Below are 72,089 nucleotides of genomic sequence, written 5' to 3'. Positions count from 1 at the left end.
TCAAAGGCACATACTCTCAACATGATTTATTGATATTGATGTTGACCTTGACCTTGTGAAGTTACTCTGTTTAGGCTCCTTCCCACACCAGACACTGTGGAAGATAACCACTATGCGCAAGTTCACACTGAAGGAGTGGGGAGTTCTGTTCCCCTTGGTGAGGGCAGATTATCTACACACATTATTCGGAATTCTTCTGCACAAGAGAGCTGTCTATTGGCCCCCATTCATTTACATTTACTCAAACAATTCTATCAGTATAGACTCAAGGATACTTATTTTATATGTTGAGTTATATCCAGATCTATTGCATTTTCTTGCTCAAATTATTCTAGATTTGGACAAAAAACAATTTCACTCAACATATACATACAGAGTTTAAAAATAAGCCCTCTAAAACAAGCTATTCTCATACTAATTAGCTGCTATATTATTGTGTCTTTCTAAAGTCAGGTGTTGTAGTTAACACTTTAAACATAGTGTTATATCTAAAAACACTGCAGGTCACCTTAGAGATGAGTAAGTAAGGTTCTGTCACGTGACCCCCACTCCCTAATCACTTGCTCACCTCTAATATTCTATGTACATGTTCAGGTTCACCCAGCTATGTGATACATGCTCCAAAACAAGGTGTGAAAAGGAAAAAAATCATTAGCTTCTATAGATTTCTTTGTATGAAACCAAACTGATAGCCAGGGAATTTCACAGCAATTATTTTTTTGGTAATATTGTCAGTTTTTTAGTTCTGAAGTTAATAACTAAAACTTTAAGCTAATGTGTCATGATTATATTGACTATAGACCCTTTAAATTAAACATAATGGGGTTAAAAATTAATTCAAAAGTGGAAAAGAAATTTGATATAATTTAGCTGTTCTCTACTTCAATTTGCAGGGCTGTCCACCACATTAGAGAAGATTTCCAGATCATGTATATCGTTCAAATATACAAGATCTGAAGTATACACTTTCATCTGGGTGAAAAAATCCCTTTATAAGTAGGTGAACCAGAACCTTTTATTTTGATAAAAGTACAGAATACTTCTGCACGGTTTTAGTGTTCACTGCGTTTTCTCAAAATGCAGCTGCTGTACACAATGAGGGGAAATTATGGTCTGAACTTAATGAAGAGTTGTTTATCCTTTTTAAAACCATTTTTTTGGTGTGTGTGTGTAAATTGATAGCTTGTTCTTTTCTTTGTTGATTAGTATCCCACATCATTTAATTTCAACTTGAAATTTTAATGACAAAACTAAATATGGCATCCTCACTGTAACAGTAAGAAGGAATAAAAGGAAAGTAATTCATAATAAAATTGCATTACCTATCTGTCTGTCTATCTATGTATCTATCTATAGGAAGAAGGCCACTAACTATAAGTTTCTTAACCCACGTTTGAAAGGCTAATTAACATGTAGATATAGTAAATGTAGCTCATTAAAGAAATCCTTGTAGTAACACCTACGGAGAGAGACATATTTGGTTTAGAGAAGTACTTTGAGAGCCCACTTTGAATAAGGACATTCATGGCTGCCTAGCATCCCTGGCCACTGGCCACTGGCCACCCAGGCCAGGAGCACCTTCCCCACCTCCAAATAAACCATGAAACCCCCAAACTCTACACATTTCAAGAATGGTCCTCTAGAGGGCGCCAGCCACCTCGTGACTTCAGAGCCAAGTTGAAGACCTCAAAGGGGTTTTTACAAAACAAGAAATCACTTTCTTACAAGTTCTTTGTTCTGCTGATTCTGGGATGGTTGCTTTGCTTGCCTTCCCCCAGGTCTGGTCTCCTGCCATGTAGCACAGGCTTCCTCTTACTGGTCTCCCAGTTCCCTGTTTCACAGCCCACAGAGCACTTCGATGGGTGCTTCTTTCCAACTAAATTCTCAGGGCCACCATTTTTCTTCCTTAAAGGAGCCTCTCCAGGTACTTTCCTGAATGACTCTTCATCTCTATACCAGGTGGTAAAGTCATAATTTCTCTTTTTTCCTACATTTCACATTTATTAGACTGTTAAATAACTATTAGAGACTCTAAGGACCATTTACAGCCTTGATTCTCTGGGGGGGGAATTGTTACAAATTCCAAATCAATGGTTTACAAATTGACGTCAGACGCGATCCATTCATAAATAAATGACTCAGTAATGGCCAAGAGTCAAACAAGACGGGAAAAAAAGGTTTATTTTCATAGTTTGTTCCAAAGTGCTGGGCTTGCTTTCCTTTGATTTCAAACTGGCCTGTCACGTGATCCCCATTCCCTAATTGGCCCTGCTGAGCAACAGTCAAAATTAAATAAATATGACCTCAAGAGAAAAGCGAGTCTTGGTAATAACTTCTCTCGGACCTCTTTATAAAGGAGCCAAAAAGCATATTTCTGCTTCAGTGGCTTCCTCTCTCATCCACCCCAAGATGGTGCTTACCAGACATCTCGGATTTATTCTGAATCAACATTATGTGCAAGAGTAGTGGTCAGGGAATACTTCATGTGTTCTCAGGGTGAAAAATTGTCCTTGCTTACCAAAGGCAGAAAACAAAGCAAAAAACCTACCTGTCACTCTAAGAGATCCTATTTTAAAGCACCCTCAAAAGGCTCAGTTTAGGGGCTCGTCTAATTAATTGTAATCTATTTTAAATAGTTTATCATAATATTCGTTTCTTTGAGTGACTCAAACTACTCTAAACCAAATGCCACACATCCAATATTTTGTTTGAAATATATTGATTTACCAGAAGAGGGAGCAATCTATCTAGTCTCTAAACACTTGATCAGTCTGCCTTCCTCTACTTTGTATAAATATAAAACCATTGAATACTAGCCACTGTTTTATGTGAACGTGTTTTGGCACTTTAAAATTTATCGTTTTTAAATAAAAGGTAAGAAAAATTAAAGTTTCTAAACTGTATTAAGAAACTGCAATGCATTTTGAGGAACAAATCACTTTTTAATTGCCCCCCTTTCCTGAAGAAATTGAGTGAACTATTGATACAGTTTTAACGATTAGAATGAAACCATAAAAAAGAGAGAATGTCAAAGGTACTTTAATTGCTACTCATTTCTTTTTTTCATTGTGCTGATTCCATTTGTACCACATAACCACTATCAGACTAAGTGATGTTTTCCATTTACTTCTTGTTTTTATGATACCTTAATAAATATAACCGGTGGAAATGGATTAATAGTGAATATAAAATTATTTTGAACTAGTCACTTAAAGATTGCAAGAAAGGGATAATATCAGGTATAAATATTCCTTACTTCTTGTCACTTTCCATTGCCAATTACAACATTCAACATATTGTCTCAGAAGACCTTGTTGAAAAATGTGTCCATGGGTATTTTTCAACTTAAAATGATGAGGAAAATGTTTGTTTTAGCCAGGCGTGTCTTATGACTAGATAAGATGCTTTGGGGATTAATTTCCTCTGCATTTGTTCTTAAAGTAATGAATTACCTGACTGTATGAAGTATTAGAATTCTAGGAAGTATATGAAACATAGAATCATGAATATACCGGAGAACTTGCAAAGCACCTGTTTTATTTACATACAGATGGGTGTAGGGAGCGGCTATAGGGTTAAGCCTCGGACTGACCTGTTGGCAAAGCCACAAACAAGTCCCAGCTTAGAGGGCACAGCCATCTTAGCATAATTAGGCTTGACCTCATGATGCTCCCTAGAGCTTATCTGGGAAGCTAATGGGCTGAGGGAGATGAAGCAAGTGCTGCCAAAACAAGTGAAACTCACAAGAACATTGTAACTATGGTGACCACTACCTTGTTTACCTCTGGCTATAAAATAGAGGCTCAGCTTGCCCCGGGATATCTCTCTGTGGCCTCAGCCGGGCACAGGAAGATCCACCTAGACCCAGCTTATTCTCTTTGTCTGTCTTTTCTGCATCCTTCTCACCCCCCCACCCCCCCCCCACCCCCCACCCCCCCCAGGCTCACCAACCCTTGGCTGAGCTGGCCCTGCACAGATGCAGACAGGCTACGGGGAGGGAAGGTCAGTATTGGAGACTGTCTCATAGACAAACTATCATCCCTGAGGCCCGTGAAGCAGGAAGAATGAACCTGCCCTTCAGAGCTGTTCCCTGCTTCCTCTGCCCCTGAGACCCAAGAGTGTTGCCATGTTTCTGAATCTGTCCTCAGTGTTTCTTGTGGGCAAAGAGGCACTCCTCCGCTCCTTCAGCCTAGGAGAGAGCCTTGGGCAGCGTGGACACGATCCAAGGGTGTTACTGGAATGAGGGCTCCCCAGGCCAGGTTAGTGCGAGCATGGCTGTGGTTTGGTTTGCAGAGTTGTTGTGTGTGTGTGTGTGTGTTTTTCTTTAGTTGCCTTGTGAGGCTGTCCCCATTTGACCCTCCCGTTGCCTTTTGCTCCTGGCCTCCATGGGAGGGAAAGAGAGGGCTGATGTCACATGGAGCCTTCTTTTCCTCGATGCCAACTATACCCTCTGGTTTTAACGGCAGGTATGTTCTGTCATTCTCCATGCTGACCTAGGCGGGGAGTCATGCTTCCGACCGCCAGGGTTCCATGGAGCACACGGAAAGGAAAGACGTGTTGATGCGAACAGCGCCTGTCAGACCGCTCTAGCCTCAGACGGGGAAGCGTCCCCCGGCCTAATCATTAGCGGGGAGGAACAGAATTCTCTCCAGAGGTAATAAAAGCCATTTCTGTCAGGCTCAGTTCCTTTAAACATCAATGAAATGGCATTTGGATGCTAATTTCTTTCGCAGTGGAAGAGCATGCGCTTTGGCAGGCAGCTCATGTTCTTTTCTCCAATTTCCACTGGAGAGGAGACTTGAAATGCTGGCCAGTTTTCAGGGAGGCTTGACAACTCTCCTCCCTTCCCCACCTTTTATCACCAACTTCCTCACTGCGCACTCCCTTGGCATAGCTCCCAGGGTGGGAACAAACTGAACCCAGGCAGACTGAGCCTGGGGCTGGAGAAGATCAAGCTCTAGGCTCCCTCCCCCTGCATGGCCCTTCAGGCACTAGCGGTTTTTTGTGTGCAATTTGCAAAGTATTGTATTGTGATGACAAGTAGTTAAGAGCTCTTCTCCTTCACGCTTTGCCTTTTGCAGGGAGATGTTGATGCAGCCCCAGGGTTGTTAAGTAAATAGTTGAATTGAGCAGTTATCTAGTTTTGAATAGATGGGATGTTTATATTGGGATGTTTATGTAGTTCACAATCTCTCCTAGGTATAGGTAAGTGATTGCTGGCTGTCTGCCTTGGAAATGTCTTCCTTTATCAAACTATGCTGGTGGGAAGACTAACTCTCTCTCTATGATCTTTTTTTAATTATTTTTGTTAGTATTTTTTTAAATTTTGTTTTATTGCTTAAAGTATTACAAAGAGTATTACATATGTCTCTTTTTTTTCCCCCTTGACATTCCCCCGGCCTCCCCTAGCCCCCAGTGTCTTGTACCCATTGGTTATGTTTATATGTATGCATACAAGTCCTTCCGTTGATCTTGATCTCTTTAGGAAAAGACAAAATTCTGTTGTCTTAGGATGAGGCAATCAAAGACTATTCATCCAAACACTAGAAGATGAAGTATTAGAGAAGTGTTGCCCGGTTGACATGTAAAATGCATCGTTACTTTTCCAGCTATATTAGTGGTGTTTGTTAGCTCTTTTAAACTTGCATTTTGTGGTGATTCCTAATTTATTTTCACATTTTTAATCAATATTCACCATTGAATTACTTTTGTTTCATTGTTCTCAAAGAAGGTCCTGAGGCTTGTCTAAGCTGAGAGATTTTTTCAACAAAAGCTGAGTCTGAGTGGACTCCTGACCATACCTGGTGACCGGCTGCGTCCTGCCAGGACTTGGGCACTGTGTACCGTGCACCTTATCACACCTGGCAGTTTTCTCCTGTCTGCAACTTCACACACTTCCCAAGGTTCCTGCATTCTCTCCAATAGTGACCAGGCAAGGAAACGAGTGTATGATGCAATATTTTCCCATCCCGTTTTTTCCTCCCTCCCTGGGACCCTAATAGTGCCCCAGCGAGACCTCTTAGCCACGTGTTTTTACATTCTTTCCATTAAAATGACTTTTACCAAACCCACAAATGTCAGCCGGGGATCCTTGACTCCTCTGTAGGGTGATGTATTCTTATGGGACTTGGATACAGAGAGCTGCCAGTTCTGCTTACTTCTAGGTTCCTGTATGCTAGGTCAACATCACCACCAACACATATTTATTGAATGCGCACTGTGTTCAAGTACTGAGCTAGGCGATGGGAATTTGGGGATTGAAAGGGCGAGGACTATGCCCTCCATCTTGCCTGTATCCTCCATGTTGGGGCCACGTGCGGCCTTCTTCCCAGAAGCCCAGGCCTCTGCTGGCCACGCCCGGGATTTTAAACTAACCAATGACAATCAAGGGAAGTGCGCGCCATAGATATGACCACATCCTGTGTAATGGGTCACCAGCTCGCACCTGGCCAATCGGCGGGGGGCACAGCCCCCTCTCCCGCCCCTACTCCAACCCTCTATGAAACCCCTGGTTCGAGCAGACTGCTTTCTCTTTGCCACCTGCTGCTGCGTCAGTAAGGAAGGTAGAGGAGCTAAGCCCGGGCTTAAAATAAAAGACTCTTTGCTTTTGCATCAGATTGGATGGCTCCCTGGTGGCTTCTTGGGAATCTTGAAATCTGGGCATAACAGGGATCACTAATACCGAATGAGGAGAAATGTGTTCTTTTTCTTTGCATTGATAAGGTACATTATCAAACCTTTGCAGCAGCTGTGATTGGAGTTCTTTTAGAGATGATGAGTGAGCTAAGGCTCCGAGAGAGCTCAGAGAGCTCGTGTGACTTTTCCAAGTTCATGCTGCTCATAAATGGCCTGTCTCCTCTCTGGACTCCCTGCCACAGCCTTCCTCTGTGCCCCAGAGGCTGCCCACCAGGGTGTCCCCTGACTCCGTGTTAGTCATGGCTGGTGAAGGGCTTGTCAGAAGTTTCTTGGGGCATATCAGACCTGGGTTCCAATTCTGATTCCCTCGATTGCTATCTTTGAGCGAATCACTTAACATCTGCCAGTTTCTGTTTCATTGTTAAGTGTAAATAATTATCTTAACTTGCTATAAGCATTTATGGAGATACTAAGAGCATGAGTTCTGGGATGGGATTGCTAACAACAGAGGTGAGGAGGCGGCAGAATGTACACATAATCTAACAATTACCATCTTGGGTCAGATCTCTCTCTCAATTTAAAAGGTGACAGATGTAGACAAAACTTCTTTGGAATTGTATTATCTAATTACATTCCTCTGTCATCCTTATTCAAGGCAACCTCTACTCTAAGCTGGTGAATATTTCTGTGCATGCTGTATAACTTATTTACCCATATTTAAATTTGTATCAGTAATGCTGTGTACTTAGCAGAGTTTCTGGCATATAGTAAGTCCCAATAATGTTAGTGTAAAAGTCTCTCTTTTTCTGCACCCTACTCAAATGTTAATATAGCCAATATGATGAATTTTAAACAGTATTTATCATTTTAATTTGCATATTCCTCATTACTAATGAGGTAATGCATTCCATAAGTTTATTAAGCACTCAATTTTCTTCTTCTGTTCTTTGATCATTTTCCATGTGTTTTTGTGTGTGTGTGTGTATGTGTGTGTTTCTTAATAGTTTTTGAGGTTCTTTGCTTATTCTGAATAGAAATCTGTAACTTAAAAAGTTACAAATACCTTCTTTTAATCTTTTAATCTCTGATTTGTCTTTTAATTTTTTAAATGGTTCTTTTACCATACCAAAGCTATTATTTTTTATCATAACTAAGTATATCAAGTTTTCTTTTGGATATTTTAGTTTTTCTACCTTGTTGGATAAATTCTTTCCTTAAAACTGGTATTAAAAAGATATTCTGCCCTAGCTAGTTTGGCTCAGTGGATAGAGTGTCAGCCTGTGGACTCAAGGATTCCGGGTTCGATTCCGGTAAAGGGCACATGCCCCGGTTGCAGGCTTGATCCCAAGTGGGGGGTGTGCAGGAGGCAGCCAATCAATGATTCTCTCTCATCATTGATGTTTCTGGCTCTCCCTCTCCCTCTCCCTTCCTCTCTGAAATCAATATAAATATATTTTTTAAAAAGAAGATATTCCACCTTTATGTATTCTGCAAATTTCAAGTTCCCTCTGATAAATGCCTTTAATACAACTGGTATTGTCTTTGTTTGTGGTGTGAAATAGGTATACAAATTCATTCTTCCATGATGAAAGCAATTTTTTCACAGCAAGATTTATTGAATGATCTAGTCCCATTTCTTTCTATATAATGCCACACCTGTTATATACCATATTTCCCAATGTGTGAGCTTATTATGTTCTGACCCAGTGGTCAAATGATCAGTTCCTATACTAGCAAGCCTTTTTAATGATAGGTAGAGAAAACTTTGCTAATAGAATATAACTAACAAGAAGCTCTGTGGCCAAGCACATGCACAGCACTAACTATTTCTCCTTCAGGTTACATTTCAAGATCTTTAGCAAGCATACTTCTATTATGCAGACATCATGGTGGGGTGCTATCTACAAAAAATGGCCCCCTGTCAACTCACTGCTGCCTTCTTGCTGACCATTGTAGTGGGTCTTAACATCCTTTAAAAAGACCCAAGAGCCCTGCTGAGTGTCCACATACTGAACGTGGTGTGTTCATTGACAGATGTGATCCCTGGACAAAAGATGAACGCGGAGAGACGGCATCATAGAAAATCTGCTGTCAGTGTTCCTTATGAAAACACATTCCACCACGTTTTGTCAGCCTTGGTGTTCCCACTTGTGGGAGTAGGCATTGCTCTTCCTAATACCTCATAGTTTTGTAAGTGTCTTGAGTAGGAGAGAAGGGTGCCTTCAAGTTCCCTTCTTTGGTCATGAGTACAATTGTTTCCTACATTTTCCAAAATCCAAAAATTCTAAAATCTTATGAAGCTACTGCTTGAATCATTCTGTTTATCAAGATTTGTCCTTGGGAGAATTGGTGGCTGTGTAGATGAACTTTATTCTGGTTTGTGCTCCGAAGTTAGAAAGAATACAACTTTACTATATGGAAGGAACTGAAATCCTTATTCATTTATGAAACTTTCACACACACACACACACACACACACACACACACTAATAAGGTTCAATAAAAACAAAATATATCTGAAAACATTGCTAGATAGAGGACTGGAGTGAACCCATCATTTTACAAACAGACAGTCGACCAATTAACTTCACCAAAAACCTTTCCCCGTTGGTGTTTTTCTCCCTCCCCGTATACTATGAGCACCTGTGGCAGGTGAAGTGTCTGGTGCTGATGGTAGTCAAAGGCCATCACTCTGTCGAGGCTTGCCCAGAACCTCATCTGATGCAGCCTCAAGGACCAATACTCAGATTTCATTCAAAGTAATGGCATAATTTCACTAGAAGCTCAATCAGGTGGCAGGTTGCCTTGACTAGAGTCCTAAGCATTCAACTTTTAGACAGAATACATACAAAGTTCCCTGGTTGGGTTTATTTGTAAGCTATTCTCTGTAGAAGAGCAACACCTTGGCTATAGAAAATGAAACTGAGTATAGAGAATGTCCCTATGTGCTGATTCTTGCTCTCTGTAGGTGTTTTCATAGGGTTGATTACTAAAGGAAAGCAACCAAAGTCATGTAGACTCATGAATCATTAAGTCGTAATTATGGAGTATTCATGAAATGCCAAGACAGAGCCACCTCTGTGTAAGATTATATTCTCCCTTAGACAGCCCCCGTAGTAAAGTGACGCCAGGCTTATGCCACAAACTGAAGATCAATAGCAAAGTGTATTTTACTAAATTAAATGTCTAAAAAAATAACTCCCCCAAAAAGTTTCTTAATCAAATGCATGTTTAAGATCTAAACATGTTAATATTAAAAGTAAAATGCAATGTTACAAGGGTAAAAAAGAAATAGCAGATAGAACAGTAAGAGGGGAAATGCTGAAAGAAAGAGGACATTGTATAACTTGGAATCCTTTTCTCTTCATGTTTGCATTCCTTTAATTCTAGTCCTACCCCTTGGTTTAACAAAGCAAGCCAAGGGCAGACTTTAAACAAAGTGTGAGGGGCCAAAAATAGAACTGGAAATGTGGCCTGATAAGGGCAATTTGCCCTGGCCAGTTTGGCTCAGTGGATAGAGCGTCGGCCTGTGGACTGAAGGGTCCTGGGTTGATTCTGACCAAAGGCATATGCCCAGGTTGCAGGCTCGATCCCCAGTAGGGGGCATGCAGGAGGCAGCCAAGCAATGGTTCTATGTCATCACTGTTGTTTCTATCTCTCTCTCCCTCTTCCTTCCACCCTGAAATCAATAAAAATATATGAAAAAAAAAAGATAAGGGCAATTTATTCAACATTTGGGAGCTTCATCTTGTTCATAGATGGTCTGTGAGCCGAATTGTTACTAACAGATAAGCTATAAATTTCAAACAGAAATTGAATCCGTCTTCTGGGATTTGCAGAAGTAATGGTTTTCCTTACATATTCTTTTCCAGATGTTCTTTTTATAACTACAGGCCATCTTAATTTTCAAATATTCCAAATGTATAATTAAAGTTACAGTTTCACCTCAAATTTAAAGTATTAAATCTTGAATAAACTTGGATAGACTGCTGCCTTGGCAATACTTGTCTTGAATTCCTCCGATTCCTCTTTCAGCCATCCTGTCTGCCATCTGGATAGAGCCATTCTTCACATCTCAAAACATACACACCTACTTCTTCCTCCCTGGCACAGCCTGACCCTACTTTCAGAACACAAGTGCTCTTATATAATTCTGTCCAGGGCAGAGAGCCTTTGTACTTCATTTTCCCGTTTCCAATATCAAGAAATATGTCTCCCCTTGGATTTCAGCCTATACGCTTCCTGTTGTTCATGTCTTCAGTCAAGTGAATATACTTTTTTGCACCATCAGACCCTTCCAAACTCAAGAATCCTGCTCAGGATGGAACCAGTCTTTCAAGGCTGTTTTTCCATCATGTAGAAAACCATAATATTTTAAAACATATAATATTATTATTTCTTAAAATAGATCATTATCCCAGGATTGGCTAGAACAACTTTACCTACCAATTTTTTTAAAAGCAAGAAATTCTTTAGAGATGTGATGCAATTATTCAAAAGAGGAGCAATCTCTAATTCTAGGTAATTGTGGAGTATCGTGATAGGATCTTTCATCCTATTATTCTAGTTGGTTAGAGCACGTACACACCATTGCTGTTCATATTTATTTTGTTATGCTAGATCAATCAGCATTTGGCCAAGGCTCACTAAAAAAAAAAAAAAAAAAAAAAAAAAAAAAAAGTTTTCATGTGTTAAAAGTATTTAGCCATGAGTGAGTTTTAGAAACTTTGAAACAAAATGATTGTCACATATGTTTTCTGTTCATCTGCTACTTTTTTTAAAAAATGTATTTTTATTGAAGGGAAAGGAGAGAGAGAGATAGAAACACCAATGATGAGAATCATTGATCGGCTGCCTCCCGCACGCTCCCCACTGGGGATCGAGCCCAAAACCAGGGCATGTGCCCTTGGGTAGAATCGAACCTGGGACCCCTCAGTCCTCGGGCCAACGCTCTATCCACTGAGCCAAACCAGCCAGGGCCATCTGCTACTTCTTATCTCTTGTTCTCTACTTCCAATTTTCAAAAGATTATTTACTTGTACATTAAAAAAAAAAGAAAAAAAAAGGAGCAGTGGGGTTTAAGCAGGAGTGGTGGCAGGGAGAGGGGTGTCATGGTAGGCTCCTTAGCCTTGAGGAAAAGATGCATCATCAGATTCTGTGCCGGTCACTTAATCTTTCTGAACCTCAATAACATGTATTTCAAAGGGTTGTTATGTTGATACAATAAAGGTAAAAGTATTGCCTTGACCGGTTTGGCTCAGTGGATAGAGCGTTGGCCTGCGGACTGAAGGGTCCAGGGTTTGATTCCAGTCAAGGGCATGTACCTTGGTTGTGAGCACACCCCCTATAGGGGGTGTGCAGGAGGCATCTGATCGATGTTTCTCCCTCATTGATGTTTCTGACTCTCTATCCCTCTCCCTTCCTCTCTGTAAAAAATCAATAAAATATATTTAAAAAAAATAAAGGTAAAAGTATTTATCCATCTTTTGCTGTGACTGCTTTGTGCAGCACACATTAACTCTTAATTGTGTATTTAGGGATCGGACAGGTTGGCTCTGGCCTTGGCTGGCCTCAGTGGGACTAGGCTGGACTCCTGGGCTCTGATTGGTTCAGTCCTACCAAAGCTAAAGGAGCCACAGCCTCCTTCATGACAGAGGCAGAAGCTCCAAGAGGCAGGTGAAAATTTCCAAGCCTCCAAAAGTTGAAGATCCAAGGGATGGAAGAAAATTTCCAAGCCTACAAAGGCCTTAACTTCCACTCACATTCTAATGAGAAAAGCAAGTCGCATGGCCAAGGCCAAAGTCAATAAAAGAGAAAGATTTGTGGGCAAATAATTCAATCTAAGACCAGTTATAATATTCTTGGTTTTCAATGAATGCTTAAAAAAAGAGAGAGAGAACATGGCCAGTGTGGAGTGGTTGAGCATCGACCCATGAAACAGGAGGTCAGTTTGATTCCCGGTTAGGGCACATGCCCGGGTTGTGGGCTGGATCCCAAGAAGTGGGCGTGTAGGAAGCAGCTAATCAATGATTCCCTCTCATCATTGATGTTTCTATCCCTCGCTCCTCCCTTCCTCTCTTTGAAATCAATAAAACCTTTAAAAATAAATAAAAAAATTGTAAAAGCCACTTCCTTTAAAATGTCACATTTTTATACCTACAATGTCAAATGGTATACCTAAATTCTAGCAAGACCATGCTAAATTTAATTTGGCTTGTTATGAGTTTAGGTTGGTAGATATTTCTTTTATGTAAATGAGCTTATATTTTAAAGATCCTAATATCTGGACACCAGTGTAAATAGCCCTTCTAATTTAAGACCAAGGTCTTCTCAAGCCTAAAAACACATCTCACTCTTAACCTTGGCTTTTCCTCAATGTTTCAGGATCCATGGATTTTGTAGGGTATAGATAGAATACTTCTAGGGAAGGACTGTTAGGATTTCTTGGAAGAATTAAGATTTGAGATCATCATTCCCCACCCCAATCAGGGGCGGGGCCGGCCCGCCAACAGCTCACAGCCCCTCTCCTCCCCCCATCTCCCCACCTGGCCTGATCAATTGGGGTGGGCCGGCCAGACTCCACCCAAGCACAAATTCTTGCACCAGGCCTCTAGTTATTTATAAAGTCATTGTTTACTCAAAACATTATTTTATAGTTATTTCCTTTTGTTTTGGACCAAAGTGCTTCTAAAATCTCTGTTAATTCCTGGGCTTATTTTCAGGAGAATAGCTAGAGGTAAGATACAGCCAATGAAAAGCTGCACATTTTCTTCCAAATTTTCAGTGCTTTGCCCTATAACTTATCTAATTAAAATGTTCTTACTCTCTCCTGCTATTTAGGGAAATAATGTGTTAATATTCAAATATTGCGCACGCACACACACACACACACACACATATACGTGTACTCTTTTGATGTGTATATAATTTTTAATTTTTATATTTTATATATAATTGTTTCATTGTGGAGGGTATGTATTTGTAGGAAACCACTAGGGATTTAATTGTTTCACTTTGGTTAAGTATAATTCTTTAAAATTGCTATTGAAGATGGGCTGCAGGTTTGTTTGCCAACTATTTCTGCATGGGTTAGCTGATGATAGGGTGAAGGTTTTCTTCCTCCCTATATGAGGATGGAAAGCGTGTCTCTGACATTCACTCTGTTGATGAAAGAGTTAACACTTTTCCTTTTCTGGCGCTGGCCTTGCAGCAGCCCTTCCCCATGCACCTGAAGGGCACCCTCCAACCTGGACACAGGTGCAGCTCTTCTGCGAATCAGAGAAAGTCATCATCAAAACATGAAGCTGCAGCCCCATTTCCATGTACTTCAGAGATATTTCTTTAATGTTGAAAGCTTTTAGCATTACTTACTGCTGATGTAGGTACATTCTGACTTAAAGAAATTAAATTCCGTGTTCCAACTGGGATGTATGTATCAAGGAATATGTCTTTTCAATGTTGCAGCTATGGTCCCTGCTGTGATTGTAAATGCTGATGAGCTAACACAACACACGTGCCAGACCTTCGTCTATGCCAGTGATGGCGAACCTTTTGAGCTCGGCGTGTCAGCATTTTGAAAAACCCTAACTTAACTCTGGTGCCGTGTCACATATAGAAATTTTTTGATATTTGCAACCATCGTAAAACAAAGATTTATATTTTTGATATTTATTTTATATATTTAAATGCCATTTAACAAAGAAAAATCAACCAAAAAAATGAGTTTGCGTGTCACCTCTGACACGCGTGTCATAGGTTGGCCATTATGCTCTAGTTTAAAGTCTACACCAGTGGTTCTCAACCTTGGCTGCACATTAGAATCACCTGGGAATCTTTGTAAAATCCTGATTTCTGGGCCTCATCCTCCGGAAATTCTGTTTCTTTGTTATGGGGTGAGGCTACAACATTAGTAACAAAGAAACAGAATTTCCGGAGGATGAGGCCCAGAAATCAGGATTTTAAAAAGATTCCCAGGTGATTCTAATGTGCAGCCAAGGTTGAGAACCACTGCTCTAAACAAACTGACAGAAATATAAACCAGGGGTAGGTAAAACATACATAGCAGGATATCACTCCAGTAAGAGCATCATTCTGAAATACAATTTTTAATAACTATTTATCTCCTCTCTTTTACTCTAGGAAACATCATTTTCCTGTGACTGTTTAGAAATGATACACTGAAAAGAAGGAGTTGTTTAGAAGTGGATTGCATTATTTTTTTTAAAAAGTTCACATCCATGAATTCTGGCAGTAAGTGGCTTAGGGCAGTGGTCCTCAAACTTTCCCAGTGAAGAACCGTTGCTGGTCGTGGGTCTGGAGATACTGGGGAGAACAGGTTTGCCATGCCTGGTATTCATTTTTAAATTGATCTGATGGCCAGTCTGCTTCAGAGATCATTTATGACAAAAGTGTTTGTTTCAATATAAGATACTTCCCCTCAGAAACCAAACTAAACAAAATGCAACCTCCAGGTGCTAGTCATCGCTAGCATGAAGGGCTTTGTTTATTTTGTGGATTCTAGTGTTTCTGCCCACAGGTTTATACATCCAGGGACATGCATGTACTTTTCTGAGAAGTACAGAATATTGCAAAATTCCAAATTTTCAAATTTTCCATCTAACATACACTGTAAAGTACATTAGGTCACATAAACATGATTTCTTTTCTCAAAGAGCTTTTAGCATTGTTGGAGAGAGAAAACAAGTACATGAATAGCTATCATGCAAATAATAAACAACTAATGAGATTTAGAAGAAAATGAAATGGAGAAAATGGCTGGCTGGATCAGTGAAAATCTTTGTGGAGAAGTTATAGAGTATGGACACTCAGCAATGATTGAGTGGAAGAGACTTCAAGCAGTGAAAACAGTATCAAGAACGGCACAGAGCACATACAGAAAACATTGCATTTTTCTCTCAAATGCAGAGAGGGCAACATTGGTAGCAGAAGATAACTTAAACATAAATCATTGTACTTAGTGACTGCAGATCAGTCACACTTAAATGACAAAATAGGTCTGCAGCAAGTTTTAAAATAAGCTTAAATTCATCACTTTAGTATACATCAGGAAACAGTAGAGAGTCTGTGGGTCGCGGCATCAATACGGATCTCAGCATTTATTTTTTAAATAATCTCATCAAAGCATCATAAGTCTAGGTTAAAGAACAAAGACATTTTCCATCTCTCAATTCTGAAATGTATAAATTCTCCTGAACAAATGTATAGAGTTTTATAGTGATGACTACAAGAATGGCAGGCCTTTAATATAATCATTGTAATCTTTCTTTAAAAATTCATTTACTCCCTTGTCATAACATAACACAGAAATCCCTTCCAGATGGGTGAGAGACTCAACTGTAGAATGTAAAAAATAAAGCAAGAAGATGACATGACTTTGAGATAGGCAAATAATTCTCCAACAGGTCGCACACATCATTAACCATAAAGGAAAAGACAGAAAAATTGGACTTCATTAAAATTAGGACATTCTGTTCATCAGGAGACATGATTAAGAGAGTGAAAAGGCAAAGAGAGAAGAGGAATAAGAAATTTATAATGTACTTTGTATCTTAAAAAACAAATGTTCCCCATGCTTACAAAACACACCTACAAATAAATAAATATGTTTGTTAGAACCCAGAGTCCTGCTCCCAGCTAAAAATCAATTTTTTAAAAAGTGTAAATATAGGGTGGGGCAAAAGTATGTTTACAGTTTGTATGAAAAATAATACAATAATTAATAAATAATAATACAAGAATAAGCTGTGTTTTGCGTACTCACGACTGTAAACATGCGTTTGCCAACCCTGCATGTGTACAGAAACACATGTCACAGGAATGTTCTCAGCAGCTTATTTTGAACAATCCTCAACTGGAAACAACTCAAATATTCAACAGCAGAGGGTAAACAAATTGTGGTATGTTCATCAAAGACGAAGAAGAAATCACTGCTATAGATAACAGCGTGGGTGAATCTTGAACAAAAGACACAAGACCCAAAAGAAGGCAAGCGACGGGATTGTCCCCTGAATGATTCCATTTCTGTCAAGATTAAAAACAGGCGAAACTCATTTTAGAAAAGAAGCTGAAATAGTACTTACCTTTGGAGGGGCTGCACCGGGCAGGGGAGACAGGAGGCTTCCCGGAATGGCTACCTTCTCTCGCTGGATCGGAGCGCTTTCCACACAGGTGTGTTAACTTTGTAAACTTTCACTGGCTGTACATTCGAGAGAGAGACTATGCGTGGCTTCACAGATGTGTGTATATATAGTTGACCCTTGAATAACACGGGTTTGAACTGCACTGGTCCACGTACACGTGGATTTTTTTCAATAAAACATTTTGTATCCAGGCCTTTTGCAGTGGGATTCAACCCACTGCAAATGGAAAAGAGCATTTTTGCATTAGCGATGGCCTGTTCCCACCCATGGAGTCCCAGCCACGGCTTCCCAGGTGTAGAGTCTCAACTGCAGATTGAAAACAGTATCTTCGCCACAGATTCCCACCGGCAGACGAAAAATAGTTTTGGAACCAAAGTTGGTTGAATCTTCAGATGCAAAGGGCAAACTGTAGCTAGGTTTTCTGGGAGTCAGAAGTTATACTAGATCGACCAGGTGGGGGCGAGTGCTCCTAACCCCTGCATTGCTCGAGGGTTAACTGTACCTTCAGGTCTTTGGATAAAAATGGAAACGGCTATGGTCAGCAGACTTGGAAACTGTATCACCTGTGAGAGGCAAAACCACTGTCCATTGCCAGAGATATTGTACGTTATTTTCTACCATGTGCATAGCGAGTTACTTCTATTCAAAAATTAAACTTTTCAGCAGAACGGTATTTGAATGAAGCCTGTTACATTTCTAAAATAACAACTAGAAAGCCTCCACTTTGGTTTAATAATAATATTTAACTCTTTTACGTATTAACTCATGACGTTATAAAGTGAGATAGCAACTATTATTACGTGCCCATAAGGAGGAAGGGCTCATAGAAGCAGCATAATCAAGGTTGCCTGACTAGTGACACGTCAGGAAACTAATTTGGACATCTTAATTTAAATTTACATACTTTAAAAACACTACACTGTTTCCGCCTCCCCAAATAATACAAAGTCCACTATCACATCCTCTCATGGAGGACAACGTACTGACTAACTCAGCGGTCATAGAGCAGCCTTGGCTTGAGGTTGAGGTGTGGGATCCTGCAACCTGACAGTGGGTGAAGTGCCTAAAGATGAATATACACCCACTTTTGCAAGTACAGTACACAGAGAGAAAACACACCTATGAATATATTTCATGATAATTCCTAAGTATGCCCATGAGCAGAAACTATTAGCTGCAGCAGCATGGAGGAAATATGATGTTGCCAGAGGAAACTATCTTCTTTGTAGAAATATATCAGAAAAGTTGAAGCTGCAGATAACAAGTCATTGTGGCTTAAACAATACATTGATGGTCTCTTACAACCAGAAAAAATGGAGGTTAGGAGCTCATGATTGGTCAATGTCAGGAAGCCTCAGGCACCGCCTGTCTTTCTGCTCAGCCAAGATGGTAGGTCTCTTTGTTTGCATGATAAAATCTGCATCTTTAAATTTCACAGACTTACACATCAGCTACCTGAAGGGACATTTTCTCATTCTGCATCTCTTTTTCTCACAGAAGAAAACCCTTGCCAACCCCCCTCCTCACCCTCAAGTTCATTTTCCCCTTCCTTTCAGCAGTCAGCGTTGCAGGGCATGCCCATGCTAAGTCAACCCCCGGTTGGAGGGATGAATTGTGAGGACTGGCTTTCACTGACCAGCATTCACCTTCTAAGGATGCTAGTTTCACAGCCTGTGCAAGGGGGAACACCCCCAGCTAATTGGGAGTTATGGGTTTGGAAGAAAGGGGTTAAAGGCTGGTTGGGTTAGGCAACCAACCAGTGTCTGCCACAAGAAAGTAGTAATGCTAAAAACAACCAGGGCTTTACAAGTAACAGGCTCAGCCACAAACCAAAGTGCCACTTTTACATGAATTCTGTGTGGAGGTGTTTTCTTCGGTCTACATACAAAATGTGAACAGTATCATCTTTGAGAATACTGTGTTTGATTACGCTTTAAAATGGTATTTCCAGATTACATGTATATATCAAATCAGGTATGTTCATGTTGACTACAGGGAATGTTTAAATCATTCCTGTACATAGAAGTATGACCCTGCAGTACCGTATTGGAAGCCAAGAGAAACAAGGAATATAAACTTTTTTTTTTCTTGCCTGGAGAAAGTTTTGGCATTAAAACCTAAAACCAAATCTTATTTTCGTTAATGTAAGCCTGTAGGTGTCTGATGTATAACGTGTACCCATTATACACAAAGTTTATAATGGAAACATTTCCAGAGTCAATGCCTTTAATTTCATGTCTTTATCATCTTCACTGCCTTCTTCCTAAACTGGATTCTATTTGAAAATGTGTCAAGTAATGTTATTACTTTTAACGGTCTTTGATGCTCTGTATGCTTTATAATACCTCATTAAAACTGCAGTATAGAACGTGCTCTTTATCTGCTATAATAAATGACAGTTCTTTAATCACAAACTTCAGAGTCGTCCATCACTTTTCAGGAGGGAAAGAAAGCCCGTTTTCTGAACCGTGTTATAACCATACTTTTAAATATAAGCATGAGGGTTATAAATAACTATTTGTAATAGTCTTTTTGTGCCTAAGCTGCTACAAAATTGCAAAATGACACCTTCTATGAAAGTATGTTGCCCAAACCTTTCACTTCTGTGACCTTCTGGTCGCTGATGGTGCCCTTTTCTGGGCCGGATCTGAATTTTTAGGTTTGATGAAGTGTAGCTGGATGGTGGAGACAGACAGCAGCTTGCGATGATTTTTTTCTTTTTTTAAAATATATTTTATTGATTTTTTATAGAGAGGAAGGGAGAGGGATAGAGTTAGAAACATCGATGAGAGATAAACATCGATCAGCTGCCTCTTGCACAACTCCTACTGGGAATGTGCCCTCAACCAAGGTACATGCCCTTGACCGGAATCGAACCTGAGACCCTTCAGTCCGCAGGCTGACGCTCTATCCACTGAGCCAAACCAGTTAGGGCTTGCGATGATTTTCGTAGTTACTATCAGAATGTTTTACTTTATTGGATCATAAGCCTTATTCTCTAGCATTTAGAGATAAAGAAAATTCAAATCATCACTCACTACAGGAGTGAAGCAAAGGCAAATTGTTTCTTAATTAAAAAATGTACCCATAGAAGCCACACTGCACTCAGTAGGGCGAGACTTTGTGAATTTAAGGTGAATAATCTTCCTACTTCAGATTGCAGCATGAACAGCAGGGGAACTCACTCGCTCATTTCACCATCAACTCTAGGTTTGGGTTTTGAATTCCTGTCCACGTAGCTCTGATAAATTAATTGACGGCACACTTTAGATCAACTCCATAAATGCCTGCATCATCATCAGAAGAAGAAAAAAGTGCTGTGGTCAACGTGGGAAGCGAATGCCAAATACTTGAAGGATGAAGCGGGCTCCCAACTGTCCGGCAATCCTGAGTCAGGGATCCACCTTCACGCTACGAAACCCCTTCCCCATCTGGTCACCATCAAGGTTTAAAGGAGCCAAAAACAATTTCTGAATTCTAGACAATGGCTCCTGGAAACACAGGCGACCCCTTGGGGAAAATACCTAAAAGGAACAGCCCCTCTCTCCTCATTTCCCCCTCCCGCCCCTTAGTTCTCCTCCTGCACCTCCCAGCGCAAAGATTGCTACCAACACCCCTCTCCCTCAGCCCGTCTCCCGGGCAGCTCCTTTTCTGCACGGCTTGTTAAAAGCCATTTCTGCATCTCATCTGGAAGGCGCCGGGAGGTGGGGAGCCGCGAGGGGCGGGAGGAGGTCGGGCTCTCCTAGCGCACACCTCCCACGGCGTCCCCGCCGAGGCCGAGCGTCCTGGTTCGCGGGGCCCCGGGAGAGGCGGGCGGCTGCTCCTCGCTCCCACGGCTGGCGCCGGGCCGGGGCTGGGAGCGGTGGGGGTGGGCGAGGAGGGCGCTCGCGTCACGTGCGCGCGCAGGGACCGCAATAAATGCCCGGGGCTGGAGCGAGCGGGGGAAGCTCTGGGCGCCCGGCTCCGCGCACCGCCGCCACTCGGAGCAGGAGTCCCCGGTCGCCGCCAGCCTCCGCCGCCGGGATCGCTGCTGCCCCCGCACCCAGCTCCTGCAGAGGGCGCTCCGAGACGCTCGGGCGCGCACCCCGGCCGGCTAACGCGGCGGCACCCTGCGCTCCCACTCCAGGCTCTCGCCGGAGAGCTTCGCCTGCTCCTCCGTGAGGTCCTCCAGGAGCGCGGAGGCCCAGGCTCGCGTCCCGCTGCAGTCGGCGCCCAGGTCGCCCTGGACGCGCGGCGCCCGGTCCTTCCCGCGGGGGACCCTTCGAGTGCGGTGGCCCGTGGAGCAGGGACGGCAGGCCGGCCGGCTCGTGTGGGCTCCGCTCTCAAGGGGAACTTCACACTGGAGAGGTAAGGACCTTTCTAAAACGCATCGCCCTGTCGCCGCGCATCCTGCTCTTCTTCGGAATCCCTGCTTTTAAATAAAGCCCATTTGCACAACAGACCCGAGGGTGGGTGGGCTGCTCGGAAAGCAGCTGCGATGGAGACTTCGGGGCGCTGGTTCTTGTGAGAGACTGTACTTTTCACCCCCTCCTTCCGGCGCGCGCTTTTCTTTTGGGTTGAGAGAGCAGTGCGCCCGCGGCGTGTGGCCAGGAAAGCTCTGATGTTGCGGGTGAATTGTTGGTTCCATCGGGCTAGGCCCACAGGTTAGGCACACTTCCCAGGAAATCTTGATTGAGGTTCTCGGCTAGCGTCTGGGTCGGAGGAGGCTTCCCCCAGGGACCCGAATCATGCATTCGCATGCGTGCGCTGGGCCCCTTGGTTGTACCCAGGGACATACGTATGAATACCATTTTGTCTTTCTTTAAAATAGTCACCTCAGTTTCAGGATGTTGCGGACATTCTGAATGTGAACTGTAGATAGGTCGCTGGGATAAAAATAAAGCCTTAGAACACAGAGAAGCATGGACCTCTCCATTGATATAAAGCATTCTAGATAGGCAGTGCCCTTTGCAGGCTGGCTGTGTAATTACAGCCATTTGGAGCCTTGTGATTCAGAAATTATTTTTCGAGCTTTGACTCTTTGGGGCTACTTTTGCTATTTCTTTTTGGCCTCCTTTATATTTTCTTGGAAAATGTATTCTTGGAACACAGCAATACATTTCGCTGTGTTCGGTCCTTTGGGGGAAAAATGAGTGGAAATAGTTGTTTCAAAAGTGCATGTCCATTTGCTGGCATTATAGAGAGAGAAATCAAACTGGTGCACTCCCTTTGCGACCGTTGTTCTACTTTTATTACTAGGAAATTAATATCTGCCTAGATTTTCATGTTAATCGCACTGCATATCATTATAGCCAGAAGGAGTGGAAGAGCCTGTCTTGGAGATTTTCCCAGGGAAACCCTGAGATCATTCATTATGAAGTGTACCACGTGGGAGTGGCTCAGAGTGACCACAGTGCTGCTATTCATGGCTAAAGCAGTTCCAGCCATGGTCGTTCCTAATGCCACTTTATTGGAAAAACTTTTGGAAAAGTACATGGATGAGGATGGTGAGTGGTGGACGGCCAAGCAAAGAGGGAAAAGGGCCATCACAGACAATGACATGCAGAGTATCTTGGACCTTCATAATAAATTACGAAGTCAGGTGTACCCAACGGCATCTAACATGGAGTATATGGTAAGGACATTTTTCTGATGGTATGTACAAAGAAATGTTTTTTGTTGTTGTTATGCTTTCAGCCTGCTTGGTTAAATGCCCTCATGCTACTATTTAATCTTTTACTATTTGTCCTGTATGACAAAAAACAAACAAAAAACCCACAAAAGATTTTCTTCGAGAGTATCTTCCTGTGCGTATTCTTTTATTAGTGTTCATTTCATTCTAAGAGCTTTTAGAATTTCAGAGTAGAATTAAATACCATTAGATGTCAATGCTTCTACTAAGTCAGCGGTTCTCAACCTGTGGGTCGCGACCCCTTTGGCAGTCGAACGACCCTTTCACAGGGGTCGCCTAAGACCATCCTGCATATCAGATGTTTACATTACGATTCATAACAGTAGCAACATTACAGTTATGAAGTAGCAACGAAAATAATTTTACGGTTGGGTCACAACATGAGGAACTGTATTTAAAGGGCCAGAAGGTTGAGAACCACTGTACTAAGTGCTCTAAATTCTTCTCTTACCAGGAACATTCTGATTCTGAAAATGTGAACAGCTGGTGTATTTGCTTTTAAGTGACTTCGTAGAACAGTTACTTTCTAATTCTTAACTAATGGAACATTCTTATGAGTGGTGGATTTGAAAAATCAGGGACCAGTAATTTGAAGAAGCTTTGTGGATTGCTAATTATACAGCCTGGGGCAAAAGTAGGTTTGCAGTTGTCCATGTGGAAAATAAAACAATAATTAATAAATAATAACACAAGAATAAACTCTGTGTTTTGCATACTTACAACTGTAAAATTACTTTTGCCCCACCCTGTATATTTGTATGTGTATGTATATATATATGTTTAAATTTCTTTCAAATGGGCCCTTATTTCTGACAAATATGTAAGTGACGTATTGTAAAGGCTACATTTCTGTGGTGGCTTTATGTTGAGTGCATGGTGATGCCTTTTTTGTTCTTCTGGATTTATTTCTGAACTTTGAAGTGTGGACATCAGCCTGGGCAAAGGATTAAATAAAAATGTGACCTATCCTAATGACCTTATATGTACTTTTACAGTACAGTAGCAAGTTGGGGAACCACATTATTTTTTCAGACTACTAGCATGTAAGTCGTTAATATCCTACTTTATATCCTAAAATTTTAGAAAAGTAATTTAAAAATCTATTATACTACTTGCATGAATTAGGAATGCACCATCAAAGACTGATAATAAATAACCATTGGTGATAGCAAGCTTATTTAATGACTATTGAGAAAACATTTCTCTTGGGATACATTGCAGGGTGCGGTTAATTTCAGCGCATCCTCCTTTTTCTTTTTTTCTGCATTTACATTGGTTTTGATGGGTAACTCCCGCTGAACATGGGACTTCAAAGTTCACATTACCCATTACAAAATATGGAATTATATTATTTTAGCTTTCACTGGGAGAATATTTTACCCTAAAGAAAGTAAGTAGCGCTCAATAGAACTCAGTGGCGATTAAGAATTGGGCCCCGGCAGCCAGGCTGCCTGGGTTTAAATTCTGGCACTGCTACCCTTTAGCTAGGTGGCTGTGGACAACTTGTTAATTAATTTCTCTCTCCTTCAGTTTCCCTATGTCTACCCAGCATGTGTACTCACTTCTGCAGGTTCTTGTGAGCGTTGAGATAACCTATGTAAAGTTTAGCTCAGTTCCAGGCACATTGCAAGGTCTCAAGAGGTGTTAATAAAACATATACCTAATTTGATGTCTCCACATACTGTTTAAATAGAATATCTGAGGAAATTGTTAGCTCTTTACAAAATTCTCTGCAGGAAATGACATCAGTTATGTCTCACATTTCTGCTTTGTGTGCACGCTGAAGTGTTTGTCCAAAGTAAACCAACTCCATGACTTCTTCAAACAGAAAGAGCCAAGTATGGGGTCTTCCCAAGGCGGCCACCGTAGGCTTATTCCACGTGGAGAAGGGTTCTGTTGCTTCTTATTTAAAATAAGGAAGAAGTTGGGAGTTCAAACCCACAAAAACAATCTGAGAATATTGATGTGCGTTTCCAGTAATATGGAAATAATGAAAGAACAGTTCTGTGCTTCGTTCTGATGCCTGACTTCCAAAGAAAATAACTGTCTATTGTATGATGTCTGGTTTGGGATGTTTATCCGACTTGCTTGTAGGTTTCACTGGTTTCCTTCCATCCTTGAAATGTAGATTCCGAAACCAGCCAGGGAGCTGTGACTTGGCGGGGAACTGGGCTGCTGAGGAGTTCTGTGCCCAACTGTAATACTGGCCCACATTTTCTGGAATACACATTTAAGGGGAGGTTAAAAGAACAATATTATTTTATTTGAAATACTGTTCATGTATGTATTACATAATAAGTCCAGATGTTTATCAACCTTGTGAAAACAATTTATTTGAAAAGGTTTTTTAAAGTGAATTTATTCTAAGAAGAAAAAAAAACCAAACTAAGTGCCAGCTGAAGAGCTGTTCCTGTAAAAGCTGCAGTTCTCTATGGCACATGCCACCCCTTTTACTCTATCAGTCACATGACATTAACAGTTTGAATAGCCAGTTACTTTATTTACATTTGGTGCTTATTTTGGTCTATTCTTTGTCCTTGAACTTATGGCAGCCAAGCCACATTCACACTTATTAACATACATCCCTACCCCTGCTCTTATGCTCATTTAATTATTGGGGTTAAAGGTTGACTCCAGGAAACCACATTTTCATTTAAAGAGCTTACAAGCTGATTGAGAAGAATAGACACAGTGGGAAAATTTCAAGTGAGCAGAGAGAACCACATTCTCTGTGTGTGTATGAATGATGCCATGGGAGCACAGACTAATGGAATATTCCCAATGGGAGGGCTAATGATGGGGAAGATGCCCAGGACCACCCCGCACTGTGGCAAAGGGTGGAGGGCATATCTCAGGTGGAGGTAGAGGATGAGGAACGGTGGGTGGCAGGCTGGTTGTCAAGAACTGAAGCAGTTAGACTGATGAAAGCACAGACCTGTGGCAGAATCAGGAAGGGAAGAGTGAATTATTGATTATGGAAACCAGTGATCCTAAGGAGTGAGATTACCCACATTTAATTTAGGGTAAAATGAGAAACTGGAGCTTTTAGGTCATCAAATGAAGTTGTTGCTGAAGAGACAATGGATTTTAGGGGGGGGGGGGGGAAATACTGTCTTTGGACCTAGATAACAGCAGGTTCACCTTTATCTGTGCTGCTTACTGGTGTGTGTACTCCGACAATCGGTAACCATTCCAGGCTTTGCTGTCCTCACTGGTAGCATTGCTGTAAGGATATAAACCCCACAGGCTGTAGTGAGGTAACACATTTGAACTGTTGAGCATATTCTCTTTCTTCAAACCTTTCCTCTCCATGGGTTTTAAGACCCCCATCTCTCGGTTCTTTTATTTTTCTGTGGTTTTTTTTTCATCACATGTTCTTGTTTTCTGCTCATCTCTTAAACCTTTGCTCCCCAGGTCTTCTCTCTAGGCCTGCTCCCTTTCTTCGGGACCTTATCTACTCCTTCGATTGTAAATCTCATCCATATATTGATGGCTCCATAGTCTAGATCTCCATCCAGCCATCGTCTGTGAGATTTCATTTTCATAGTTTCTATTGTCTGGGTCATCGCTGTGTAATATTACCTGACAGTTACTTCAAGCTAAGCTGTCCAAAAAGAAAATGAACTGTCTTACCTTTTTCTCCACCCCTGTCTGTCCTTCCACTCCGCTCCCTGAATTCTCTCTCAGACACCTGCTCAGTCCTCTCTAAGCAAACAATAACAACAAAACCCAGAAAATCGGGCCCGTCCTCAACTCCTGCCTGCCCTCCACCCACTTCCACTCGACATACACGCACACGCATAAATGCACAATTCCGGGCTAATTCTGTAGATTCTGTCTCAGAAATGTCTTTTGAATCCATCTCTTGTGTTTCATCCTAACCTTTGCTCACCCCAAGATTGGCCACCATGGCTCCCAGCCAGCAGACTATACCAGTCCATTCCTACTTTCTTTCTCCTTTAGTCCCCCTTCTGGGGTGGTTACTCAGCTGCACACAACTTGCCTTAGCTCTCTGCTGCTCGCAGTTCAAGCCCAGGCTGATTAGCTTAGAAAAGGAAGCCTGGTCAATCCAGTATGCCCCTCACCCTCAACTCCCTTGTGTGTATTTGAATCTGTGTTCACACTGAACTACTCATTGTTCTTAAAGGGGGTGGTGCTCTGTGCCCAGATGCCTATGCTTCCTGTCTGCTCCCCAACTCTTCCTCAAGACCAAGTACAAGCATCTGTCTATAAGATTTTCTCTGGTGCACACATTCCCTGCCCCACTCCTGTGCTCCTAAAAGATGTTATTCAAGCCTACTTAGTATTAACATTTTGTTGCAATTAAATATTTACATGCCTGTTTTCCTTTCCAAGACTTTGAATTCCTAGAAAGGTGTAAGGATTGTGCCTTATTTCTCTTTATAAACCTGGGCCTGATGCATAGAAGAATTACTCAGTAAACATTTGTTGATTAAATATTGTTGAATGCTCAATAAATAAGTGTTGAATGAAGGAGTGGATGGAACAATGAAATTATATATGAGATACATATGGGGGATAGGTAAGAGGGATTAAAATAAGAAAAGGTGTGTAAGGCAGAATATCACCAACACTGGAGATACTGACCTGGAATTTGGAAACACTAGAGATAAAGTTGCATAAATGCTTCAAATAATTCGGGATTTTCCCTACTTTTAAAAATATTCACACTGTACTATAAATTGTCCAGTAATGTAGAGCCACTGAGATTATAGTAAAAATATTCAAAAGTTCTGGAATTTAAATAATATAATGAATTAATGGGTAACTCTTGTTACAAATTTTTAACGTAGAAGGCTAAATTTTTAACATAGTTGATTAAAATCAACTAAATAGTTCACTGTGTTACAAAATGTACCAAAGTCTAGAATGTGCTTTAGCAACCAGGACACTTTACCTAAAAAAAGACCCAGGGCCAGTTCTATGAGCCATTTTTCACTGTTATAACTATTTCCAGGCATTTTAGAGAGCATCGATAGGCTGTGCGGGGAGGGTGGATGGCTGTGCTTGCTTGCTCTTCCCTGACCTGTGGGCGAGACTTGGAACACACATTTCCAAAGATAGAACACAATACAGCTGGGTACCCCTCCTAGTGCCAGGCAGCCAGAGGAGGCTCCGAGCCAGCCAACCAGTGGCCCATGGGGCATGTCGATGGCTTGGTTCCTGTTTGCCACCGACATTCTCCCTAAGGCCATGCTCAAACTGGAATTCAAGTCTCTTCTGGGCTTCAGTCCAGCTGATAATTCCAGAAACTGGATGTGGGACAGCCTCATTTGCTGAACAGAATGATGCTGGTCTGAGTTTTGCCTTCTTTCTGACTGTCCATAACCTGAACTCAAGCCTGAAAAAGTGTTCTTAGCTTGTGAGTTTCTCTGTTTACTCTTGTGGAATTCCTGTCTGCTGACCGCATTTGCCACTAGAGACCGATATTCAGAATAAATGCAGATAAAAAAGTGATGGCCTCAGGACTCATTTAGGTAAAGCTCAGTGTTTACACATTCCTTGCTAAAAGTGACAGGAATTCACTGCAATTAAGGTTTTATTGCAACAATTTCTAAAAAGATAGTTTTCTCCCTGTACACTGGCACTTGCCTGGTAATTTTCAAAACTTCAGTCATAAAAATATCTGTACCTATTGTTATCTGATATAATTTACATGCCTTGAAAAGTACATGGGATACCTTTCTGGTTTCAAAGGATATTATCATTATTTAAAGTTATTAAGGCTTAAAATTCTCTGTTTGCAATAGGTTATCTAATTTTCCTAAGGTAATTTTATTTTAACAATATTAATCCATCAAACAGGAAGACAGGCTATTGCAATAACCCATCTAATAATAGTGTTTAGATACAATAGAGTTATGTGTTAAGTATCTTGGTCTACAGAATTAAAAGTTCACAAAACCTTAATTTGAATAGATAGTTGTTTTTAATTTTATATATATATATTTTTTTATTGATTTTTTACAGAGAGGAAGGGAGAGAGAGATAGAGAGTTAGAAACATCGATGAGAGAGAAACATCAGTCAGCTGCCTCCTGCACCTCTCCCACTGGGGATGTGCCCGCAACCCAGGTACATGCCCCTGGCCGGAATTGAACCTGGGACCTTTCAGTCCGCAGGCCGATGCTCTATCCACTGAACCAAACCGGTTTCGGCTGTTTTTAATTTTTTAAAGACACTAACACTTTCAAATTAATGTAAATTAATTTTCACTTTTTTTTTTTGGAATGTTGCACTGTAGATGGCAATACCTATGGGAAGAAAGTGACATTACAGTCCATTCTATTGAATTTAGTATTTATTCACCCTGGAGTTCTGGGAGATTAAAGATTCTTCCTTAAATGTAAGCAGCAAATCTAGGGTCTTGGCAAGCAAGGCAGGAGGGAAGTAGTTTAACAGAAGAGTCCAATACCCAGAGCCAGAAAAATGCCACAAAATGTTGAAATTGTTACTGCTACTTACTCCTTTCAGGTATTAGGAATTTGCCCTATGCCAGGCACTGTCTAGAGCCCAGTAATACACAACAAAATGCCCTTCCTTGCCTGGAATAGGAGTGAAAGACCTTGAATCTGCACACTCAGCAAGGGGCCCGTGGGCTGGCAGGGTGTGAGGGTTTGAAGAGATGTAGGATCTAAGTGAAGAGGGCAGAACAGGCCTGGGTGAAGGCTCACTGTCAGTCTGGGTGATGAGAAGACAGTTCAGCTCTTTGAACAGACTGATAGCATGATCTCACCTACTCAGAATCACTCTGGCTTTGTTGAGAATTGACATCTGGTGGTGGGAGGTTGGGCAAGGGTGTGGACAGGGAGACAGGCTATTGCAATAATCCATCTAACAGCTGATGGTGGCGAGGGGTGGAGTGGCTAGGAGTGGGTGGTGAGAAGTGGCCAGGGTGTGAGTACATCCTAAAACCCCTTTGTCATCACAACATCAATCTCAGAAAATTCAAGGAGACGTTAGCAAGACTAATGAAATGGACTTGGTCAGGTGCAGGTTTAATCCACCCAAACCCTAGCTGCAGTTTTTAAAAACCAGCGGGAGTTTCCATTCTGGTTTATTGGGGGAATACTCCGGATCTTTCAGCTTACAGTGACTTGGAGAATAGAGAGATTCCAGAAATCTCCTGGTTACTTGATACCCATTTTGCCAACCCAATTTTCAGAGAGGAAAGGAGTTGGAACCCACCTCTGCCTCCTCAAGTGCCCACTGTTTTCTCAGGTGATCTGCCCTCCCCTTCCAAAAGCCAGTCTACTCTCACTCCCTCCATAAGCAACAGAAGAGGAGAACATTTAGTATGAAAAGCAGAGTAGGACGGTGGGCCAATTCCTGCTCAGTAATTACGTATTCCACTTACAGTAGGCTAGGTCAGCTATGATGTTCAGTAGGTTAGTTGTATTAAATGCATTTTCGACAACGATACTTTAAATTTACAGTGGGTTTATAAGGACGTAAGTAACCTTATCCTAAATCGAGGAGCATCTGTACTCAGACGATGAGTGGGGATGAAAGGGGCGGGGGGAGTAATACAGACCTAAATTCACCCCCCACCCTCTGATTTCCTGTCTGTGTCTTCCATTGGCCAAATCCAGCTGGCACCCGGGGCTAAGAGCCTGAGATAACTCAGTAAGTAGAGTTGAGCCTTTGGGGACAGAGAGAAGGCACTTAGGAGCTCAGAAAGGCTATCTAGGAACACATGAAGAATACTTAACACCGTATCCTTTCTCAGATTTTCAAGTAAGGACTCTTGAAAACCATATTTTTTAAAACTATCACCTTAGTCATGTTTAACTGTTGAAGAACAAGGATTGAGAATGCTATGGGTATCAAACTAGCATTGAGCTTCCTAGCAGCTGGGGGAAACAGGAAAACGCGGGGCTCACGCAGCTCCCAACGACTGTTTGGAAGCATAACAATTTATCATTCTTGAGGCAAGAATGATTAGTGAAGACCTAACCAGTTTCTCAATATAGGCACAAAGAGCAACTTAATGTAGCCATTTTACTCAAAGTCTATAAACATATACATGTTCATGTTTGTTAGTTTTAATATTAGCCTTTGGTTTAAATTGCGGTCATAGTGTTAAATGGTAGGTTTCCGTTTCTATGTGTCCATAAACTGTTTTTTGTATTAACTTCTCCAAGAAGTTTTTCATTTGCTAACCCATCTCTTTTTATTTTTGAAAATTATAAAAGCATCCCTGAGTACATTAAATAAAAGCAATTAATACTTTATTTACTTTCAACACCCAGGTTACTATTATTTTGGTATTCAAATATAAATTAATGCATAAGTGATTTATTATGAGAGTTTATCTTTCCTTTCATATATTTTTCTGGGCTTGACTTTCAGATCAGTCTTGAATCTATCTAAAATGAATGGGCTATCAGTAAACTAAAATACAGGTGTTCCTTTTTATAAATTGAGTCCATGTGTAAAGAACTGATAGGTCAGCTGTTCTCAACCTGTGGGTTGTGACCCTTTGGGGGTCGAACGAACCTTTCACAGGGCTCGCCTAAGATCATCCTGCATATCAGATATTTACATTACGATTCATAACAGTAGCAACATTACAGTTATGAAGTAGCAACGAAAATAATTTTATGGTTGGGTCACAACATGAGGAACCATATTTAAAGGGCCAGAAGGTTGAGAACCACTGTGATAGATGGTACTTTCTCAATTGCTAAAGAATTCCCTTAAATACTGCATCTCCTCAAGCATCCAGAACATCGTCTTGAGAATTACTAACTACTCCTATCTTAAATGACAAGAAACAAAATGAAGACATCATAGCCCTGAAGTCAACACAAAGATACGGCATTTACAGAAATAATCCAAGTTCAGCTATTGAAGGGTTTCTGTACACTGGGAATTAAGACCCAGCGCATTAGATACAGATCTGTCTAATAATCTGTAAATTATGTGATTAAGAAGGCTCAGAATGGGGTGAGATAAATGGGGTATTGTCCTTGGAATGAATTCCAAGAGGAGAGAGAATGTGAATAGGACTTTGGTGAAAGGATAAAGTTTAAGTAACTAAAGAGGTAAGGAGGGAAAAGAAAGAATAGTTCCTTTAGGGCAGTGATGGCGAACCTTTTGACCTCGGCGTGTCAGCATTTTGAAAAACCCTAACTTAACTCTGGTGCTGTGTCACATATAGAAATTTTTTGATATTTGCAACCATAGTAAAAACAAAGACTTGTATTTTTGATATTTATTTTATATATTTAAATGCCATTTAACAAAGAAAAATCAACCAAAAAAATGAGTTTGCGTGTCACCTCTGACACGCGTGTCATCGGTTCGCCATCACTGCTTTAGGGGAAAATCTCTGATGAGCTCAATGCCCAGATATATGAATGGACAGGAGCTCGAACCTCCTCACTGTGCAGTTATACAGTGTTGGGTCCTGATACTTGGTCTTAGAAATGTCGTAGCTTGGATTTATCTCCTGGTCTATCAAATCAGAATCTCATTTTAAAAAGATCTCCCAGTGTTTCATAAGCCCTTTAAAGGTACAGAGAGGCAGCTGTGGCGCAGTCCATGGGGGGGGTGAGGGGGGGGCATAAGTGCCTAGGTAAGTTATGGCCAGTCTCCCGAGGACCTTGGCAGCGAGTGAGATGGGATGTCTTAGCAGACATTCTGTAGAAATGTCAGGATTGTGCGAAATGAATGGCTCTGCTGCCTCACAAGGACAGTCTACCCTACATCATGCATGCCGTCTGTCTGTTTAATCCTATATAATAAAAGGCTAATTTTTAAAAAAGGCTAATATGCAAATTGTCCCCTTGGGAGTTCAGCCCCCCGCTATGATGTGCGCTGACCACCAGGGGAGCGACACGGAACAAAGGAAGGCTTCTGCTGGCAGCCGGAAGGCCCTGATCTCCGGCCAGGCCTGGAGACCCTACCCATGCATGAATTTTCATGCACTGGGCCTCTAGTATTGAACTAATGGGTTTAACTGAAATTATCTTGTGAGTTTATCCGCCTATTAAATTTCCATTTCAAGAATTATTTTAATTTTAATACAATGAAGAGGCAATTCCCTCAATTTTTAGAGCGCTATATTTTTAAGGCTTTCAGGCCTTGCTTTAAAGTGGATTTTAAGTAAAACACTACCACATCTGTCTCCTGTCTCTAACTTCCAGGAGACCCTAATAAGTGCATTGCCCCAGGTCATGCGACTTTCTCAGTACCTGGCAGGGCCTGTCTGCCCAGTAACACAGGTGTTTCCTTTGAAATCTGAGCCTTGTGCATTTTCCATGTAACTACAAAGTCTTTTCAAAACAGGTGAAGCAGTGTAGTTAAACACCTGAGGTCCTTTCGGAGTTGTCAGGAATGTATTGCTGTTTCCAATAGTGCTTTTTATACCAGATGACTTTGTCACAAAAACATCATACACTCTTTCAGCACGGGTGGACTTATTTATTTATTTCACTGATGTCAGTTTCTTTACAGTTCTCATAACACCACCAACAGGGAGAGAAAAGAGGGTGGCTTTAAAGATTTTATAATGAGGCATTCTTTTTGGAATTTAAATCTGAAATCTTGTGAACTGTCCAATGTGTTGCTTCCATAGAATAATGAATTCGTTCTTGAAGGTCAAGTTTTCGCTATTGAGAAGATCACATTGACACTTTTTCCATTCAATTCTTGAATTGCACTTTCTGATTTAAATAGGAAAACACAACAGTGATTTGGGAGGGATTTCATTTTGACGTAGAATGGGTAATCTGCAAATCTGTTTTTTCCAGGAGGGGTAGCCCAGCAAGAATTACCCTTTAAAGGTGGTATTTAGGAAGAGATAACTTACTTGTCTGATTTTCTTCAACTACTTCTGTTCATGAGCTGGCTGAAAAAATCCTGCTGCTCCTTTTAGCTGTGGGGGGAAATTACATGTAGAAAACTGCTTTATTTCAAAGATTTTTCCATTGGGTTTTTAGGACTAAGCTGAAGAGAGACTTGGTGTTAACTTTTTACTGAGAATATTTACTAAGAATGATTTAAGAGAAAAACAGAAAGGGAGGGAGAGATAGAAACATCAATGATCAGAAGCATCTGCCGGCTGCCTCCTGCACGCCCCCCACTGGGGACTGAGCCTACAACCCGGGCATGAGCCCTGACCGGGAATCAAACCATGACCTCCTGGTTCATAGGTCGACGCTCAACCACTGAGCCACACTGGCCGGGCTCAACTGGCATTCTTAAAGAGACTAACTTGTGGTTTAGCATACGGATCTCCAAGCCTACTGCTTCCTCTACTATTGCTGTGGTTCCTGCTTGTAAATTGAATGCCTAAAATGCCCCTTCTGAAGCTCGGGGACCATCCTCAAAGAGGTGGGCATGTGAGATAGTAAGAGTCAGATAAGAGGGGGGATTGTAATGAAAGGGCGAGGGCTACGCCCTCCATCTTACCCCAGATCCTCCATTTTTGGGCAGCAGCTCAAGCCTCTGCTAGCCACTCCTAGGATTTCTTTAAACTAACCAATGATAATCAAGGGAAGTGCGCGCCATAGACACAACCACATCCTGTGTAACAAGACCCCGACTTGCACCTGGCCAATCGGCAGGGCCCACAGTCCTCTCTCCTCCCCTTACTCCAACCCCCCTATCAAACCCCTTTTCCCACAGGGCTCTCTCTCTCTGCCCCCAGCCGCTGCGTAGGCGAGTATGGTGGACAGAGAGCTCGAGCTAGCTCGAATAAAGACTCTTTTTGCTTTTGCATCGGACTCGGCTGGCTCCCTGGTGGTCTTTTGGGGATCCTGAAATCTGGGCTTAACATTTGGGGGCTCATCTGGGATTTGAACCCGGGACCTCTCGGTAACCCTGCAGAAACTTCACTTCTTCAACATGAACTTTTCTCCTTTCTTTCCTATTGATTCACACTGGCCTCATCCAGCGCCCTGAATCATCTGACTCCTTCTCTCCTTCATATCCACTCCCTTAATCACCAAGCCTTCAGGACAATGAGGTTCTGGTCATAACCAGTTGATCTTAGGAACAAAACCTGTGTTCTATTGACCACAGACACAGAGTTTCAATCAAAGTAGAGATTACATCCGGCCAGTGTTTCTCAGTGGTCAAGCATCGACCCATGAACCAGGAGGTCATGGTTCAGCTCCTGGTCAGGGCACATGCCCAGGCTGCAAGCCCAATCCTCTTTACTGAGAATATTTTCTTGTTTTATTCAATCAGTTATCTATTTATCAGCTTTGGGTGATATTAAAGCTTTGTCATATAGAGAATAGTCAGAAATAATTGATCTCTGCTGTATACACCTAATTGGAAGATCTGGGATGTTCTTGGTTGTACATTCCTGAAAACCACAACACAGCTTTTGCTTCTTAGTTAAGAAATGCCCTTAATTATGAATAAAAAGATTATTTTACAGTTTCTGGTGTTTTACAAGCACTACAGGTATTCCGTAAGAGACTGTAAGTCCAAAATAATAGAGTTTTGAAGCTAAAAAAAAATGGAAGAGATTTTTTTCAGCTTCCTAATGTTACAGATAAGTAACCAAACCAAATTTGACATATTCAAAGATAAATTTGAAAATACACAATTTCAGTAGTAAGGAAAATTTTGCCAGGGTCTAACATGTATTTAAATTACCCATAACTTCAGTACTTTGGACAAGTGCAAGCGTACTTTTAGCTCCATTAATGTAAGAAAAGGAGAGGAAAATGTATCACTAATGGCCTCACCTGCAAATGTCAGAAGACATGACCCTAGGGAAGGGGCATTCTTAATACCATTGGAAGCTGGAGTGCTATTATTTCCAACAGCTCAGAACTAAAGTAGGCTTGGAGATAGGAGGGGGCAAAAGAAGGATGCTTATGGAATTCATTTTTCAATTGTTTTCAAATGCTTACATCGTTTTTAAAAATAATTTTATAATGCTACTTACGGTTGTCAATAGTAGGATGGTAAGACCATAGCTTCCAGCTTAGATCTGGACTTCCAGTGAAATTGCCTTTTCACCACCACCATGGTTTCATGTTATTACTTTGCCAGAGGGCAGTGCGTATTTTAAAAATCCATATGAAATATTAAATTGTATCATGAACTGGTATTATTGTCATTAATTAGGCTATGTAATGGTATGATAGTCAAAGACCAATTATTATTATTAATTTACATTTATTGTTGAAAGTATTACAGATGTCTCCCTTTTCCCCCCATTGACCCTCTCCACCCTGCTCTTGCCCCCCACCACCTTCACTGCACTGTTGTCTGTGTCCATGGGTTATTTATTGCATTTCTCTTGGAAATCCATGCTTTTATGTCTCTGGATCGATTTTGCTCATCAGTTTATTTTGTTCATTAGATTTCATATAAGAAAATGCTCATCGTTAGACAAAGTCTTAGTGACTAACGTTGGCCTTCAACTCTTATTTAATGTACTATAATAATAATTTTTAAGCTATAAAGATTAAACAATTCCCAGGACATGCATTTTCAAATGACGCGAACTTAGAAAAAGCTCTAAATTAACTGTGGTCAAGGAGGTGCTTTTGACAACACAATCATTTTTAAGAGAGAAAACTATTTCCATGTCAAAGAGAAGGGAAAATTAATATGACTAAGGACTGTGTTTGCCTTGTGTACAGTACTGATTTTGCCCAAGGTACTGGCAACTGGCAATATTAACTATTTCAAGCTACGTTGTTGAGTGATTTCCAACCTTCTTTGAATGTCTGTTATTAAAGCAGGATAAGCAGGTATTCCAGTAGGAATCAGAATTGTATATGCTCATTCGTACTTTCCAAAGTATAGCAGCCAAGGGAATTGTCTGTACATGTCAGATAGCTACATAACTTCCAATTTCTACAAGTAAAACATTTTAGCACTAAAATTACTATATATTTCTAGGTTTACTTTTGAAAGTCCTTTGGTAAAATATTTAAGATTTCTCCCCCTCTCTCTCTCTCTCTCTCTCTCTCTCTCTCTCTCTCTCAAACACACACACACACACACACACACACACACACACACACACACACACTTTAGAGCCTCCAGGTTGAACTAGCTTAAAAATAACATTGGAGACAAAGAATGTCAATTGCTTTCTGTTTCTTTTAGTAATAAAACTTCATTCGATGCTTTACTGGACTCTAAGAAGAAACAGCCTAGATGTAGGTGGAAAATACAGTGTTTTTCATTTCTATACACCTCAAGTACCCATCTTATAAAGAAATGGTAATTTTAAGTGTGGTTTGGCTTTAAATTAGTCCTGGGTGAATAGTTCAGAGAGGAAAAAAGCCCTTCAGGCCATCTTGATTTAATTTACAACCTGAATTTAAATAGAAATGTATAGAGACTAACCTACATTTAAATGGGATTGGTATGAATTACTGGTGGTCTTAAAACCTGACATATAATGTTGTGGCATAAAAATATACATTCCATGTTGTTATGGTAATATTTCTTCTAGGACAGCTATATTTTTAGTATGTATTTTTTTAAAAGAATCTTCTTGATTTGTGTTATTGAACTTGACCTAAACACCTAGATTTTTAAATAATCACTTTAAAAATTGTCACTAATTAATATTTATTAAATACTAGAGGCCCAGTGTATGAAATTCATGCACAGGTGGGGTCCCTAGCCCTGGCTGGCAATCAGGGCTGATCGGGGCCAGGCTGATCAGGACCGGGCTGGAGAGGAGGCGACGGTCTCTGGGCCGGGCACAGAAGGAACAGACACCGGATGCCAATGCCGCCATTGTCAGCGCCCTGCCACCATGCCGTTCCCCGCCTCCCCCCCTCCTCCTTGCCATGCCGCCACCACAGTGGGCAGGAGGCAGGCCGATTGGGGCCTGCCGGCCAGGGGGAAGGATGGGGCACAAGAGGTTGGCCGCTAGCCCTACTAAGGAGGGAGCCAGCCCTTGGCCCCCCTGGGAAAGGGGCCGCGTGCACCACCACCCAACCCTGGTTCCCTGTCCCAGCCCAGGGGCCGGCCCTGATCAGGCGATTAGGGCCTGCCAGCCAGGGGGAGGGATTGCGGGAGGTTGGCCGGCTGGGGGAGGTTGGCTGTGGGAGTGCACTGACCACCAGGGTGCAACTCCTGTGTTGAGCGTCTGCCCCCTGGTGGTCAGTGCGCATCATAGCGATCAGTCATTCCAGTCATTCTGGTCGTTCTGGTCACTTAGGCTTTTATATATATATATATATATATATATATATATATATATATATATATATATTCATAGTACATTTTAATTGCAGGCTCCTCTGTCTTAGTTCTTATATTAAAGTAATGTATATCCCTAATTTGGTCTTATAGTTTGCTTGATATATGTATTTCCCTTCTTATTTTTAATGGATTAGGTAGAAAATTTGTCATGCCATAAAAACAGCTTACCCATATAATATACTCAATTGAATTTTAGTCCTCGAAGAGACCTGAGTTATCTTCTATTTCAACTGACACATTTTATAAGTAAGGAAGCTTAGCCTAAAGGATTTGAATGATATGTTTCAAATTTTATTTCAATTTCTAGACAGCAGGTATAAACACAAATTTTTCAAATATAACATTTTGTTTTGTGAATTTGGGGCTGGTTGTATGTATATCCCCTCTAAATGGGATCCATCTGTAACTTCGTAGGAAAAACTGACATCTAAGGTTGTAGCATTATGTGCAGAAAAGAGTCACATGACCTTGGATAAGGGTCTTAAGGTCTCTTCCAAGGGCTCAGCTGGGTGGTTCTCGCTGGTCTCTCACGTGTTTGCAGTGACCTGGACAAGCACACTGACAGGTCTCCTGCCGGGGCTGGAAAACCCCCAGCAAGGAGCTCTTCCACATTCCTCTGTCTCTGTGTGGTCTCTCCACATGATCTTTCCAGCTACTTGTGCAGGGCTGCTGGGCTCATGTCTGCCAAGATGTGTGTCTTAAAAGAGAAAGAAGCAGATAGAGCCTGAGAAGTCTCACAGTGTCATTCTGTCCATTAGAAGGGAATCGCTATCCAGCTCAAATTGAAAGGAAGGGGAGAGGACTCAACTCCACATCTTGGGCTTTATAATCATTACAGTGGTTTCAGGCATTTTTTTAAAAAGCCATCTAGGAACTGTTTGTTTTTCTTCTGGTTCTTGGTTACTCCTTGAATACGCGGTTGCTAGATTAGAAACTGACGGCTGAGTGTAGTTCCGCTGTACTTGTGACTGAAGTGCCGTGCAAGAACCTGACGCCCAAGATTGAAGACAAGAATTTGTTTGTCTCTCTAGGACAAACTACTTTCCAGGGAGCTCTACCTGAAAGCCTGTTTGCTTTTGAGGAGTGACTCTCTAATCTCCAATCTACTGGATACAAAAGGAAATCAGCCTCTTGCTCATTTTCTGGGACTCTATTGCCAAATATTTTTGTCTTACCTAGTTTGTTTGGGTGTTAATGACAGCAACTTGAATTATCTATAATAAAAAAAGTGTGATATGCTAATTGGACCAGATGTTCTAAACGACCTTCTGGACGAAGCCAGTTCTGCGAGGGAAGCCTGGGTACCGGGTGCCAGGGGGAAGCCAGTGTAGTGCCGGCTGCCAGGGAAAGGAAGGCCTACTCTTGCATGAATTTTGTGCATCGGGCCTCTAGTATCTTTGTATAATTACATAAAATATTTAATTATGTAATTAGGTCTAGTTTAAGAATTTAAGAAATAGTATGCTCATGTTTAGCACTTAAAGGGCTGCCTGATAAATACTTAAGCATGCATTTCTGATGTGTCTATCACAAAACCTGTCATCTTGAATATTTGACATCAGTTCAAAGTAAAATTAAAGCTCTTATGAAAATCAGCTACTTTTGCTGCTCTTAATTTTTTAGTTCATGTAAAGATACATTTTTGTATTTTTGCTAGATAATAAAGATGTCCTATAATAAGAATATTCTAATCTAGTATAAATTTTGCTTTGGGGCTTTGAAACCACGAGTCTATGTATTTCGGATTCACAATTGTGTGAGAAGGCATGCTCATTTATAAAAATGTATGTGAAGGAATGAAGAAACTTCTCCCCACACATTCTCTCTTCTTTCCCTCTCTGGCATCTCTTCCTTCGAACCCACAGCCATGATTAGCTTTCTGCCATCCTTTCCAAATGAAACCCAGCAAACACATTCTCCCTAGCCCCTGGCATCTTAGCTTTTTAAGCTCCTGCCCTCTCTCTTTTCTTCCCCTCTGCAGTATTATTAACAAACAAGCCTCACTTGCTTTCTGGACTTGCTCTTTCCTGTCACTTTAACCCTCTGTGTTCCTGTTTCTCTACCTACCATTGAGCTGAAATTGCTCTTAATCTTGGATTAGTACTTAGCAGACCTCATCCTTCTTGACTCTGCTCTGGCAAGACCACACTGTCTGTTTTACAAATTAACAAATCGAATATGAAACACAAGATATGCAAAATCATTTCAGTAGTAATTTTGCAATTTTAAATATTTCTTTATAAATTACTTTTAAAGTGTGAATGAATCACCCTCATTGAATTTTGTATAACAGATGCATATATGTTTTATAGGATTCAGATTCAATCATTCATGTATTCAACAAACATTTATTAAACTTAGTCCACATGACACAGAAAATAGGGTAAAGACACCAGCATGACTTATAACTGTCCTGAGCAACTCAGTCTCAAGAAAGAGATAAGCATATAGACAAATACTAACATTTCAGTGTTATAGCTTTTATACAAAGGAGCCTAACAAAGTTTCAGGAGCTCCAAGGAGGGAATAGTTGGCATTTGAGAGAATGGAGAAGGTGTCAAGATTGCATTACATAAAGCTGGGTTGTGAAGGAATAGTAGGGGTCTGTGTGACGACAAATCATTGGGAGAAGGATGTTTTAGATAAAAAAAAAACAGTGCCAGAGAGAACAAGGAAGAGCAGAGTTTGTGATGGGGAACAGAGGGATCAAGGGTCTTGAACTTCATGGATATGGGGATTTGTCGCATGTTGTTCAGACAGAGGAATCACTTTAGTGTATCTGTGTCCACTTAGGTAATTCTCAACACTTGTTAGAGCAGAGTGGAGGGAGGAGAGATGAGGCAAGGACATTAAGGAAGCTGCTAGTGTAAAAATCTTGAGAGATGGTGAGCACCCAGACTAAGATGTTGACTTTACGAATGAGTACAACGGGAGAAAACGTGAGAACTGAGCAACACTATATTTTGAAGAAATGTCCAAACTATACATATATATTAAATGTTGGCATCTGTATTTCGCTTTTGTTTTGAACTACAGACGTGGGATGTCGAGCTGGAGAGGTCTGCAGAGTCCTGGGCTGAAACTTGTTTGTGGGAACATGGGCCTGCAAGCTTGCTTCCATCGATTGGACAGAATTTGGGAGCACATTGGGGAAGGTATCTTCACATGTAACTTTTTGTTTCTGACAACATGTTTGAAATGAAATGCTTATTAATTCATGTAGCACATTTTCAAAGGCTTGGTGCCAAAAAGGAAAACAAATAATCACACCAACACGAATAATAGAAAAATAAATATACAAGGATGATCAACAGTATTTGAGACTTATTTTTATTTTAAGTCATTGATATAATAGTAATGAAATGGGTATAGGTATTTAAGTTTAATACCTCGCACAAAAATCTCTCAAACCTACTTTATCAATCTATTTGCAATATTTGGTTCTAATATTTTTTCCAACTTGACTTGCTCTTTGTGGTTATTTTGTTTCCAATAGATATAGGCCTCCAACATTTCATGTCCAAGCATGGTATGATGAAGTGAGAGACTTCACCTACCCATATGAACATGAATGCAACCCGTATTGCCCATTCAGATGTTCTGGTCCTGTATGTACTCATTATACACAGGTATGTTTGGGGTACATTATACGTCATTTCTCGAAGTTGAATTTGTGTAACTATGGGAGAACGTAGGCTACTGAACTTGTGTCTTTCTTATATATAGTTATTGATGTATATAGAATAACCTTAGAAATGTCTACAAGGAATATAAGTAATGATCAGGACGAGCTCTCCAAACACATATACTTAAAAAGACTTTATTGCAATGATTTTACATATGAAATAGTTTAAATATGGCCCCAATAAATGCAAGTGGGGAGAAGTTTACTGCCTTCAAATTCGGGTGTCATTATTTTTTTATTTTCCAAAGAATAGAAATATTGTCTTATTTACCACTGATATCCGGTATTTACCTGTGTGCAGCATTTAATCTTTATTTGTATTGAATGTTTATATTTGGTATTGGGTATGTTTTAATTTTGAAATCACACACCTGAAGGCAGATTCAACTAGATAAAGCTCACCGCAGTTGAGAGCTTCCAGAAGACCTGTGGCTGCTTAATAGGGAAAATAGAGCCGAGAATTTGTCCGCTATGCCTTTGCGTGTGACAAGATCAGTACTGATCTCCCTAACAACCAGTGGCCCAATGAAAATGTCACGCTGTAGAAGAAATGTGAACACCTAAATTTTGGCTCCAGTACTTTCTGTTTAAGATGAGAAATTCTGTTCCTTTGTTAGGTAAGCTTCTTCGTAGAAACATTAACACAAAATTTAGGTTTGTGAGAATGTAACCTTTGAATTATTTAGTAAAAATGTATTCTGAAGATGCTTTACACTTTATAGCCAGATAGAGTTACTGAGCTGTCCCTCTGTTATTTATATTGAATTAAGCGCTTTCCCAAGCCTTAGGAAAAATATCCTTTTCGACTTTTGACATTGCCTCATTTCATTTTGAATGATAAAGGTTTGTTTCTCAAATTGTGTTTTATACATTTCCCTCTCGGATATGTTGCATCTTACTTCATCTCCACTTGCCATTTCTGTTCTCTCCCGTAGGTGGTGTGGGCAACAAGCAGCAGAATAGGCTGTGCCATTAATTTGTGCCATAACATGAACATCTGGGGGCAGATATGGCCCAAAGCTGTCTACTTGGTGTGCAATTATTCCCCAAAGTAAGTAGACAAAAGACCACTTTCATAAATTTTTCTTAATAACATGAAAATAACTTTATATTGCTGATTTTTTTCTCATTTTCAGTGTGTATTATTGAGTAGAGTATAGTTTTAACTCAGTTTACTTAATATGACAATAATTATGGTTGCCTGATGCAAAAAATCAGTACTTCAAAGGAATTAAAAAGTTGAAAATATGATCCTTGTGAAGACAGGAATCATATTTGTGCCTTCATTTTTACTATGACACTGCATAAATATTCAATAATTTTGATTTGTTAGAGATGAACAACTGCAGATTAACTGAGAAATGCATTTTTACCTGTGTAAAGACCATTCAAATTATTACATTGAAAATATCACACAGTCATATGTAGGGTCAGAGCTAAGTCTAAGATCTGTTTTTATTAAAACAAATGGAATATAGATGAATATTCCATAGCAGAGTTTGGTGGTCTGCCAAAGTTTGATTTTGTAATTTTTAACAATATGTATAACAAATTACTTAGTATATTTCAAAAGAATGAGGCAGCATTTTACATTTAAACCAGATTACCAAAAGATTCAATGATGAAAGATATAAATGTCTTAGATCTACACATCAAAATCACCACTTAGAAGATTCTTATACAGTACTATTTTGCAATGTCTTATAAATGATGCTATTAGATTACCTATTAAGAGTACTGATCATCTCTTTAAGGGGGAACTGGTGGGGCCACGCCCCCTACAAACACGGAAGGCCCTGTTCAGCTTGCCCACCCAGCTTTGGAGGAGGCTGTCGGGAAAATCTGTGCTACAAAGGTATGTGCTCTTGTGTCCTGGTGCTTAGTGTGGTTGATATTTTAATTTAACTTGTGCATTCATTACTGTTTTAGAAAAAACAGATGTGTATTTAATTACCCCCAAAATTTCCAGAACTCTATTTCAAACATTTTGAAGACACCATTTAGAATATTTAAAAATATACTTCATAGTAACTCCTTGTATACCACTATGTGTTTAAAGGAAAGTTTCATGATGATTCCAGATAACTTCTAATTGTACTTGGGGATTTATCCCAGAGTGACAAGTATATTTACATTGTTTAAAGCGATCTTGATTATTGTTGACTGGAGTTGTCTCCATAACTAATCATTTTTTAAAAATATATATTTTATTGATTTTTTACAGAGAGGAAGGGAGAGAGAGAGTTAGAAACATCGATGAGAGAGAAACATCAATCAGCTGCCTCCTGCACACACCCTACTGGGGATGTGCCCACAACCAAGGTACATGCCCTTGACAGGAATCGAACCTGGGACCCTTGAGTCTGCAGGCCGACGCTCTATCCACTGAGCCAAACCAGCTAAGGCACTAATCATTTTTTGAAGGAGTTAGCAATTTAACACAATTTATTTTTATCACTTTAAAAGCTTTTGCCAGAATACTGATTCTTACTTGAACCATGCTCAATTGTACTGATTCTCTGCTTCTCACTGTACAGTATACAGTTTCTCATGTCAAAATAAGAAAAAAAGAATAGTATTGTAAAAGTATTATAAAAAGCACTACCCTCAAATGCATTTGATGTCCTAAAGGTAACTACAAAGATGGTGTCCTACCTATAGCACACGAAGATAAACTGGATATGACAAAGCTTTGTGAAAGTCATCATGCTTCTCTTGGGCATCCATCCATGTGAACATTTTTTTACTCTCTTGTACTTTTTTGTTAATGATGACTAAAAAAGATTAATGCAGACTAAGTGTATTAGAAAATCTATGAGTAAACACATCCCCTTTCAGCACTCATAAAGAGATGTGCCCTTTTTTTCTTAATGACTCAATGCTCATTCACTGAAATAAGTGACCAGAAGTGACCATATGTTTCATTCTGTTCTATGAGCCATTTTTAATTCCTAGAAACATTTTTCATTGTATGTGAGTCTGTCTGTTCTCCGTCCTCTTTACCCCCAAACCTCCAGCCCACTTACCCTCCCAATGGCCACTGCATTTTACTTAAACCTTGCTTTACCCTGATGTCCTTTTTCTAGGTTCTGACCCCTTCATATAATCCAACCTGGAAAAGATACTAAATTAAAAGTTCTAAATGATTCTCCATTGTCAAGTTTAAATTTCTGCACATTGAATTTCCTTCTGAAAGAGGACAACTTTTGCAGGAAAACTGATGTTGTAATAAATAGCAAGGGCACATCGATCCTTTTTTAGGCTGAGTTCCTTATGGGAGAATGTTAAATGTGATCCTCCTGAAAATATTGAGGATCATTTCCTTTGGGAAAACAAACTCAAATTCACTAAGCCCTGACTTTATTAGATCACTGGGTAGACTTCACAGTGTCTTATGAAAACTAATCACTGATCACATGAATTGAACTGATTCTCTGCTTCTCACAATACAAGCAAAGGTTAGAAAAGACTCCATTTAAGAGCCAAATGGTAGCATCAGTAAATCAAAGGCTCAAAAGCTGATGTGTGTTTCATTCACTCCAACGTAGTACATAAGAGCACCTCCTTAACTCAAAACCTGTGCTAAAAATAGGACTGACCCCTTTGAGACAGCATGGAGGGACCTGGAGAGTATCATGCTAAGTACAATAAGCCAGTCAGAGAAAGACAAGTATCACATGTCCTCACTTGTATGTGGAATCTAATGAACAAAATAGATCCAGAGACAGTGAAGCATGCAACAATCTGATATATTCCGGAGCGGGCGGTGGAGCAGGAAGAGATTAACCAAAGAACTTATATGCATAACCCATGGACACAGACAATAGTGCAGCGAAAGCCTGGGGAGCGGGTGGGAGTGCGGTTGAGGGGGTCAATGGGGAAACGGGGACATCTGTAATACTTTGAACAATAGTAAATTTTAAAAAACAATAATGATTTTTCTAGTTTTAAATGTTAAACAGGTATGTCAAGATTTATCATTATTTGATCATTTGTACAAATTTAAGTGGTATTCATATTCCTGAACTCCATTCTCTCTAACAGAAGGATCAGACAGGTACTACACTCCCCGTGAAGAGGAAACCAATGAAATTGAACGGCAGCAGTCACAAGTCCATGACACCCACGTTCGGGCAAGAGCGGATGATAGTAACACAAATGAAGTTGTAAGCACGCAGCAAATGTGTAAGACTTCTGCATTATTTACAAAAATTTTAAGGTTTAGCCGGCCTGTGTTGCTCAGTGTTTGAGCAGTAACCCATGATCCAAGAGGTCACTGGTTCAATTCCGGGTCAGGGCACACACCTGGGTTGCTAGTTGGGTCCCCTGTAGGGGATGTGTGGGAGGCAGCTGACTGATGTTTCTCTCTCATGGATGTTTCTATCTCTCTACCCCTCTTACTTCTTCTCTAAAGTCAATAAAAACATTTTTTTAAAAAAGGTTCCCATAGGTGGCATATCCATCTATATTTTATCACCTTTAATATTTTTAGAATGGTAAAAGCTTGCCATTATATTGACTGTGAAGAATTATATAGCATCTCTTACATTTTCTACATTATTTTTTTTCTTGTAGCCCAAATTGTTTCTTGTGAAGTAAGATTAAGAGATCAGTGCAAAGGAACAACTTGCAATCGGTAATATTTATTATTATTGTCAAAATTAACTGACGAAAATGTCACAAATATTTTCATTTTTTTGCTGACATTCAGAGAAACTAAATTTTGTCCCCATTTTCTTTCATTTAGATATGAATGCCCTGCTGGCTGTGTGGATAGTAAAGCTAAAGTTGTTGGCAGTGTATATTATGAAATGGTAACTATTATAAATACAATTATTAGGAGCTAGAGTCCTTTCATATAATGTTTGATTTTTAATGTGCAAAATAATTTATATAAGCATAGATATTTTACTCAGAAATGCTTGTCAAATTTAAAGTTATGTAAATAGTAACTAGCTGTCTTTTATGCAGAACTCTAATGTTTTAATATCTTTTTCTCCACCCCTTTTCACCAAGCAATCCAGTATTTGTAAAGCTGCAATTCATTATGGTATAATAGACAATGATGGCGGTTGGGTAGATATCACTAGACAAGGAAGAAAACATTATTTCATCAAATCCAATAGAAATGGTATTCAAACAATCGGGTAAGTACCTGAATGCTCGTTTGATTTTAAATTGTAACAATGAGGCAATAAAATATTTTGGGGCAAAGCATAGAAGAATTTATACAGAGAGAAATTGGTCATTTTCAAAGTTCATTTTGGCTACAACATTTCCATAGACAAAAAGAAGAAAAAGTATTGAAATGAAAGTTGAACGCTTTGCTTCCAAAGAACATCCTGAAACTCCAAACTTCTTTTTAGAGTTTCATCAAAAATGCACAAATTTATAGTGGTTTTCATTGTGAGCCAATAAACCACTGAAAAGCTATGACAGAAAATATTGCAGAGAAGGCTTATAGATTTGCATATTCCCCTGCCCTGTTTAAGGGAGAATAGTTTATTTTTTACAACAGTAGTTTTGTTAATAAACTGAGATTAGTAGATAACAAAGAGCATTTTTGAAAAGTCACTAAGTATATGTCACCTTTCTTTTGTTCATTTAAATGTAATTTAATCTAATATAAAAGCAGTGATTATCTTTTAAAATGTTTCTCCTGTTAAGAACATGAAATATGTTATTCCAAAACCCTGTATATTTTCATATATACTCTCTAAAGAGTAGAAAAATAGAGGTTTGGGAAATATTTTTGTAGTGTCTCTTGCTTCTGTGTGAAAAAAGAAACATTATTGAACCTCAGATGAAATACCTTTTCTTAGAAAATGTGTCAGTTTCCTTTTGTACATATACAGTTGCACAAAACTCCACAGTAAAGTTGAAATTCATAATGATAAGGTTTTATTTAAAACCTTTGCAAATTCGTGGAATGAGATCCTTTGTAGACAGTTTTGACCAAAAGCTTGATGTGTGGTTGTCATCCATTACCCCCATTACACTCAAGTAAAGGCTTTATAGAAACATTTATTAATTGATTCATTCTGCAAATATTTATTAACTTCCTTGAATAAATAATAAATATTAGTCATTATTTTTAGTAAGGCAAACACTGGATGTTTGATTTAAAAACATTTATCCTATTTATTTGTTTCCTCTTAACTCCTATTTGATTATGTTTATTGTGGAAACTCTATTGAAATTGAAAGGTGTTTCATATTAAAGCCTTCCCTTTTGCAGTAGATGATTTTCTGAAAATCTGGATATAGATAAACCTATGAAATTGTTGGAATACAATGGTATACCTATTTTTGTTTTCCTATTTTATTATAATGTGTATGATGAAGAGGAATTCATTCATTTACAGTAGGCATTTTACTGCATACTAGGGGGATTAAATAATGCACACTCCTATAAGGTACTTATTATTTAGTGTTTTTATAACACTACCTTGTGTTTACTGTTGTGAAAGATTAAATAGTTTTGAGATTGATAGAGATCATTCACTAATATTAAGAATGCTATTGATACTTGAAGGTAATATAGATTTAGCATAAAGTAGATGATGTATTCTTATATTACTACTCATTTAGATATTTAAATAAGAGTGTTTAAGAAAAAAACAAAGTATTCATAGACCTAAAACCTACAGAAGTTGTGTGGATGTTGATACTTATAAGAAAACTAGAGGCCTGGTGCATGAATTTGTGCAGCAGTGGGGTCCATTGGCCTGGCCTGCGGGATTGGGCTGAAACTGGCTCTCTGACATCCCCCAAGGAGTCCCAGATTGTGAGAGGGCACAGGCCAGGCCGAGGAACACACTGGTGCATGATTGAGGCCGGGGAGGGACGCAGGAGGTTGGCCAGCTAGGGAAGGACCGCAGCAGGGCTCCAGGGCATGTTCAGCCCATCTCGCTCAGTCTCAATCAGCCAGACCCCAACAGCGAGCTGACCTACTGGTTGGAGCGTCTGTCTCCTGGTGGTCAGTGCACATCATAGCAAGCAGTTGAGCATCCTTAGCATATCGTTAGCATATTACACTTTGATTGGTTGAACAGCTGACCAGTCAACCAGACACTTAGCATATTAGGATTTTATTATACAGGATGATTGACATTTTTTGTTTTCATCTTCAGCAAATACCAGTCCGCTAATTCCTTCACCGTCTCTAAAGTAACAGGTTAGCACTTTTTTTCTATTTCACTTTCTTATGACTATGTTGCGTGCTACTGTTTCCAAAGAATTTGCTCCTTGTTTGTGTTTGATTTCTGTAGTTCAGGCTGTCACCTGTGAGACCACGGTGGAACAGCTCTGTCCATTTCATAAACCAGCTTCACACTGCCCAAGGTAACATTTTCTATATGTTCGCATTCTTCCTTGACAGTGAACATGTAAGGTGCGTCTATCCTGTGATAACTGTTTTTGCCTGAAATTCTTGTGTCTCAGGACTCAAAGGTGTGTGATCTCAAACTGCTAGGCAGCAGGCAGCAATGGGCTGTCACAAAGGCCACGCATTCCTAGTGTTCTTCCTTCAAGTGCCAGAGTAGCTTCTGCTATTCGGGCAGCGGGCTTGTGCCTGCAATCTGAGTGTTCACATGTGTACCAGACATCTGGCTCAGGCTGCTCGGGCTGCTATAAACACGGATCAAATATGTTTATTATAAAAGTATCATCTCCTCTTACTAGCACTTCACTTATTTTGGTCTCATGAGGCTCACAGATTTAATGAAGATCATGGTGTGTTTTATAATCTTAGAAAATGTTGTAGAATTTCTTTTTCAACTATCTCAAACCCCTGTACTTATACATTGCACTTTATAGAAAGAAGAAACAGATTGCTAAGTAAATCTGGGAAATTTTAACCTTATGATATGGTGAGAGAAGGAAAAATTTTGTATGTCAGTATTATGGCAGGCCCTCTCTCAGGCTTGTGACAGGTTTATGAGGATTGAATAGTAAGGATCACAGTGGAGCCTTTCAGCATGAATCCTCCCTGGAGGAGATGCTCAGTAAATGGTAATTTTATACCCATGGAACAATCTATAGCAGTATTGTCTGAAAGGAAAAGATCATTCAAGTAAAATATTAATAAAAAGTTTTTTATTTTTTTCACTTGTTTCAGGAAGGGAAATACCTACCTCCCCAAAAGAGAAATGATATAATTTTTGTAAAATTTAACTTTCACTGTCACCAGTATAACAAATCAGTGGAAATAATGATTTATGCATAATTTTGACCTTAATTAGTCTGTGAAGTCCCCCATCCCATTTTCTTTTATAGACCAGTGAAACAAAGGCTTTCTTCTTTTTTCTCATAAAATGTCTAATATTTGCATAAATTAGTTCATAATGGTATTATTTATATAGTATTTTATGACTTTTAGGGAACCATATAGTGGTGCATTTGTTTATAATTTTATATCACTTAAATTAGTTGAGGCATAAATCTATTCTGAGAGAGAATTCCGAGAGCAGATAAATGAAAGGATATTAACTCAAGACAAGCATGAAGAAACAAATAATTATTTATGATGGCCTCAACTCTAGATGAATATTTGGAAATCAACAGTTTATAGATGATAATTAAAACCATGAAATTGGATGAGACACGTAGGATGTGAACACAGAGAAAATAAACTATGAGATCTACGAGTCAAACAATGATTCAGATTTTCCAAGTTATCTGTTTAGTAAATTCTACAGTCACATTGGGTACCAAACACCCAGATTCTTAGAGTTACTTTCTGGTATTTCTTTTTGCTTTGAAGCCCTACATTAGAAACCTTCCTGGTAATTTTTTTTTTTTTTTTTTTTAAGAAAAGAAACACATTTGTGCCAAAGGCTGGAAGTGGCTAGTGTGAACAGAAGCAAAGGTGTTTTTACATTTGACCTATTTCGGAAGAAAAAAAAAAAGAGTAGGGTTTAGAATGCTGAGTTTACTTTTGTGTAAGCACGTCTGTCTTCTTAGTAATAACAAAGATTGTAGTAACCAGCTACTTATTATTCATAAATAAATATTTATTTTTCAGAGTATACTGCCCTCGTAACTGTATGCAGGCAAATCCACATTATGCTCGTGTGATTGGAACTCGGGTTTATTCTGATGTAAGTATCCTACTTTAGGCAGTTCTCAGCATTCATGAGTTTGTGTATGTGTTGAGTGTGTTGTAGGTGCATGTATGTATAGGTTCCATACACACACATTTAAATGTGTATATGTACACGTTTTAATTTATTAACTATTTTATAGAAGTGTTTGTTAAATGCAATGCCACTGAAGGCTATATGAAACTGCTTCAGTATATTCTTACATTTGTCCTCATTCTGGGTGCGCACATACACTGCAGCCACCCCCCTTGTCCAAGGTTCCACACTCCGTGGTCTCAGTTACCTGCAGCCAACCATGGTCAGAAAATAAGAAATAAAAATTTTTCAGAAATGAACAATTCGTTTGTTTTAAATTGCATGCTGTCCTGGGTAGCTTGATGAAGTCTTGTGATGTCCTGGCGTCTCCATAATGTAGATGCTCCCGTCCTGTTAGTTACGTAGTAGCCGGATCTGTTATCACGTCAACTGTCATGGTATCGCAGGGCTTGCATTCCACTCACCCTTACTTTACTTCATAACAACCCCAAGTGCAAGAGTAGTGATGCCAGAGAGAAAACCTAAAGTGCTCCTTTAAGTGAAAGATGACCACAGTACAGTAAGATATTCTATGGGGGTGACGGGAGTGGGGAGAGAGAGAGAGAGAAAGAGAGAGAGAGAGAGACACCACAACCTTATTTGCATAACGTATTACAGTCCATATTTATAATTGTAGTATTTTATTATTGATGTTACTCTCTTACTGTACCTAATTTATAGATTAAATTTTATCCTAGTATGTATATATGAGAAATACATAGCATATATAGGGTTCAGTATTATCTGTGGTTTCTGGTATCCATCAGGGGTCTTGGAAGTGTGGCCTCCATGGATAAGGGGTGAGGGGGGGGTACTATGCAGAACAAGGAAACAGATTCTGCACTGACATACATATTCTCAGAAGAGTTAATGATCAGTAATACTGATAAATGAATATCCATATGTAAATAGGGGTGCACAATAATTTATTTTTATTAAATTTTTCTTTATATCCTACCCATATATCTTACATCACAAACTTAATGAAATTGTCTGGAGGCATTCTTGGAAGCAAAATGCATTTTGCTTTTCTTTAGTCTTCCTTTAGGTTCTTCAGCATTTGAAGTATATACTGGATTATTAAGAATTGGTCCAGTGTATGAACAATATCTTCACTGCCAAAGGGGGATTTACGAAGTAGCATAGAATGACAAACAGATAATATGCTAGAATTCATACAAAAGGAAACCAGTTGAGGGGTGCTGTAATGGATGGCATTCCTGGGATCGGACAAGGCATTTGAACTGTGATGGCTTTGGTACGGATGAGCTCCTCTTGAGCCAGGTTTCAAGCGTGGGTTGGAAAAGGGGATTAAGGAACACATTCTAGGTGGGGTGAATGGCGCCCATGGAGACATGCAGGGAGACCACATAAGTTGCAAGGGAGCAGAGCACATAGGTTTGCTTTGCACTGGTGAGAATGGAAGCTGAAAAGGCTACAACCAATTTAGTGTGACGTAGAGGGATCCAGCTCTTGAAACATATAAATGGACAGTCTGAATGCATGCTGATGAGTTTGGATTTTGTGTGGCAGACATTTAGAGACCATAACGGATTTCTAAAACAGAGAGTTACAAAATCACACTTAGGAAACAATAATCTTGATGCACATGTCCAGTTGAATTCTATGGAAATGCGACTGTGAAGAGAGGTCTGCAATATGTATGTTACTACCTTATTTCTCTGGGTGAGTTCCTTTAAATGCAGGCGTTTCTTTCAGGTCAGCTTTACCTTGAAATTATTCTCCACATCTCAGTTTCCCCCAAGCTCCAGCTCTGCAGTGTGCTATCTGCAGCTTGAATGCCCTGTTGATATTTAACTTGCTGGTGCTCATGTTTGTTTATATCTTCTTGTTTCTGTTTAAAAAAACCCAAAACATCCTTTTTCTAACTTTCTGTCAAAATCATGGTCACTCTTCACATCCTAAATTATGGCTACTTTCTCTCCTAATCCAAGGATAATGTTGCCCTTCTTTCAACCCTATTGCTTTGTTTTCTCCTATTAGCACTTAGCTGATTCTGTGAGCTATTATGATTGTTTCCCCACCTCTTCTATTAGTTTTTAAGTCCCTCGAGGGCAGCAGCTGGGCATTTCATGCATCACTTTATCATCAACGATTTGATGGGTGCCCAGTTGTGATCAAGACAGGCTGGCTCCCTGACTTGACTTAGAGGACAGAGTAACATCAGAAACTAAGCAAATAACTTGCACATAAATATTTGTTGAAAAAAATAAATGAATTTGTATATATGAATGAGCATATCTAGAATATCTAGACTCATCAGAGAGTTTCAAAGAAATCATTCTTTTCAGATTGTCCCTTTAAGCACCAAAACTTTTCATTTTAGTTGAAAATCTTTCAAAATATCCTCCACAGTCCTATAGCAATAAGAAATCTCTTTGCTAGAGTGAAGGATTTGTTAGGACTTATATCCTGAGATCATTTTATCTTTCTTCTTCAGTGAAATGGACAGATAATTATGTATTATTATGTAGATCCTTTTAAGCATAAGTTGGCAATATAAAGATTACTATTACTGGTAAGTGCAGAGAAAGAGATTCAACCGTCACCTGCCAATCTTCCCACCACTACAAAATAGATTACATCTGTAAATGCAAGATATGGAGAGATGAGAGCCAATCTACCCACCTCCCTCTTTCTCTCTCCCTCTCCCCTTCCCCACCTTCCTCTCTTTTCCTCTGTGGAGTTACAACTTATGTTTTATTGATGTCAGCTTTTATTTCTCATTTGTGACAGATGAAGTTACTTCTTGCATTCATTAAAAATGTTCCACTGTTTTCACAGATAAATTTTTCCCCCATGATGTTATTAATGCTTTTAAAGTGTGGACATGAACAGAAAATCTCTTCTGATCTCTGAACTCAAATCAGAATGCCTGCTGACTGCATAGTTATGGGCAAAGCAATAGTTTCAAAACATATTACATGCTTGGATTTAGCGAGTGCTATCTAAGCACTTTCATTGCCTTTGGAAAAAATGCTGATAATGCCTCTTTTGACGGAGCAAGATAAATACTGAAATGTGTAAGGAATTCTTCTTAATTCTATCTGTTATGAACCATACTGGATACAAATATTAATTCAGCTAGGGACTTTAACTGATGGATAAAATGCCTCCTGAGAGTAAGGATGTGGGGTTTAGATATATAGCCTTTTGTGGTTGATTAAAACATGAAGAGGATTAACCAGCTTGGCATTCTGGCTCTCTGATCTAATAAATACTGACAGATGCCGCAAGGTTCAGAGCACAGTAATAAAGCAAGGTCACGTAAGATGCACTTCACAAAGCACGTTAAGCCCCTCACATGTGTGTGGCGATGAGAGAAGAGCACACCAGTGGGACCAGAACAGGCCCGTGGGGAAAGGAGGTGGATCACTTTGTGCTGGACCAGTTGGTGTTTCTTAGTGTGGGACTGCCTCCGGCTGTACGCAGCTATCTTGACAAATTTCGGCAGAACATTTGCATTAAAGCAAATGTTAAAATTTAGAGAGTCAGCCATTTAAAAAATTTGAATGTGCTGGACCTGAAACAACAATTTTCTCCTCCATAGAAATCCCATGCAATTCAGATTATGTAACTGACACAATGCAATGACCACAGAGCGGGCGGTCCTGGTCCCTCGAGTCAGACATTCACACGGGGGTGGCCATAGACATTGCACATCTAGGTGGGAGCTGTGGTTGTTCTTCATATTTGGGGGAGGCGGGGTTACTGTTTGGGGAAAATTTTCTCTGAAGATATTACATTATTTAATAGGGAAAAACTCCCCATTTAATATATACCTGTATTTTGGAAAAGGGCCCGTAGAGATATACAGAGGCATGTTGAGTTGTTTATAAGCCAAGCTGAAGATAAATGAGGTTCTGATAATCCAATCTGTGAACATTAGGTCAGAGTGACTCCAGTAGGGACTAGCAAAGGCAGCGATTTGAGAATGATCAATAGGCCCAGAAGAGATCAAAGGAGCTGATTTGCATTTTATTGCTTCAACAACAGAGAAAGCCTGTTGTTTGGATGGCATAGGTTCTCTAGATTAGATGGGGAGGGCGTCTCACCACTGCAGCCGCACTTGAGCTCTGCCCTCAGACTGGCTCAGAAGTGGCTTTAACTCTGACTTTTGAAACATTCCTCTGCACAAAACATCATCATCCCGCTGCTGCTCCCGAGGATCCACGGAGAGACAGAGGTCAGCGACTCAGTCCAGCGGAAGAGCGAGCGGACGAGTTCCGCAGGGGTTTGCTAACGGCAGGTCCTTCCTTGTCCCCTCAGCTGTCCAGCATCTGCAGAGCAGCGGTCCATGCCGGGGTGGTTCGCAATCACGGTGGTTATGTGGACGTTATGCCCGTGGACCGAAGAAAGGCTTACACTGCTTCTTTTCAGAATGGAATCTTCTCAGAAAGGTACACTTTCGATCACATATGTAATCTCTCTATCCTTTTGTGCTTGCTTTACGAGCAGCTCATTTCTGTGTGGGTCTGAGGTTAGTGGCCGAGCGGCGTTTACTTTGCTGATGGCAGTAGTAGGTTTACCAGGAATGGGAGAGGCGTAGTACCAGAGGTGCCTGTCTCCTGCAGGCTTTCAAAAATCAAAATCAAAATCGGATTACAAGTCAGAACCACTCTTTTGTTAACTGATCTTCTAATGAGGAAATAGCTTTCATCCTCTTTTGGATTTTCTAGATTAGGTTTTTATATGTAATTCCTCCTAGATGAGCAAGGCACTGAATATTTCTCTAATCCAGTTATCTGACGAAATATTTGACAAAAAACAATGAGTCTGGTTTTCCCCAGAGCCAAATTTTCTTTTTGATTGGATGTTGGGTGCCTCCTATGACATAAGTGAACTCTTTCAGGTCATCTCAGCGTATCTGGCTCATTAGTATCATATATTTTGGTGGTTTGAGAAAATGCATGGGGCTTACTTTATCAAGTATTAATAAAAGTTGAAAGAACCTATAGTGATTTTTCAAATCACTGGTACTTGTGGAAGTATTAAATCCCATATATTTTGTATAAATACAGAATACCCCCTAGCTTTACATATGTAGAGAAGGTCTACATTATAGTAAGGTTCCTTTAAAGCAGCGGTTCTCAACCTGTGGGTCGCGACCCCTTTGGGGGTCGAACGACCCTTTCACAGGGGTTGCCTAAGACCATCGGAAAACACATATATAATTACATATTGTTTTTGTGATTAATCACTATGCTTTATTTTTTGTTCAATTTGTAACAATGAAAATAATTTTATGGTTGGGGGTCACCACAACATGAGGAACTGTATTAAAGGGTCGTGGCCTTAGGAAGGTTGAGAACCACTGCTTTAAAGGACACCGAAGGGTATGCCCTGCAGGGCCAGGATTGCCTTCCACAGAACCATCGGGGTGCCATCTCCATGAAAAGACTGATTTGTATTTAGCATCCGTTTTCAGGTGAGACTATGTCAAGGTGACTTCTCTATAGCCTGGCTTGTGGTCTCCTTAAGCAGATACGCTATATAGTCGATTCTTGAGTTATAAGAGTCTGATATGCAGTTTCATAACCTGAGCTGAGCGATGTGGTTTCATTATACCTGTCATATTTCTTTTTTCTTTTTAATCCTCACCCCAGGATATGTTTTTATTATTATTTTTTTAAAGAAAGAGAGGAAAGGAGGGAGAGTAAGAGAGAAACATTGGTGTGCAAGAGAAACATGGATCAGTTGCCTCCCATACATGCCCTGACTAGGGATCCAACCCACAACTTAGGTATGTGCCCTGACCGGGAATTGAACCCGGTGTATGGGGCAACCCTCCAACCAACTGAGCTACCCAGCCAGGGCACCTGTCATAGTTCTTAACTTTATTTTTAAACAGTAAGACTGAGAATACTTATTTCTGAGAATCTGCTATGAATTCCCCAGATGCTGCTGGGCACTTCAAGTACATTAATGCAGTTCCACCAACAGCACTATAAAGATGATTCTGTCAACACTAATGTTGACAGAGTATTAACTGAGGCTCAGAGAGGATACGTGGTATGTCCAAGGCCATACAACTGGTCAGTCTCAGAGCTCAGGTTTACACTAGATCTGTAAGCTCAGAAATCTGCATTTTCCCAGTATTATCACTGTGTACAAAGAAAACACATTCACTTCTAGAACTTAGTCAATCTGTGTCCTCTGAATAAAATGGCTTTCAAGTGGCCATCAGCTTGTGTAAAACACCTGGCCCCTATGTTTGTGGTGTGTGCACACCTTTTTTTAATATATACTCTAAAATTCTCCCCTTTTCTTATACATGAATAAACATATACAAGGAATTTTATTTTGTCTCCCTTTTAGCATTTATTGTGTTGGTCTCCAAAGTCCTTTTTATCATTAAGAAAGGAAAACTGTATGCTTAAAAAAGTTGTGTAAATATTGTCATTTTAAAAATTCCTGTACACAGACTTCAAAAGCATACATTTGATTAGAATAAATAATGATTAATGGCATTATTAATATGTTTTAAACTTTAGGCATTTAAACAAAACATCCCTTGATTGATATTGGCAAATAAAATATAAGTAATTTAAGAAAGAGTAAAATGCATGATTCTGTATTGCTTTTCACTTGTCTTAAAATATCTCCAAAATGAGATTGAGTGGTGTGTGTGTGTGTGTGTGTGTGTGTGTGTGTGTGTTTTCATTTTAATGAAAAAAATTCTTAGGACCTTCCAGATTTGACCATTAAATTTTCTCACTAAGAGTTTTCTTGAAACTGTAGATGTTAAAAAATCTTAATGCATATGATAGCCATAAAATTTAAATTTTTGTCAGACTTTGGAAATGCTAATGCTAGGGCTGCAGAGTATTGCTTAAATAGCACCATCTTTTTCACTTGCCGTTCATATCTGACCTTGGCAGTCAGGCAGTGAAGCTGGGTCTCAGCACTGAATAGCAGCATCTCAGTATCCCCCCAGGGAAACCGCACTGCAGCTGCGAGCTGCTCTGTTGGAAACAGAGGTGGTAATCTATGAAAACATGATCTGGATTCGGTGAAGGTCGATATAAAATACTATTATGACTACTGTGCATCTTAAGTTTCTTTAGTGAACTTGCAGCGCAGCATTTAACCAAGATTTAAAGAATTGTGTTATCATTCTCAAGGTTTTATTGGTCACGTAGGTGCCAACCTACAGAACCCATGACACACACACACACACACACACACACGCAAGTTATGGAATAAGAGTCCTCAGCAGAAGACTGTAAAATGTCTCACTTCCTGCCTGGCCCACATAGCTCAGTTGGTTGGGCATTACCATGGGCACCAAAAGGTTGCTAGTAGGATTCCCAGTCAGCGCACTTATCTGGGTTGCAGGCTCCATCCCCAGTAGAGGGCTTGCAGGAGGCAGCTGAATGATGTTTCTCTCTCTCTCTCTCTCTCTCCCCCTCTCTCTCTCCCTTTCTAAAAATAAAAAAATATATTTTAAAAATTAAAATAAAAAGAATTATGTCATCCTCATTCTAGCTTTCCAATAACTATAAATTACAGCAGCCTAAGACAGGTGACCATCTGGCCGCACAGGGCGGCTTACTTGACTGTCAGAAGAAAGCATGATTTATTTGAGGGATTATATGTAGAGGTGACATCAATGTACTATTTATATTTTTGCAGTTTACAGAATCCTCCAGGAGGAAAGGCATTCAGAGTATTTGCTGTTGTGTGAGGCGGAACACCTGGAAGAGGAGCGTGAAGACTATCCCAAATGCCATATTTCTGAAGTGTATAAAACTGTAACATTACTGTACAGAAGGTCACAACTATTTTCAGCTCCCCCCATCCCCCCCCAAAAAATGCCAAATGCATATAAATCTTGATACACAAAGTCTGTAAAATAAAACATGGGACATTATTAGCTTTGGAAAAAGTAATGGATATGTAATGGTTTTAGAAATCCTGTGTTAAATATTGCTATATTTTCTTAGCAGTTATTTCTACAGTTAATTACATAGTCATGGTTGTTCTACATTTTATATGTTATATTATATGGTGCTTTGTATATGCCACTAATAACATGAATCTAAGCATTGAATGTGAATGGCCCTCAGACAATCATCTGGTACATTTAAAAACAACAGTGACAAAAATAATAACTCTAAAAATGAAAGAAACGGTGTTATTACATTTCTCCCCAGTTTAATACTATGCCATTACCTACTCCAAATAATCTCAAAATATTTTCCACTTAGTATCTGTATAGTTTTTTTCTTCTGTTAAGTTTAGGCATATAGGATATTAAGTCCTGGTGCTGTACTTCTTGTTTGTATAAAAAAAAGTCCTTAATATCCACATAAATCTGTTGGACTGTTTGATTCCCTGGGAATGGCTTTTGTAGTAAATGCAATGAAGTCAGAGCGATGGTGGAAAACATTCCTTGTGGTCACACAGTTAACAAAGGGGTAAGCATGGGTAGCCAGAGCTTTTTGTGTGTTGTTCTCACTGACGTCATATTTTCTTTTGTATCCTGGCAAATACTCCTGCGGGCCAGGAAGTATCATAGCAAAACGTTGAACAAAGATGAACTAATGTATTGCATCACCATTGCCACTGATTTTCCTAATGGTACATGGCTGTGTGTATAAATGTTGCCATACTATGGTGCCTATAATGGTGATATATTTGTTTCTATGAAAAATGTATTGTGCTTTGAGACTAAAAATCTGTAAAATGTTAATTTTGTGTTTTTTTTTTCTGCTGGTGAATTTACTCTTTCCCTGTATACATATTAAAATAATCATGTTTCAAACTATTATTTTCAGTCTCTTTGGCATACTCATTTTGATTTAGAAATCATTTTTAATTTTCAAAATTGTTATCTTTTAAATTTGGGTTATTGACATTAATATAAATAACACCCTTAATACCAAAAGTCTGCAAAGTCAACCTGAGTAGGTATTTGTATGTGAAAGGAGAGATGATCATAAGTTTAGAAATATTCTATTAAGGGAAAATTTGAATACAATGAGGGAAATGAATTTCTAAACTAGAAGAAAATAATCTAGAAGATAGAAAGTGATTGTAAAGGAATGGACAATAGATACTCTAAATATTTTTAGAAAGTAAATGAGTAGGTGTTTAGGAGCAGAATATAGGGATAAATTACACAAGTCAGGGAAAGTAAGAAAGATGGATAAAAAAAAAAAGGAGGACCTCGTATATACAGCTGCTCAAGAGCAAATTGTGAAGATAATGAACATCATGATCAGCTTTCAAACATTGGCTGGGAATTAAATGTTTCAAAATATAGGTAATCCAAACTTAAGCACTTATATATTAAACATTTCAAAACTTAAAGCAAATTTGGTGGGAAAATTTTTTCCAAATGACTCATTATACCTTCTTGAACAGCATGATTGAAATCTAAACTTTAGCTAGATTCATCTATTTCTCACTTCTCCCCATCAGTTCAGCCAGGATTTTAGTATTGTCCCTAGTTCAGATATTTATCATCAATTTTCCATACTATTTCAATGTTTCCACTGGAGTCTTCTCATTTTGTTAAACTCCATTCCTTTTCAATGCATCCTTAATTTTTTCACTGGAATCACTTTTTTATAAGTGGCCATCATTTAAGAAAACCAAATCATCTTATAAAAGCACTAGATGCCCGATGCACAAAATTCGTGCAAGAGTAGGCAGGCCTTCCTTCCCCCACTGCTGGCACCGGCTTCCCTCTGGCTCCTGGGACCCGGTCTTCCTTAGCAGCCCCATCCCCAGCTTCATTTGGAAGGATGTCCAGAAGGACATCTGGACTAATTAGCATGTTATGCTTTTATTATAGATTTAAAGACCTCTGTAGTCTTGTTCCATATTGATTTTCTATGCTCTTCTACACAACGTGTGGTCTTGAGTGAGCTGCTTAACTTTCAATGCTTCAATTACCTCATCTTAAAAAGTGGGATAAATAATACCTTTAGGAATTGCTCTAAGAATCAACTGAGATATTACATGTCATGTACTTAAAAGAACATCAGAGTATGTGATCAATTTGTGGTAGTTTTTATTAATAACATAGTAATCATTTTTGTTGTTATTTACCTTGGGGAAACTATGCATCTATTATACTTATCCTTCAGCACTTCAGTAAATGTGAAATCCTCCAGGAAGTTCCCTGCAATTATCCTGGTAATAATTAAATAGTGGTCTTTAATATGCCCTTTTAATTTGACCATATTAATTTTTTACTCATCATAGGATATTAATTTTTAAAATTTTGCCTTGTATTATGTTTAGTTCCTTAGACGTGAGGATAAGCTCCATGAGAATAGTAATATTATTTATCAATCTTTCTACTCCTGAGACACAGTGATTTTTCTTTCTCCATGGTGGGTCAATATTACTAAATAAATATTCACTTATCCCTAATTTTATTATTGATGACATAAATGAGTATTATTACATATTATCACAGCAAAAGATACATTATTATAGCTAATGAAAGTTTATTGATAAACATTCCAAATGTGAATTTAAAACAGAGGTCAAGGCTTATAAAATAGTATTAACAGTATTAATTTAGTTTTCAAAGTTTACCAGAACACATTTTAATTTGTTTGCTGTTTTGTATCTAATAAAAGCAGTCTGTGCATTTTGAGGAAAGCAGAATTCACTGAAAGTTTTTCTCCTAATTTGTTACAGTTGGAATATTATAATGTATACTTTTCTATTCAACATTATATTTTGAAATCTTGAGCATTTCTAATATTTTTAAAAGAAATGTAAACTCTTTTGAAGAGCACAGTGAGCTAAGCAAAGAATCAGAGTTATCCTTGGCAAACATAAACTTCAAATTTTGAATTTAAGCTAATTTATTGCACAAAGAATTTCATTGTTTAATTTAAAATACTTATCTGAAGTGATACTTTAACCCTGGCACCATAATATTCAGGAGTTGAAGAAATAGTTTAGCCAAATAATCTGATCCTCTTTCACTAATTTGTCAGAATTACAGGGTAAATTATATCGGTCTGAGATTTTTAAAAGGCAGGCAAACCCTTTAGAACTCTGTTCTTATGCTGAGCAATTAGACACAGTACTCTTTTCCTTTTATCATCCAATCCCTATGACATGTCCCCCCACATAATCAGAGTATAAAACATTGCCGTTAAACAAACATCTTTGCACTAGGCCATTAAATTATGGAAACAGCATTTTCAATGATTACTAAAAATTTTCTTTCTCATTAAAACATAATTGCCAAGTACATTTATGACTATGCTGATGAAGATGAAAAGCAGAGAGCCTGCAGAAAACTGTACATGCCAAGCTCAGTTTTAAGAAGGAACCTATGTAAACAAATGAAGTGGAAGTCAAGGCTAAATATTTAAAAGTGCTAGAAGTGATTAAAGATTACAAATGTAAAATCTCAATCTGATTGAACTCTTGACTAACCCTAAAACAAAGGTGATTCTTTAAATCCGTATGAGAATAACTTGGTTGGGGACAATATAGTGAAAAACACAAATAAATAAACAAATAGCCGCTTCTGAAGCTTTCTGCTTTCATTCATTCCAAAAATACTGAGTTCCTACAATTTGTTTATGGACTGGCTGATCCCTGTAGATATGCTTGCAAGCAAAAAGGCCCTCAGGAAATTATAATCTCACAAATAATACAGATATTAAATAAGCACAGATATGATTATAAACCATGAAGACTGCAGAATTGCATAGTTACAAACAAAATGTTTATACAGTAGTATGGTGGGAGTATATAAAAGTGGGACTTGACCTAGTTGGGGAGAGGAAAGATGACTTTACTGTGGAATTGATATTAAAGCTTAGATCTTAAGGATGAGGAGGAATAACTATGTAGGTTTGGAGCTCAAAGAGATACCCAAATTGAATAATACTACAGTATGGCATATTAATATGCTCAAAAGACACTCAGGTATTCAGAATATGAGCAGAGGAGCAAAAGAATCAAATATATCCTATAATAGTACGAATCTTAGAGATTTAGTATATTTTAAAATAGATTATTATGGTAAGTGAAATAAGCCAGCCAGAGAAAGATAAATACCATATGATTTCACTTATATGTGGAGTCAAATGAACAAAATAAAATAACACAATAAAAACAGACTCATAGATACAGAGAACAGACTGACAGCTGTGAGAGGGGAAGGGGTTTGGGGGACTGGGTGAAAAAAGGTGAAGGGATTAAGCAAAAACGAAACAATCAGACACATACAACAGTGTTGTCAGAGGGAAAGGGGGGTGGGGGAGATAGAAGAGGGTAAAATGGGGTAAATGGTGAGGGAGGAGATATAACTTTGGGTGGTAAACACATGATGCAATATACAGATATATTATAGAGCTGTTCACTTGAACCCTGTATAAGGTTATTAACCAATGTCACCCCAATATTCTTGGGATCCAAAGAGTTTACTATATGATTGACATGTCTAAATTATGGATTACAGATGAATATATGAGAGAGAGGAGTGGGGATGGCATGTACTGAGCACCCAACTATGTGTTAACACTGCTTTACCTTTCATATGTATTATTCAATTCTCACAGCAAACCTGTGAGACAAGATTATTTTTCCCAACTCATGTATTGGCATGCAGATTCTGAGTTTGAGAAATGTAATTCAAGTTTCCATTTATCTAATTCCAAAGTCCATGCTCTTGCTAGTAGGTCACCCCTGTTAGATATTTCCATGGAGACTGAATAACTTCACTAACTTCTCCCACATCAGGTTGAGTACTACTGGAGAGACTTTTATAATCCTTAATTATGCCAAACATTTTTTTGATGTGGGAAGATCTGCAAAAGAGGAATTAGGGATTTAACTTTCTTTAGAAGTGGCCTATAAGGTAAAAAATAAATAAATAAACACAAAACATTGGTTCAAGGAACACTGGAAAAATTGAGGTTTATGTTCTATAGGTTTAAAATTAGTGGACTACTTTTACAAGACAATAGATTAAATACTTCCCCTCCCCCAATTCATTAAGAGGATAATAAGGAGGAATAAAAATAAAATACTCGTAAGAGCATGACTATCCTGAAAATGGAAGGCCGCTGGAATCCTACTGATGACTGATTCAGAGCCTGCACAAGAGAAGGCTGTAGTTGATAAGAGGGCCTTTCTTAATGGTAGAGCCATAAACCAAAGTGAATGAAGTGAGCTTCCTTTCTTCCATTCAGTTGGCTTCCCCAATTTCATTCTTCTCCAAGCCCAACTAGACCACATACCTTCAAATAACTCCAACTGACCAACATTTCACCACACACAGAGAACATTAAATCAGACCCTCCTCATTCAGGAAACAGATTGGCAATAAGAGATACCTGCTCGTCAAACCAGTTCTTCAAACTTATATGTGAACAGAGGAAAGGATCATGGGACATATGCACAGATAAGCAAATATCACATCAACTGACACCAGAAGCAGCAGACATTTCAGAGAAAAGAGTATCTCCAAAATATTATCATTAACTAGAGGCCTTGTGCACGGATTCGTGCACAGATTTGTGCACGGATTCTTGCACCAGTGGGGTCCCTAAGCCTGGCCTGCACCCTCTCACAATCCGGGACCCCTCAGGGGATGGCGGACTGCCAGTTCCGGCCCCATCTCCACAGGCCAACGGGGATTGGGCCAAAACCGGTGTCTGACATCCCCGGAGAGATGTAGTAGTGCGTGAAGTGGCAGGTGGCCAGGGAGGAGCCCGAGCCCCGGCTGAGCGCTGCGCCGCTCCCGCTCATCCCAACCCCGCTGCACCTGCTGCCGCAGCTGCTGAGTAGCACTGCTGTGGAGGCGGGAGACGCTTGCGCTCACCAGCCGTGAGCCCGAGTCTGGCGCCTGCCTGTCAGCTGAGCAGTGCTCCTGCTGTGGGAGCACAATGACCACCAGGGGGCAGCTCCTGCATTGAGCATCTGACCCCTGGTGGTCGGTGCGCGTCATAGCGACTGGCCAAATGGTTGGCCGGTCGCTTAGGGTTTTATATATACTAGTATAGAAACCCTCAAGAGGACTTTACTATACCCATAAAACAAGAAAAGGCTAGCACAGAAAATAAACAAAACAAGAAAAGTACCAGGTCGCAGAAGAGATTAGAACATGTCAGAGTTAGCTAACTCCAGAAAGTAAGAAGACATGCTTCAAAGTTGTTTAAAAGCAGGAATTTTAAGAGATGTATAAAAATGGAAAACATAGCAGGAAATCAGTTGGTGATAATTTCAGCTATTCAACATGTGTGTAGTGCTATCTCAGTGTGTTTTTACTTTGCATTTATCTGATGATTAATACTATTTTCATGCATCATTTGTATATCTACTTTGTGAAGTGACTATTCAAATAATCTTTTGCCCATTTTAAAATTAGACTGGTTTTCTTTTTATATTAATTTATAATAGTAAGAGTTTTCAAAATACCTCTCTTACAAATCAATTGATCACATATATGTGGATCTATTACTGGACACTTTATTCTAGTAATGTCCAATGGAAATTTAATTTATAAATAATATATATATTTATATAATTATAATGAATATATTTAATTATTAAACACGTTCAATTATATAATTGGTTAATGATTTATATAATTAAAATTTACAGCCGAAACCAGTTTGGCTCAGTGGATAGAGCGTCGGCCTGCGGACTGAAGAGTCCCAGGTTTGATTCCGGTCAAGGGCATGTACCTGGGTTGCCGGCACATCCCCAGTAGGAGATGTGCAGGAGGCAGCTGATCGATGTTTCTCTCTCATCGATGTTTCTAACTCTCTGTCTCTCTCCCTTCCTCTCTGTAAAAAATCAATAAAAATATATTTAAAAAAATTTACATATCTATAATTAAGTTATATGAATGATAAAATTTAATTTCCAATATATTTAATTTACCTCCACAAGGCTCAGACCCAGAACAGACTTCAGGGAGACTTCACTTATATGACCTTAAATATTCTAATTATCACAAAATTAATTAAAAAATGAATTTTATTTTAATACATTTAACTAAATGTTATCCAAATTATAGTTTTAACATGTGATCTAAATAAAAATACCTGGTAATAATTTTGTTCAGGAGAATGTCTTATTTGCTATTACTATTATCACTCCAGGATTATGATAGTACTTGAATTATACATTTTCAGTCATCGGATTAATCAAAAAAATTTTTAATTTTCATTTCTGAGAAGTATTTTCATTGGGTATGAAATTCTTTGTTAACAGTTGTTTGCTTTTTACATTTTAAAGAGGTCACTTTAGTGACTCCGATTCATGTTCTTCTCTGAAGAACCTGTCCAACATCCTGTTTGTGTTCACTGCTACATAATGGTTCCTCTGCGGCAGCTGCTAAGCCTCCTCTTGGTCACTGCGCAGAGCAGCCCGGCCTCACCCTGGGCCTAAGGCGCGGCCGGCCTGGATTCTCTATTTTACGTTCCCAGGGGCCGGGCATCCCCCTCCGGCACGCGGCGCTGGGCCACCCCCAGCTCTGGAAACGCTCCACTCACTCAGCCCGCGGGCCTCCCATGTCTCGGGCGTTCCCTTGAGCGAACGGGCTGGTGTTCAGCAAACACTGAAAGCGACCCCATGAAAACGCCGGGCCCTGGGCAGGCCCCGCAGGCCGCTTTCCTGGGGCCCGTGTCCCCCCACGCTCCTTGCATGGCGTCGGGAAGGTCCTTCGGGGAAGACTCCCAGGGCCTGCGCAGGGGAGCACCCAGGGCCTGTCTGGCTAGGGACTCGCTGGTGTCTCCATCCCACGTGGCTCTGGCCTGCCTGGGAGATCCCGCGAGACCTGCTCTGCAGCAGGAGGAGCTCGCAGCATCCGGGTATCCTGGAGGCGTCCCCACCTGGGGCCCCGCCTACACCTGCCTGGTGCAGACCCCCCCCCCTCCACAGCAGGACACGCACGCGCAGTTCAGCAGTTCACTCTGCCGCACCCCAGGGCTCCCGCCTCAGGACTTCGAGGCTGGTGCGAACAGGTGCTGACCCAGCCCTGCGGGCCACCTCCGGGACCAAGCGGTCCCCCCACCGCCCTTCCGATGTGGAGTGGGGGTGGGGGAGGTGGCTGGAGCCATTCCCTTTCCATCCGGTGCAGAGAAGACACCCATGGTCTCTGGGGTTCAGTTCTCTAAGGGTCTCTCTAATGGGTGACTTGCCGGCGGGCACTGCCTTGGATGGCAGGACTAAGGAGAGCTGGCTTTGGGGGTACAGGCGCCTCGCTTAGGGGACAAGCTGGACCCTGGCACCGCGGTGTGTGCCCCTCAAGTCCCAGCCTGTGGCCGGGTCTGTCCCTCCCCTGACCACACCCGGCTGGACCTCGCAGTAAGAAAAGCGAGCCAAACCCCATCTTTGCACTTAGCGGAGAGGTGAGTGTTCATGTATAGCTGTTAAGTCCAAATACCTTTTACTGTAACTTGAAGAATTCCACCCGATATGTTAAATTGACTTCGATGATCGTACAGAAGAGGAAGAAAAGAATTGGCGGCTTGTTACTGCTTAATAATAAAACATTTGCTCCTCTGTGGCTTATTGCTCTGGCGCTGCTAAGATGTTCAATGGGAGGAAATAATTCTGATAATATTGTCCAGAACAGATGTGCTGGAAATTGTCCCATAACTTTGATACGGTTTTAATCGACAAAACAAAAATTTTAGGCTCCTTTGAGAAACCATGGTTGGACAGCTCCTGCCTTTTTTGTGCATGAATGGATGGCTGTGTATAAATTTACATTTTTCACAGATTGTTGGTGTGTTAGATAAATGTTCATCCAACTACCATTCATTCTGTCCGTTTGCAGATGGAAAAAATGGAATATGAACTGACTTGGCCAAAGTCAGAAAGAACTGTAACTGACTTTTAAATAAGGTCTTCAGATGTCCAATAATATTTTCTGTTTCCCCGAGATAAAGCCAGAATAAGAGCACAAACAAATGTTAGAGTCCTGTTGCCTAAATACCTTGAATTCATCCTCACAAACTTCAGAAGGTATCAAAAGCTAATGATTATATTACAAACACTCTATCGCTTCTTGGCCTTTTGGCTAAGATCAAGTGTATTACAAACACTCTATATGTATGAGCACCAGGCTAATAGAAATAACCCCTAAGTAGTAGTTTGCTTTATCTTAAAAGCATATTTGTTTGTTGCATCAGAACTTTTTAAAAAATTGTTATCAGAGAGGAAGGGAGAGGGAGAGAGAGATAGAAACATCAATGATGAGAAAAGAATCATTGCTTAGATGCCTCCTACAGGCCACCTACTGGGGATTGAGCCCACAACCCTGGTTCATGGGTTGATACTCAACTATTGAGCCACACCAGCTGGGCAGAACCTATTTTTTGAAAATTAAAAAAACAACTTCAACATACTAGTATATCCTCTGAGACATTAAAAGTTACCAGGCAACTGGTATTTCTGTGTGAAATCCTCAGAAGTCTATCAAATGCTTTTAAAAATAGTACTGATAATAGACATTGCCATGTAGTGCTTATTTTGTACCAGGCACTGTCTAAGCAGTTTATAATCACACAATCCACACTATACAGTGAGGAGAATACTGTTATTTTCGTGTTCATTTTATAGATGATAAGAGGAGTTCAGTTACTTCCTCAGAATCACCGGGAAAATAAATATTGGAACCAGGATTGGAACTCTTAAAATATGACTCTAGATTCTTTGCTTTTATTATTCCCTGTCCCACAGCCAGCGTTTGTTTGATTCAGTATATAGGCAGTCTAATCTCGGTATGCACATATACTTTTCAGAATTTATGAAAAAGCAAATGCCCAGAAGCCATCCATGCGGAGGAGCTTCTAATAACCAGGCAGACAAGCTCTCCACCAGGCAACTGAGAGACCTCACCTAGAAGAGGTAAGACCTACGTGAGCATCTTGGTTATATTTCCTGCCTTTCGTCCCCACACCTCAGCCTCTGGTCAGTTGTAGGGGACATGCCCCCATGCAAACCTGTCAAAGTGTTGCCCAATGAAGCTTGTGTGCTCCTGCTGTCTTGTGCTTATATATCTTCCTTTGATCAGCTCTGAAATTCCTTGTGCCCCCTACACTTGGTCTATATTTTTCCATTTGTCCGGATTTTTTGCTTTTCCTTATTTCTGCTCTCTTGTCTTCTTTGGATGAATCAGGCATATTTAACTATTCCATTCTTTTCTTCTCCATTAACATTTTCACTTTGTATTCTTTTAGTTTTCTTATAGTGGTAATTTCCAGAAACTGTACTATGCATTTTTAATATATTACTGTCCACCTTAAATTAGCACATTTGTTACTTCTCAGTGCAAACACCTTCGAGCAGTTCAATTCCATTTACCCCATTCCTGCTTTTTGTGCTCCAGTGTTGTCATAATTTTACTTCTGCCTTACAAGACAATATTGGTCCTTGAAGTAGTCAATTTTCATAGATATTTACCTTTCCAATGTTTGTCTTTATTTCTGAAGTTCTGTTTCCATATAGTGTCATCTTTATTTAATATGAGGAATCCTATATAATAAAAGGCTAATATGCAGATTGTCCTTTCGACCAGGGGTTTGACCAGGGGGTGGGGCCAGCCGGCCAACCTCCCACATCCCCTCCCCCGGCCAGCCTGGCTCCATTGGCCTCGATCAGGGCGGGCCAGCGGGACCCCACCCATGCATGATTCGTGCACTGGGCCTCTAGTTATCTTATAATATTCACGAGTGCAGGCCAACTGATTGGGTATTGCTCAACTTTTCTTTTTTGTACATTTGGTAGATCTTGACCTTCATTTTTGAAAGGTATTTTACTAGAGAGAGAATTCTAGGTGAATTGTCTTTTCTTTTTGATCACTTTAAAGATACCCCATTGTCTTTTGCCTCCCATAGTAAGGATGACCATTAAGATGTAAGTTTTTGCCCCTGCCGCGTGGCTCAGTGGTTGAGCATAGACCTATGAACCAGGAGGTTACAGTTCACTTCCCAGTCAGGGTACATGCCTGGGTTTCAGGCCCTATCCCCAGTAGGGGGTGTGCAGGAGGCAGCCAATTAATGATTCTTTCTCATCATTGATGCTTCTATCTCTCTCCCCCTCTCCCTTCTTCTCTGAAATAAATTAATATATATATATATACACACACACACACATACATATATATATATGATGGAAGTTTTATTTTTGCTTTTTTGAAAGCAATGTGTGATTTTCTTTGGCTGTTTTTAAATATTTCTGTCTGATAACTAACTGGTATATAAAATATATAAATCACCTGTAGATTTCTCTTTTTTTCTTTGATTTTTTTTTCTTTTCTTTTTGCATGCCCTGTATGTTTGGATTGGATGAAAATTGTATACATTCCAAATGATACTATCTTCCTCCAGGTGGGCTAAATTTTCTTTTGGAACACCAGAGCACTGGTCCTTTAAGGCTAGCTTTCAGTGGTCCTTCGGCCTACTTATTTTAGTTTTGTCTTTTTTTCCAAGGTGCCATCTCACTATTAGAGCATAGCCGTTCTGGGGTCTCAGATGAAAGCCTTGGGCACTTAGCGAAGCCACCACCCCTTGGCAGAGTTGAACGCCAGCCTTTCTCTCAATGCCTTGTGGCTGCTGCCATCTCTGGTTTAGTGCTCTAAACTCCCAGATGCTAATAATACTAAGTTTTAAAAATGTTTTTTGAGTCTTCCCTGTAAGTGCAGTTTAGGATAGAAGTGAGCTGATGATTTAGGGGAGAATTGTGCACGAACTGTTGAACTCCATCTCTGAGGTTTCCTCCTTTCCTGGTGATTGTGCAGTAGGGCAGCCCCCAGATCTAGCCTCCGTGTCTCAGCACAGTAAGGCTTACACTTCTTGCTTATGCTGTTTCCCTTCTCTGATATTTGGAAAAGGATTTCAGTGAAGTCATTCCTTCCAGAAAGAATGCGAATCTCACATTTCATACTTCCCTCTCTCAAGGATTTTAGTCCTTCAAGCCCTGCCTATACTGGATGATTTCCAAAACCTTTAAATCTATGTTTTATACATTTCCCTCCCCCCCGTTTTTTCATTGTTTTCTGCTGGAGGGTTAGTTTAAAACAAGCTATTTTAATATGGCTGGGATCAGAAAACTACAGATGTTTATTGTTACAATTAGTATTTTATTCAGAAAAGGTGACACAATCCATGGTAACAATTTAAAACATTAAGAAATTAAAAAGATACATGATGAAAAGTATACTAACATGACCCCAGTTATTCTTTATAATTCAACTAAGCTTTGTTGTACATTTATAATCACAGATATGCATATGTTTGTACGTATTTATGAATTTGTGCGTACATGCGTGTGAACTCATTAACTATTTATACCACTCCATCTAATTAAGAAATTAACACTACCTTATTATTTTAAAACACTTTCACCGTTTTTTTATTTTTAACTTCTGTATGTTTATGGTAAATTTATCAAATATTTTCCTTAATTATTTCTTAATTTTGTGGCATCTCACTTAGAAGGGCCATTCTTACTTCAAGCATATGTTTTAAAAAATCTTCAATATTTTCTTGAAGCCCTTTAAGATTTTCATTTATTATGTTTAAATGTTGGATCAATCAAACATTTATTTTGGTATAAGGACAGGAAGGAGAAATCTAACTATATTTTTCCAAATGGCTATCCATTCTTTTCTAATACTGTTTTTTGAATTCATCTTTCCCAAATAAATTTGAAAGTGATGCTGTATTTGAACTAAATTTCTATAAATAGTACTTGATATGATTATTGGCTCTATCTTCGGATCTATTGATCTAGAAATCTATCAGCCAGTACTAATATATTTTATTTATTTGCTTTGTAATATATTTCAATATTTTATGTGTCTTACTACTGATTTTTTTTAAAAAAATTCCCAGCTAATCTCACATGTTTAAATTTTGATAAGAACTGCAAAAAGTCATTATTTTGTCTGCTAAATATTCCAGTTTGAGAAACACTGTATTATATCAGATGCCCTATGCTTTGCTTTGAGTTATCATTACAGTTCCCTGGACCATAACTTCTATACATTTTATTGAAGTGGATGTATGGTATCTCTAGAGCTTATTACTTGAGATCATATGTCATATGCAGTCCATAGTGTGGTGGCATGTTTCTATTTCCCCCCTGGTACATTTGCTTGACATCTGGCAGAGTCCCTCAAGGAGGGGTCATCCTTTTCTCTGTTTTCTTTTACAAAATTAACCTTAGTCTATCTAAGGAGGACTTAGTTGACATAAGTGCACGAAATGTATCACAAAGAAGTTCTTTATGTATATAGGCATCAAGTTGTAGTCAACACAAAAAAGAATAACCAGGTATGTTTCTGCATAGATTTGTTCGTAGTTCTTAGCTCTCATTCTATCTCTTATAAATATTCCTTGCATATTTGAAAGGACACTTAAAATATATATTTATCCATTTCAGTAATCTCCAATATGTGTCTCAACATTGAATGTTCTGACTTAGTTCCTAGCTCATTTTTATCTACTACATATATTCATTGCATTGTTGTAGTAGTTGTACCGGTTAATAATGCAGATTTTTTTCAATAGATGGA

At 39.7% G+C, this 72,089-nt stretch overlaps 1 protein-coding gene across 1 annotated transcript; it reads left to right on the top strand.

Annotated features, from left to right (window-relative positions):
• The first annotated feature begins 21,075 nt into the window (after nucleotides 1-21,075).
• CRISPLD1 (cysteine rich secretory protein LCCL domain containing 1) lies at nucleotides 21,076-59,293 on the top strand. Its single transcript, XM_070391898.1, has 15 exons — nucleotides 21,076-21,143; nucleotides 22,088-22,410; nucleotides 40,722-40,840; nucleotides 41,182-41,314; nucleotides 42,306-42,421; nucleotides 43,125-43,225; nucleotides 45,415-45,555; nucleotides 45,946-46,006; nucleotides 46,118-46,184; nucleotides 46,387-46,517; nucleotides 48,503-48,546; nucleotides 48,641-48,713; nucleotides 50,395-50,470; nucleotides 54,839-54,969; nucleotides 58,205-59,293. The coding sequence occupies exons 2-15, from the start codon at nucleotides 22,150-22,152 to the stop codon at nucleotides 58,254-58,256; spliced, it is 1,506 nt and encodes a 501-aa protein (XP_070247999.1). The 5' UTR covers nucleotides 21,076-21,143; nucleotides 22,088-22,149; the 3' UTR covers nucleotides 58,257-59,293.
• The last annotated feature ends 12,796 nt before the right edge of the window (nucleotides 59,294-72,089 follow it).

Source organism: Myotis yumanensis, unplaced genomic scaffold, assembly GCF_028538775.1.
Source record: "Myotis yumanensis isolate MYYU_CA2020_CCGP unplaced genomic scaffold, mMyoYum1.0.hap1 SCAF_15, whole genome shotgun sequence".
Taxonomy (NCBI): Eukaryota; Metazoa; Chordata; class Mammalia; order Chiroptera; family Vespertilionidae; genus Myotis; species Myotis yumanensis.
This window is presented reverse-complemented; position numbering and strand designations above follow the sequence as displayed.

Excerpts from the sequence above, each read along its gene's own strand:
- CRISPLD1 (XM_070391898.1), top strand. The coding sequence starts at position 22,150 with ATGAAGTGTACCACGTGGGAGTGGCTCAGAGTGACCACAGTGCTGCTA. Across the intron at positions 41,315-42,305 it reads TATGTACTCATTATACACAG|GTGGTGTGGGCAACAAGCAG; the intron begins GTATGTTTGGGG and ends TCTCTCCCGTAG. Across the intron at positions 46,185-46,386 it reads GCAGTGTATATTATGAAATG|CAATCCAGTATTTGTAAAGC; the intron begins GTAACTATTATA and ends CTTTTCACCAAG.